Source organism: Panicum virgatum, chromosome 1N (genome assembly GCF_016808335.1).
Source record: "Panicum virgatum strain AP13 chromosome 1N, P.virgatum_v5, whole genome shotgun sequence".
Classification (NCBI taxonomy): domain Eukaryota; kingdom Viridiplantae; phylum Streptophyta; class Magnoliopsida; order Poales; family Poaceae; genus Panicum; species Panicum virgatum.
The window spans coordinates 53,831,897-53,902,385 of record NC_053145.1 but is presented as its reverse complement, the minus strand read 5'-3'; the positions used below and the strand labels follow the sequence as shown (position 1 = coordinate 53,902,385).

The following is a 70,489-nucleotide window of genomic DNA, read 5'->3' as shown; positions in this document are numbered from 1 at the left end:
AAATAGAGAATCTTAGATATAAAATGTACAAGTTAATATATATGTGTATATCACGTATACTATTTTTTCGATCTTATGCTTATACAACGCTTTCTATATTGTTTTCATTCTCTATGAAAAGTTAGGTATGGTTTGCTGCATTCCATACTCTTGCAATAACTTCTTAAGACCAAACAATAAAATTTTCACATTTCTTGTGTATGTTCGTCTAATACTTTATTTATAGCTTATATTAGTCGTTACATAGCTAGTGCATAAAATATCTATCATTGTAATTTTTTGCTCAACTATATGGTCTGGAATGTTGTAGAGTATGCTTTCTAACACTGAGGTAGAGTAAGATTTTTTTAGTAGTAACAATTTGTTATAGTACTACCAAATATGTCCTTGCATGACCATGGTGATTAGAGATGGCAATGGGTACAAACCTAGCGGATTTTGCCATCCCAAACCCGTACCCGTGAAAATTATTTAGATCCATTAAAAAAACCCATACCGGTGACAAGTATAACATTTTGCTCAAACCATACCCATTGGGTCAACGGGTACTCATGGGTCAATCATGACAGAGAACATTCCTTTATTCATTGGTCGCACCATTGCAAATTTGTCAACAATCAATACGTACATATTCTTCTCATTATCAAATATGCTTCAATTTAAACAACTAAAAAATATAATACATTTATCTAAGCAATAAGGCTTAGTTTACATAACTATAGAATGAGCAACAAGTTCATAATTTATTGTATAAAGTACTAGAGAGAATAAAATTACAAACAAATTTAGTACTTCAAGTGGTAATGGATTTATGGGTTTTTGTACTATAGGAACAACCCATGCCCATAAACCCAACATGTAGAACTTTTTGCCCATTAACAAACCTACAGATCTAAAGATTGACCCGAACCCGTAACCTAATAGAGTAAAATTCATCGGATTTCGGGTTTTAGGTGCCCATTGCCATCCCTGGGTGATACTATAAAGATTTTATAGTGTTATCTCCTTAAATATTATGATGGTATAATTTAATTTTACATGACAACATATTTTTCAAAATCCTTTTAATTAAAATTGTGACCTCTATCACTTTTTAACACTTACATACAACGCTACCCATCTCCTCCCTCAAAATATCTCCGGCCATCTTTCACGATGATGAATGTCATGATTTTGACCTTAGCAATGAGGATAATACCCACCATATTAGCATGAATGCTCGTCCAGATATCTATGGTATGATGAACGAGCCAACCTTTTTTTGCTCGTCAATTGTTCACTAGCCAATGTTGTCACCAATTTTCTTATATGGTTACCTTGCTATGCATGGTTACCTTGCGAATGTCGCCTCCATGTTTATTGCGCGGTGTACTTGGTCCTGCTCATGATCTTTCACTTCCCCTCTTGCTAATTATTTATCTATAAAGTAGATAAGTCAACCTCGATTTCAAGTTGGAGGTTACTACAACCTAGAGGTGAACTCTCTTTCAGTTCTTTATCTGGTGAAAAATTTAATGACAAAAATTAATAACAAATTAAGGACATAGTTTGTTCTTTCTAAAAATAGGTAGAGATATTATTTGATATGTCAGAGATCATAAAATTGTATGGCAAATGTTAATATAATATAACTTTCTATACTCTATTTTAAGAACACATTCATTTTTGTTGCAAATCACTATACTAAAAATGATCAATACCAACAAGATGTTTCAAATGGTGGATCATAAGACGTCAATTTTTTTGATATTTTTGATATCGTCTATCCAAACATCATCTATTAGAAGTATTAAATAGGTGTGGGCTCGGTTTGGGTCGAACCGACTGAAACGACGAGACAAGCCTAGGGCCCTCCGACGGGCCGGCCACACAAACTACCCGTTCATGGATCGGTCCAACACGGCCCATTAGCCCAATTAGAGTCTTTAGATATTTCGTTGGAACTCAAACAAGATACATCTCGCTTGTCGTCATCTCCGCCCGCTCGCCGGTTCCCTGCATCTGCGCATATGCGGTCAACAAGGGGCATGAGCATTGAGCAACCATGGAGACCGTTGTGCCTAGCCCTAGCGACGCGGAGAAACGCATCCCCAGCAGGTCGGAGGTCCTCCGTGTCATCTCTGCTCGGCCTTGGGCGCACCTTTTCAGTCTTTCAGGCTGTGTTTAGTTCGTGAAAAAAAAATTGAATTTTGGTACCATAGCACTTTCATTGTTATTTGGCAATTAATGTTCAAATATAGACTAATTATGTTTAAGAGATTTGTCTTGTATGAAATAGTTAAATTATATAATTAGTTTTTTCAACTACATTTAGTGCTCTATGTATGTGTTCGAAGATTCGATGTGATAGATATTGTAGAAAATTTTTTGAGAACTAAGCAGGGACTCACCACAGCGGCATCAACCCGTTTTGTACAAGAAATCAGGCGAAGGTCTGCGTCAATGGTGTCGGCGGAGGCAACCAACTCATTATGACGGCGCTGCAACCTACTCCTATATCCTATAGACAACATTCACCGTGTTCGGCTGGTGGGCAGTTCTCCAGCGCTACAGTGTTTCTCTCTCACATCACTCCAGCTCCAGCCACCAGCCAGGTAACAGTGTTTTTCTCTCACACCACTCCAGCTCCAGCCTCCAGCTCCAGCCTGCCGAACACAGTGATTAATTTTCAGCGTTCTCTGTAGGCCATATGCAGATTATTAGCTTTAGTTTTTCAGGGCTCTCACAACTTCAGAGATCAATATGCATGATACTAGCGAAACATTTGGTACTGCCACGGAACTTATGGAAGTCGGGACAACTAGCTAGGCGTGTAACACCTGCCTCTCGACCTTAGTATTTCATTGCAATAAGAAGTTCAGAATGTAACAATAGCATAACCACTGTCTGCAAACTCATTGGCATCAAGCAATCACGTCGGTTCAGCCAAACCATCTGATTCTAGGCACACGAACGCGATCTGGCCAAGGAAGGAGACGAGCGAGGCAAGACCTACAAGCTGAAGCCTGATGAGACAGAGAAAGAGCAGTAGATCTGTACTCTGTACGTCGTACGGAGCTCGGCTTCCTTGGTGGCGACGGTGAGCCATGATTGATCTCAATACGACTTTGCTCAAGAGCTTGCGCGCCTGCACCCAGGCAGCGGGCCGCTCGTCGCCACTCGCCACTCACGCTACACCGCGGGAACCGGGAATCCAAACTTGACGTAAAACCCCTGAAGTGACTCCAGATTTTACAAAAACGCCCTGCTGAGTCATGAACCTCTCAGCGTGCTGAAAAAGATGTATAGGAAGGAGAAGAATGGAAGAAAATAATCTTTTTTTAGACTAGATGGAAGAAAATAATCATAAGAGGAAGAAGTAACTGAATAAGTTGATAACGCAACAACAACATGAGGATGGAGGCGGATGCAGCTTGAAAGTTGCGCTCATCTGTCTCGTCCCTCCACCTCCTTTTCTTCTCCTTCGTCTCCGTCTTATTCTCCCTCCCTCCCTCCTTCCCCTTCGCTTGAGTTTATTATCATTGTATTACATGTTTCATTTGGTTCCCAACCATAGGTCTGAATTCTTTCCTGCCAAGAGTAAAATACACTAGAGGTTCACCAACTTGTAAGGGTGTGTCATTTAGGTCCACGAACTCTAAATGTGCATTTTTAGATCCATCAACTTGTAATTAGTGTCACTTAGGTCCATAAACTATGAAAGTGCATTTTTAGGTCCATAAACTTGTTATTTGTGCCATAAACTCCAAAAGTGCATTTTTAGGTTCATGAACTTCATCCATGAGCAATCGTGTGGCTATAGACCCTTAAAAGTCGCCCGATATAGCTATCAATGAATATCTTTCAGCCTCTCACCGGGAACCAATCTAGGTTGACTCAAGTCTAACATCATCACAAGACTTTTCGCCAAAACAACTTGCACCACCATATCCGGCCACTCACCCCACGGAGGATATAATATCCCCTACCACGGTACACATGTTATTGAGTCTCTCTGTAATCTCCTCTATCATTCCAAAGCAATCATCTCTACTCTCCACCCATATTACGGGGTTATATCTGGATATAAGCTCCAGAACTCAACAATGGTAGTCCGGAAGCCCCCTTTGAATCCCAATGCATGTCAACAACCTCCAAAATAAGACTTTCATCCCCTCTCCCCTCCCTATTCACTTGATTTGAAATTGGGGCTCAAATTTCACCATTATGATTAAACTCCAGTAATGTGTGGGAACCTTGTAGATTCATGTTAGTGTGATAGCAGTGCATGAAGGCTAAGTTGAGGGGTATGGATCTAGGTGACACAAATTACAAGTTTATAGACCTAAGAATGAACTTTCAGAGTTCGTAGACCTAAGTGACACAAATTATATGTTTATAGATTTAGAAATACAATTTTGAAGTTGATGGATGTAAGTGACATCCTCCTACAAGTTGATGAAACTCTGGTGAATTTTACTCTCGTGCTAATTTTGTACACCACGGAAGAATATGCCGCCTACTGAGTACGGAGGAAGCGATGCACGGAAGAAGCAAAATTATTCGGCAAGATATTTGAAGCATAACGACAAAGGACAATGATGTGATTTGCCAATCCAGCACTTCGGGGGTGTTTAGTTCATTTTGCAAAATTGTGTAAAGATGTAAAGAGGGCATTTGAAGTACTAAATGAAGTCTATTTGCAAAACTTTTTGCATAGATGGGTTGTAAATCGCGAGACGAATCTAATGATGCTAATTAATCCATGTTTAATTAATAATTAGCGGATGGTTACTGTAGCATCATTGTTGCAAATCATGGATTAAGTAGGCTCATTAGATTCGTCTCGCGATTTACAGCCCAACCATGTAAAAAGTTTTATAAATAGACTTCATTTAGTACTTCAAATTAGCAAGATTCTGTTTCACTTTAATGCGTTTACGGTTTTTTTGCGTTTACATGTAAAGATCTAAACAGGGCCGAATCCAGCACCGAAAAGTCGAAAACCTAATCATTACAGCGCCATACTCGTCAATGGCGTGCGGCGCGATCCTTCTCCATCGCTACAGTACGAAGATGAAGGAACTCAGGAAGTGGCTGTTTAGTTGCCAAAATGAAAATTTTTGAATGTCAAATCGACTGTTTGACCAGATATCGGGAGTATTTTTCGAACATTAATTAAAAAACTAATTTCAGAACTCATTTAGAAACCGCGAGACGAATCTTTTGAGGCATTTGACCACATCATTAGCACATATAGGTTACCGTAGCACTTATGGTTAATTATGTACTAATTAGGCTCAAAAGATTCGTCTCGTCATGTACATTCAAACTGTACAATTAGTTTTATTTTTTAACTATATTTAATACTCCATACATGTGTCCAAAAGAGAGGTAAAAGATTTTAAGTGAAAATTTTTGGTAACTAAACGGGCTCGAATTGATCTTGTCGGGTGTGTAAACCCAGGCGTCAAATAATGGACAAAGCACTGGGCAAGCAACAGAGATCTGAGGAGAGAAGCAACAAAAGCACTTGTGGTGTAACCGTTGAAGCAGGCGATTCAAGGCTCGTTCGTTGAAGCAGATGAAACCGTCAACAGAAAAACCTCATGCTAGTTGACTAGCAACAATGGCAGCATCACGGCTCAAAAACGACCTGAAAAACGACGCTATCTTACCCAGCGCTGAGAGGTTCATGACTCACGGCTCAAAAACGACCTGAAAAACGATGTATAGGAAGATAACGATGTACCTGAAAAACCTCACGCTAGTTGACTCCAACGCGCTCGCTTTCGTCCGTCAATCTGATTGGCATCAGCGGAAAACGATGTACCTAAAATGGTACCGGGTAAAGATCTGAAAATAAATTTCACGTCACATACGACTCGTTCGTGTCACCTCGTTACAGCTAAGCAAACTATCACCATAGCAATGTTTAATCATTTACGGAGTAATCTCCTAGGAGCACTACTAATACGGGACGAGTCGCAGCAACAAAATCGTGCGTTTTTCAGGCTAACTGACGAATAAATCTTGATGGCACGATAATGACGGCTTTAACCAACAAACCTCGTGCCACTAGTCTTTCAGAAAGCAGGCATGAATTCGTTTTCCGCGAGTCCGTGGCACTGATCTGACACGAAAAGGAAAAGAATCAATCAGGAAGGAATTTTACCAAAAAGCAGGCATTTTACCAGGAAGGCAGGGACGCAAGGAATTAACCTGCTCGAGTTAGTTCGCCCGACATCCGACAATGGAAGCACTGCGAGTCGGGCGCTACAGCATCTTCGAACAGAAAGGAAGAAGATGCTTGCGGCAGTTCAATAATAGGCATCAACAACCGCAAAAGGGCAAACCCGCAGTGATGTAAACGGGCACAGTTTGATTGTTTTTTTTTTTTGAGAAACCGGGATTGCATTTCACATATGAAAGATAAGGTTTACATTGCAACTTTTGCAAAGGCACCCTCGGAAAATAAGAAAATTACAATGCAGTTCAAGCAAGGGTCTCCCAGTTGTCTTCGTCGCCGTCGCCCAGAGCAGCCTCCCGGCGAGTCTCCGCCGCACCAAAGGTTGGAAGAGGAACGCATCCAGGATGCAGCTTGAAGCCGAAGCCCTTCTCGACGAAGAAATGAAGTTTTTGATTGCCTCACCGAGTAGCACATCGAACACATCGACATGCCGTAGAAACGTCGAACGCCCGAGCAGAAGAAGGTGACCACCGGCCACCACATCGCCGAGGAACTTGTAGCGCCGGACCGATGATCCCATACTAGAATCGGAGGAAGGAGCAGACCAGCTTAAATAGCCGGTCGCGGGAAGCTAATTAATTCCGGATCGATCCTTTTTGCGCGAAGTGAGGACGAAAGCGCAAGAGGATTAATTAGTAGGTGTGGTTTACTCAACTTGAAGAGTAGATCTTAGCCGTTATCCCGGGCCGGGTCGTTACAGTGGTATCAGAGCCGACTCTCGCGGTTTCACGGGTAGGTGTGGGTCACGGGCCCAGCATGTACACGGGCGTGTGCGGGTCAGTGCGCGGGCATCGGGGATGCGCCGTTAGCACTGGACGCACAGACGTGTACATGTGTTGATTGGCACTAGGACATACAGTCGTGAGCTAAGAGAGGAGATCATGTTCCTGTCCCGTATGGGTAAGCTGGTTCGATGCCTCGACGAGGACGTCGAGTTCTAAGGGGGTGTATGTGACATCCCAACCTTAAGTGGGCCAGTGGGCCGAGTTGAACAGTGTTGGGCCGGTGGTACTGTAGCAGACGCGGTACTGTAGCTCGAGCGCTGTAGCAGAAATGGGCTGGCCCAATAACGGTACTGTAGCACGAGTACTGTAGCACGTCTGGTACTGTAGCATCGGGATACTGTTCATCGCTGGACACTGTAGCCCGGGCCGATGATCCCATACTGGAATCGGAGGAAGGAGCAGACCAGCTTAAATAGCCGGTCGCGAGAAGCTAATTAATTCCGGATCAATCTTTTTTGCGCGAAGCGAGGACGAAAGCGCAAGAGGATTAATTAGTAGGTGTGGTTTACTCAACTTGAAGAGTAGATCTTAGCCGTTATCCCGGGCCGAGTCGTTACACTCTTATTCTCCATGGACTGTCGCAAAAGGAAAGGACGGCAGCTCCACCGACGCAGTCCACCGCCCCTCCACCAGGGCAATAGCTCGGGCGCGGCCAAGAGCAGCGACAGTGGCGCCGCATCCACCCCTTCCAACGCCGATCCAGAGGAGCAAAAGGACCGGCAGGCACAAGGATCGGCGGAGGAACCTCGAAATCGCCTAGGCGTCGCCTGCTCTCTACTGTTGGGAAGAAACAAGAAGAGTAGAGAAAGACGTGTCCGCCGCCCTTCAGGTTTGATGGGAAATGTTTGAATGATTGGTTGGAAAAAGGGCGAAAGGAACAGCTTGCGCGCCGAGCGGATCGCTGGGCCTGGGAGCAACTCCAGCAGTCCAGTGTCCAGTCCCAGAACTCTAAAATCCGACGCCTGGGGTCGTTGCCTGGACCAAGCAAGTGTGCAGGCTAAGGATTGTAACAACTCAACAATAACCAGAAACAACCTTATAAAGTAGTACAGTGGAAGCATCTATCCTCTCTTTTTGATGATGGGGGAGAAACCAACAGCACAGTGCAGATTCCACATGTACATGAAGTTACATCCTAACACATCAACTTGCATCATCCATCATCACGAAATGAATTTACTTTATTCCAATGGTTACATCATGTGGGCACCCAGGCAGCAATGCTGAGTACTACACATAGTTGTCCTACAGTCTACATTTAAAAAAAACAATTCTTAATTTCACAAAATGCCAGCGGTGACTACTGTGATGATAACTTGGTAAGCAATAATTTAGCATGCATGTTGCAGACAACGCAAGGCAAGTCTTCTGAAGAAGCTTATATATGCAAGCAACCATGGGAGGAAACACAAACCAGCGCTATCTGGTGAAGAAAACCAAACCCAGAGAAATTTAGAAGCCTCACAGGAACCAGGCGGCAGATATGCTGATATTTGCATTAGGGATCTGGATCATTCCGATGACGCTCATCTTCGCACCTTGCAGGCGCCTTGTTCTCCTTGTTGCCAGGCTCCAGCAAATAGAAGCAAGCATCATGCGCACAAGATCGTCACCTCCAGCAGTATGGAGGCGCATAGCAAGGATACAGACACTAAGCATCACGCTGTGAAGGGAGACTGGAAGTAATTCCTGATCGAGATATGCAATGGCATTTCATCAGGTGGGCAGCCCTCACTACTGTTCTTCCCTTCACTCTGAGTTGGGTGAGTACCGACCAACTCCCCTAGTTCATGAGCAGTATTCTCTTGCAGCTGTTTTTGTGAAAGCCAGCATGTATTGTCCTGCCCAGTTACACTCCTTGTCCAGATTTCCCAACCAAATAAATCATCTGCAGGTAGACTTTAGAGTTTACAGTGCAAAATGGTCAATATCCATTGACGGAAACCCCGACTGTAATCTTTTTATCCCTTGTAACATATTTTTAGCAGTCTCCTTCTCCTGCACAGCATATTGAATGTGTATCAGGCTATCAGCATAAGATGGCAGCGGTAACTGGTAAATCAAAGTCATGGGAATCAATGCAAGCAGAGACCAATGATCAGTCAACAGAATCATGGGATGCCTTTGTTGCACTTGTAAACCCTGTATCACTAAACGTGATTCAAGTAAATTTGTGTTGCTCAAAATAACTAATCTCATGTTAGTTTGGACTGGAATGTTACGTGATCCATTAACTCACTAGCCAACGTTTGAGTCGCCATTTCACTTTTCGTGTTCATTTCATCTTTCACTCTTTTTAAGGAAAATAATATGAACAGAGAACTTACAGGACCAGTGTAGTCCAAGAGCCTTGTACAATAGTGTTCTGCTTCCTCGAAACTGCCTATGCTCTTGTAATGCTTAGCAAGGAAAAGCAAAGCTTCAACAAAATTCTGGCCTTGCCTTTCCTCAACCTCCATTCTCTCTAAATCCTTCTTGTAGTAGAATGCAGCTTCCTCAGACTGCCCCAGCATGCCATGTAACTTTGCTAGTTGATGAAGTGCTATTCCTTCAGTGTCATTGCAATTTGCAGCCCTCTCATAGCACTTGATGGCTTCTTCAATCATTTGAAGCGGATCACTTTCATAACACTGAGCCATGGCAATCCAGAGACGAGCATCATTGGGTTGCAGATATGATGATTTCCGGAAGTAATAAAGTGCATAAAATGGCATCCCCATCATCTCATAGGTTTGACCAAGACCATACCAAGCACGGAAATCTCTAGGATTAATATCAACAGCTCTTCTGTAGGCATCAATTGCAGCAGGAGTATTTTTCAGCTCAACATACTCGTGTCCCATAAGGGTCCAAGCTGAGAGGTATTTTCGATCGAGCTTTAGTGCCCTTTTAAAGTACAAAACTGATTTCTCATGCTGGCCCTTCAGACTGTAGTAATTTGCAATTATGCAGCAGGATTCTGGGCGGTATTTATCTGTCAAAAATACTCTGTGTGCAAGGAAACTCAAAGCAGTCAAGCTTTCTTTTGCATATAGTAAATTTGAGTAAATATCCATAGAATCCACACGGAAAGGATCAATCCCGAGCAGTTCTTCAAAAATCATCTCCGCTTCATCCAGGTCCCTCATACTATACTGCACCGTTGCAATTTGAGCCTGAATGTAGCCACTGCAGCGGAAGACCCCCATCAAGCGCTCATATCTTTTCAGAGCTTCTTCATGCATCTTTAGTTCCAGATATGTACTGGCAAGAAAGAATTCTTTCATCCAGTGATTCTTCAAATTTAAGTTATTCAGAATGTCACTGCTGGTGCATAAAGATTGTAACTCTGACCAAGCACTCCAGTTCCACGGGTAGCTGTTGACAGATTCTACCAAAATTGTCCTAGCTAGACCTTCGCATCCTTTATCACGAAGAACAAGGCCATACAAGTAGAGCCCAAATGAATCAATAGAACCAGTTCTCCGGTGTGCTGACAGTTCTCTCTCCAAAGCAACTAGTTCCTGATTAACAGCATTACTCTTGCCCAACAATCCTTCAAGCTCTATCATCTCTGCCTCTTTCCGCTTCTCTCCAGCCTAAAATTGAAGAGCAAATAGGTTGTTAATTAAACTATGGGCAAAGCGGAAAAACAACCTGAGCTATTAGAAAATTGTCATAGAGTGTGTAGAAAAGGGGAAAACATTAAATTGCACACAGAAATCCTTTTAACAGAATAACACATCAGACTACAGAGTTTTTGCAGACAATATTACAGATGCACACAAGTATAACACATTGGAGCATATTCACCGTTACAATCCCGAATCACGCACATTCATAAAAACGAACTACTTGACAATTAAGATATAGAATGACTGCCAATAACAGAGTTTTACCTAGTAATTATTACAATTCTTTACATTCAAATAAATCCTCTTACTGGCAAAGAGATATTCTAAAATGAAAAGGCGCCATGGTTCTAGAATGAATGTTAATCATTCTTCATCTTACCATCTCCAAGTGATTCAGTCACAATTTTATGGAGCGGAAGGGTATATTTTTTGTCTCCAGGTGATAGTTACAGATAGAGCAGGGCATGCATATTGAATATCGCATAGAAATAGACAGTCATTTAAGACCATGTTTGGACACATGATAATCCCCTCCAATCCATACATATTGGGGGTATTGACAGATAATTAGTTCAATATTATAGCAAAAAAGAAACAGATGCTTTCTCACTCATATTTACAAACTCCTTAAGTGGCATAGCTTTGTCAAATAATAGCAGTGTGCAGAATTAGTGGAAAAACTATACTGGGTACACGGTACAAATGCATGCTTGAAGGTGATATATCCATCCAATGCTATCATCACACTGAAACCAGCTTGCTACTAAAAGGAGCCATTAGTCACACATCATCCCATTTTTCCGGTGCTCAGAAAGGTAAGCGCTTATTAACAGAGAGTGAAGCAATAGCTATGTACCGACTAGATGTTTCCTAAATGCCAAACCATTGTATTCTCTTAAAGCAGTACATGAGCACAAAGCATCAAACATAATCCATCATTTGGCCAATTGCAAGTTTGAACGACTCTTGTTGGTCCTGCAATCCAGTTCTGTTCAGTTTTTCAAGTAAAATCACACTAAATCAGAATTTACTAATCACTCCACTGGCACATCTAAGTAAGCTAATTAGACGGTTGAGTCAGTACTGTATATCCATTGCACCTAAAAGCAAAAGGTATCGGTTAATCCATTGGCAGCCCCATATCATATCTACCCCAACCCTCACATTCAATGCAGCAGCTCTAGTGGCATTTCATCAAACACCATTCGCCCTATCCCAGATCTGAAAACTCGCAGATACACCGAGAAAATCAACACGGCGAGTGAATAGACAAGCGGATCCCATCTCACCATGTAGAGCGCGTAGCATCGCAGGAACACAGCCTTGCGCCCAGCCTGGTTCTGCAGCACGTGGGCGGCGCGACGGTACTCCCGACAGTCGAAGTAGGTCTTGGCGAGCAGGTACTTGTCGCCGCCCGAATCGAACGCGTCGTCGTCGGGAATGGGCGTGCTGACGTACGACACGCCGCCTAGCGGGGTCCCAGCCTCCGAGGTGCTGCCGCATCCGGGGCGGGGCCGGTGGCGGAAGCTGGAACCCCCGCTGCGGTGCAGGTGCAACAGCCGCCCTGCGGAGGCCGCGGACGAGGAGGACGGGGTGTCCATCGCGGCCGACGGGGCCGGGGCCGTGTCCATGTCTACGCCGACGAGCAGCTCGGCGGCCCTGCGGAAAGGGAGGGGATTGTTAGGGTTAGGGGTTTAGGGTTTGAGGAGGGGTGACAGGGCATACCATTTGGCGGCAGAGTAGAGGCAGCGCTCGCCGAGCTGACGGGCGGCGGCGCGGAGCTCGGCGCGATAGGTCTCCTTGGCGGAAGCCATGGGTCCGTTCGGGGAGGTAGTGGCGGCTTGCTTGGAGTTGGAGCGGATAGACGGGCGCAAACTCTTTTGAATTTTTGCGAGAAGAGGTGGACCGTGGACGGCAAGGGGAGAACCGGAGGACGGAGGGAGGCGGTTTTTTTATTTTTTTATTTTTTATTTTCGTTTTTTATAAAAATATATTTTCGTGTTCAAAATTTACATAAATATACTCCGGCCGCCCCGGTGCCGGGCGGCCGGGACCTGACCGCCCGGCAGCCGGGCGGCAGGGGCTTATCTGCAAAAAAAAGTCGACAAAAAATTGCGCCGAGGTCCCTGGAGGACCGGCCGCCTGGCAGCGGGGCGGCGGGCCGCCCGCCTGCAGGGCGACCGGTGCCCCCAACCCTATATAAGGTGTTGGCTGCCCCTCATCCCCTCATTTGCCTCCCTAAAAATCCAGAAAAAAAAAGAGAGGGAGGGAGAGAGAGGAGGGGTGAGGGAGAGGCAAACCGGTGAAACACTGTCGGATGTTAAAGTCGGCGACTGTAGGTAACTAAAATTTTCTACATTTTATAAATAGATTATGTTGTAATTATTTTTGAAACAGTAGATTAGCAATCAGTTCAATTATTGTTAGGAGTGATTAGTGGTACATTTAGGTGCAGTTACTTATAGTGATTAGCGTTGATATAGTACATTTAGTGTTAAATTTAGTATTAGAAAATACTAGAAAATTGTTAGAGAAGTATTAGAAAATCAAAAAAATTGCAAGATAATATTAGAAAATTGTAAAAAATGTTAGAAAATTGTAGAAAATGTTAGAAAATTATAGAGAATGTTAGAAAATTGTAGAAAATATTAGAAAATTGTAGAAAATTATAGAAACTATTTTGTTGAAACAGTAGATTAGCAATCAGTTTAATTATTATTAGGACTGATTAGTGGTACATTTAGGTGTAGTTACTTGTAGTGATTAGCGTTGATATTGTACATTAGCAATCTAATTAATTAATATTAGTAGTGATTATTGCTAGATTAAATATTAAAAAGTACTAGAAAATTGTTAGAGAAGTATTAGAAAGTCTTAAAAATTGCAAGATAATATTAGAAAATTTATAAAATCTTAGAAAATATTATAAATTGTTAGAAAATCTTAGAAATTATTTAGGAAATATAAGGAACTATTAGAAATATTTAGATGTGTGTGATTGTATTGTATTGTTTTGATCTTACGTGGTAGGTATGGTCGGGGTTACTCCTGCGTTGCTGGACCCAACAATAGACTCGGGTCACCGGTCCTTCCTTGCGAAGGTTCAGCACCAAGAACTAAACGTGCTGCTGTAACAGAACGGGCCAAATGCCAGTTGGGCCGGGTACTGTAGCGACATGATACTGTAGCACGGCGGCAGTTTAGTCCCGTACTGAGAATAGAAATGAACCCAGACCAGCTTAAATACCAGGCCCCGGGAAGCTAAATAACTCCGGTTGCAACCTTTTGCGCGAAGCGAGGACGAAAGCGCAAGAGAGTTATTTAGCAGGTGTGATTTACTCAACGTGCAGAGTAGATCTTAGCCGTTATCCCAGGGTAGGTCGTTACAGCTGCGTCCACGTCCACATGCAGAGTTGGTTCCTGTAGACCCACGATGGGTGCCCAGGTGATATGTCGTCTATTTTCTGTTTTTATCCGTTATACATTTCGTTATATAATGTATTAACATTTGTGCACTGTATGATGCAGGCTGAGCGAGGCAGGTCTTCTCACTGTGGCTCGTCTTGCTGAGAGTGCTTTGGTGAAGCTAGACAGGTCTCTACTTTCAGCTCTCGTTGACAGATGGAGACCTGAGACACACACGTTCCACCTTTCTTGTGGGGAGATGGCACCGACCCTGCAGGACGTTGCGATGCTGCTTGGTCTTTCTATCACCGGAGACGCTGTCGGGCCCCGCGTGGTACCTTCTACGTGGCTGGAGGATCTTGAGGAACGTTTTGCAGGTGTTGCCACCACGATTGATCCTGAAGATTTCAATGAGCACCCATAGTCGAAAGGCCCTTCCAAGTCATGGCTCCTACAGTTTCAGGTACAATTTCGTACAAAACGATGTGTTGATATATTTTATGGCTTTGAAATACCTCATGTGTTTCTTATTCTCAATATTCGTATTTTATTGCAGCCGGATCTGTTGGCAGCCGATACTGATGAGTACAGCGTGACTAGATCACTCAAGGCATACCTGCTATGGTTGTTTGGGTACATCATATTCAACAACTCACACGGCCACTGTGTGGATAGGGTGCTTCTGCCCTACACACAGGAGATCGCCGATGCAGATGAGGATGCCATACCCTTATATAGTTGGGGTCCAGCGGTTCTTGCATGCACATATCGTGGACTCTATAAGGCATCACGGTAGAATGATAGGAATGCTGTCCTAACGGGGTGTCCAATTCTGCTACAGCTTTGGTCTTACGAGAGGATTGCTATCGGTCGTCCCATGATTGACCAGTCACCGTACAAGCCGGATATGTACGGTGACACGGAGGACGACAGACCCACCATGGGGACTCTCTGGTACTCTCGACAGGTATGGACCCGATAAAAAATTATATTCTATGCATACTATGGTCATACATTGTTCCCTCAATAATTTTCTTATGGACACATAATTTTTATTTTTGCAGAAAATATGGGCACATGTACAGACCCGGCGGTCTTATCCTGAGTTTGTTGCCGAATTTGATCGATTGACCCCAGAAGACATTGTGTGGGAGCCATACAGTCCTTCGGCTATAGCCGCACGTGCACCGCTTGGGATATCTTTGGTGTGCACACTGGACCAGGGCCTATGGATGACTACTGCAGCTTTGGTGTACGACGTTGCAGTTGTGGCCCACTGCCCGGATAGAGTCATGAGGCAGTTCGGTCGACGCCAGTCTTTCCTTGTGTCTTCAGCGTTGGATCGTGTTCAGCGCCACGATCATAAGTAACAAAAATGTATAAGTCCCCATGTACTAATAACGTGAAACTAATTTCTATTTAACGTGCAGTTTATCAAGGGCTGGACATCCTTTCTCGACAATGTGGGTCACTAGATTACAACCATGGGTGGCTGCGTGGGATGATACAGGCGAGCAATTGGTTAAGGATACCGGTCCACACACTGAGCCTTCGTTTCGGGCGTACCTGACCTGGTACGAACCGAAGACTCGTTGCCGTTTGACGTATGTTGACATGCATCCACAGCCGCATATTGCGACTTCGCAGGATCGCTATGCACGACACAGGGATGAGGCATTAGCTGGGCGGTGAGTAAATGTTGACGGAATTTTAGATCTTTTAAGATTTGTATACTAAGTTTTTTTGTTGCAGTTCGAGGCCTGTAGGTTGCTTGAATTAGATTGCTCACTGAATGTAATGAGGATTCATGGCGGATCTACGATGAGCATGCCGGCACAACTCAAGGCCTGGACCACTCAACGTGATAGAGCCCGAGGCATCCTTCAGGCCTTTGGTATGCGGACGGAGTACGAGGATTCCTACGGATCGTTGCAAGCGTCGACGTCGGTTCCTTATGGTCTCGCATGGCAGCAGCCTCCCTTATACCACCGACAGTACGAAGGTATGGTGTGATATTTACCGATCCGTATGTTTATATGCAGTATTTAAATACGACTCCACACAGGGTACGGGTACCCCGGTTCTCAGCCCTATGGAGGGTCAGGTGCCTCGCAAGGGGCTCCATTTCAAGGAACACAGTTTACCTCTATGTCACCAGCTGGAGGGACTTTAGGTAAATATGTAGTGTATAATTTTATTTGCTTATGTTTTATGGTCGAAGGCTCATACGTTATTATTTATACTCAGGATCACAACAGTTCACCGGGGCGGGGCCGTCTTCGTATCACCCTATGCCGCCACAAGGTGGATATGAAGGAGCTTCTTCCTATCCACCACCACCTGAAACACAAGGTACGTAGTATAATTTGTACGGAATTGCATTCACTTTCATTGAATGTTGCTTAATTTTTTTTTTGTGATCTGTAGGGTGGTCTGAAGACAACGACGCGGCCTCCTTCGACGACTTTACACGGTTGTTTGCTACGCCTGCCCAGGACGATGATCCCAGCTTGCATACACCTGTGGCTTTGTTACGCCGTCCTGCCAGAGACGTTGGGCCACCGGAGCGTCATAGCTACCCTACAAATCACGTACACGCACAACGTAAGAGAGGTCAGAATGGTAGGGGTGGTTAGTTGTTGGCACTTGTTTCTCTATTGTTGTTATGGACTGTTTCGACTGTTCGGATTATGGTTGTTTATGATTGTGGTAGTTTACTTGTCATTTGTTTCTATAAATATTATTGATGTGAACTTGTTATGTTTGTGGGTTCCATAATGCTCGTGAAATAAGGGAAGTTCTTGCGAATTTTTTCCGTGATTTAATGAAGGACAAGTTAGGTGCGGGAGGAGTTAGCGGCCGAGATCCCGCCGACGATGATGACGACTACCGCATACAGCGTAAACTTCGTGACACGCTCGTATAGCTCAAAATAGGGACCATAGTGTACCTACCTGTGAGTACGAGATCACAGGTTGCCACTGCTCAGTACGGCGATCACGGGTTTCCCATATGTCGCATTGTTTGCCCAGACAAACGTGACAAAAGACGACAGCCCAATAACAGTGCTCTTTCACCATTTCAAAAAGATGTGACAACACGGCAAACACACCAGCTCACCTTCAAAGCAGTCTCTCGGGCGAGGACGACGAAACTGTCATTCTACAGCGAAGGTCTGTGGCGTGTAGTGGGGAAGGCGGCATCTAGGCACGATCGACCGAGCTGCAGCGATGCAGTGCTGTGAGTCTGCATGCACTTAGATGCTCTGCATGCACAGAGATGCATCGAGTAGTCAGTTCGAGAATTGAATCTAGCCTTTTCAGTGTTCGGTCAGCTAGTCTCTTCACTGTGTTGTCATGTAGGCTTTTTAGGTGCTTTTACACTCCACACTCTAGGTATCAGACCTTTGTGCGCCTATAAATACTCCGAAGTTTGTGAACTCCCAGCAGCACTCAAACACCAAAGCTCATTGTATACCCAATGTCTGGAGGTGGGTCTAGCGGGAAGAATTACTACGATTTTGGGAAAGGAAAAGGGGGAAGAAAGGGAGACCCCATAATATGGGAGGGGCCTTTTGGACCTGATTCCTTTCCAGAACAAGTGTTTGAGTTTCCGCCCAGCACAAGACTGAATTTACCACTGAAACTCCTCTTCGACAATACGATAACCGTAGAGAACTGTGGCCAAAATGTAGATATGGTGAGGACTGCTTAATGCAGTTGTGCACCGACGGGATGGATGGCGGTCGGCGTTTCTTCAAAACCCACACGCATGGGTAATACTCAGTTGATTTATTTCTTTAACTTCATTGAGACACCTTACATGAAATTTATTTTACAGTCTTCAGATGCTCCAGAAAAACTGTGGTTTTACTAGATGGGTCGATCCTGACCAATTGATTCAGTTCTGGAGTTTATCGAGTACCTCCAGATAAAGATCTTTGATCTGGAATGCAAGGTGAACCATTACGAGGAAATGAGCGAGGGTAACAAAGACGACAAAGATGATGATACCAGCAATGTTGCCGCTTCACATGATGAACCATGCACTATTTCTTACTGCAACTGCCCTTGTCACAAGAAGAAGAGCTCTGCCCCTCCGGCACCACCGCCTGCACCACCTGCAATGGGTGGATACTGCGGAGAAGGCTCAACGCAGTTTGCTACGTGGGGGTACGGCTACAAAGAGTACCTAGTGCTAGTGACATGCTGCATCGTTGTGTTTGTTGTATTTTTTTAAATTACCTAAGGCGTGTTAGTTTAGTTCAGAATCTGTTTACCGTAGTTGCAACGGGTTCTGTCATGCCACTGCATGTCTGATGTGTGTTTTATTAACGTTGTATTATAATGTAATTCCTATGGTTTACATTGTATAATGCAGTTTTTAATTCTTAATTCTTACCGTTATATTTGATGTGTGGTTCACAGTATTCTAGTCTCCTGAAAAGGTCCAAAAATATTAAAGCCAAGTTCGAAGATTCACTAGATTACTTGTGCGTGCGTGGCACCTCGGCGCCGTGATCTGTGGCGCCAAGACGTGTTATCTCGGCGCCACATATTACGGCACCAACCCCCAGAGTATATTTCTACAAAAAGTTACAAAAAGGACATATGTGAAATTATTTCGCGAAAAGGCTAAATTGCAAAAAATACGCCCGGCAGCGGGGCGGCCGGGGTATATTCCTGTAAATTTCCAAATCGAAAATATATTTTTTGTAAAAAACGAAAATATAAAATATAAAAATATAAAAACCGCACGGAGGGAGGGGATTGGAGGAATTGGAGGTTTCAGGTTTGTGCGGGTGCGATGGGGAGAATTTGGTGAGCTTGGAGAGAGAACTTGCACTTGGGCCTGACCAGGAAGAACGGCAAGATCAGATCAGGCCCAGCACTCAAGCCTACTAAGCAGCATGCCAGCACGGCTAGATCAATAATGAATCTGTGGAGAAAATTCTTCCATGGCGTGGAGAACATTCGCGCGTTTTTTTCTTTACTACTATTTTACCGACTGTATTATGGAGTCTTTAAACCATGTACAAAATTAAGCACTATATTTTGCGTCTTTTCGCTAGTTTTTTTTTTGAGAAACGTCTTTTCGCTAGTTTGAAAAGTGAGGGATGTACGCCACGGTGGGTGGTTCATCAACAGTCAAAACAACAGCCTCTTATCATTAAACAGTTCCAAATATAAAAAAAACAAATATCACAATCCTTTTCAAGATTTACGCCATTCTTTCTTGTAAGTCTCAGACGTAGCAACAGAGAGCGCCGTTGAAAACAAAGGTTGGTGACGATAACATTTATCTATGGCTATGAGAGCCAAGTAATTGGATGTTAAGAGGAGAACACTGTGACACATACAAAGTGTGTGGGTTTTAGGGGGACGTCTATTCATCGCATCCAATCGCAGAGGCCGAGCGCCCCTGCCGTCGACTGCTTTCTCCGGCTCCGGCGGCTTCCGCCGCCGCCCTCCAACGTCGCCACACTAACTGAGCCCTCCACCGCGCCGCCCAGCCATTGTCGCGCCGTCTTCTCGCCCCCGCCGCCGGCCACCGCCCACCTGTTGTCCGGCCTCGGTCGGCCGGCGGCGCGCGCCGCTGCGCCCTCCGCCGCCCCTAGCCCCCTCTTCTACAGCCGCCGGTCATTGGAAGCCCCGGCAACCCAAAATCCTAAAGGTCCGCCTCCGGCCTCCACCACCCCGGCCGGAGGCGACCTCGCCGGTGGCCGCTCCACCCCACCTCCTGTTGACACCCAAATTTGGCACGATGAAGGTTTTCTGAACAATCAGGACAGACCGATCAGACCTCTCTCCTAAACCGGTCAGACCGGTCTAGACAAGTTTGTCAAATTCTAAATTGGACTGCACTATTGCGTAGATCTCGTCGATACGATCGAAATGCATATATAGAATGTCCAATGTGGAGTACGGATGAGGGAGTTATGCTTCCTGGAAGACCTGCACCCCGGTCTGACCGGTCAGACCGGTCCAGAGCGGTCAGACCGGTCAGACCGGTCTGAAATGCCCAGTTCGAGTTAGGAGTTGTATTTTCACACGGGATTTGATAGAGTTCCGACTCCTAACAAGTACAGACCTGTCACACCCTGAAATTTTTGAATTTCAGGATGTGATTAAAATTAAAAATAAAACAACAAATTTCTCATAGTTTTAAAATTTTCTCAACATTTACTTTTCTTCACAGGGAATTTAGTAAAAATAAATGATAATTGGTTGTTTTTATAAAATTAAATGAAGGTGTTTTGTTTGTTGTGCACTCATGCTACCCTTGCATTGTTTTAATGTTGTGGTTCAATTTGAATTTGAATTCTTCGAATTTGGATTCAAATTGAATTTGTTTGAAGTCTTCTGCAAAAAAAAAAAAGAAAAAAAAACCTTTCTCTTCTCTCTCCCTCTCTGTCTCCTTTCAGCCCAAACCGCCAGCCCGGCCCAGTCCGCTCTTTTTTCTCCTTCCGCACGCGGCCCAACCTCCCTCCCCCGGCCCATCCACGCCTTCCCCTCCTGTGTCGCAGACAGGCGGGCCCCGCCCATCAGGCCCGTCCCCTTCCTCCGGTTCAAGCGGGACTCCAGCTCAGGGAGTCCCGGCCGCGCACGCCCCGCCGCTCCTTGCCGTGACCCGCACACCAAGATGCCGAGGCCCTCGCCCTATATAAGTGCCGCCCTACCCCCTTGATCTTGTTTCGAAACCGCCGCCGCCCCTCGCGCGAAACCCTAGCCTGTGCCGCCGCCACCATTGACGAGCTGGAGCTCGGAAGCTCCGCGCTGCGCCGTCGTTCCACCGCAATTCTCGACGTTCACGCCGCTACAGAGCTTCGGGTCGTGGTGAGCAACTTCGCCGGCCCCGTTTTCCCTTCCCTCGCGTCGCCTCGCCGCCGCTCTAGCTCGCCGGAGCTAGGAACCCCTGCGCCGCCGCGGAACGCCCTGTTCCTCTCGTCGTAGCGCCAAACCGAGTCCACAATCACTTTCGTTGTCTCCCCAGCTAGCTCCCAGGCCAGATCCCAGGAGAAACTGTGCCGGAATCGCGTTTGCGATTAACGCCGGCAAGCCGCCGCCGCCACCCTGCCTCGCCGCCGGCATCTTGCGCCGCCGCCATCCGCCCCGAGCACCTACCGAGCCAGCGCCGAGCCGCCAGCTGCTCCCCTGTGCCTGGAGCCGAGCCGACGCCCGCCAGCTGAGCCTAGCCTCCGTCCGCCGTTGGATCGAGATCCAACGGATCCGATCCACCAGAGACAAGCCAGATCTGAGCCGTCCTTGGACTTTTTGCAAAAGAGCCCCTCATTTTCATTAGAATCAAGCCACAGTCCATGCTAGGTGAAAAGAATTTACAAACCAGCCCTTTCTTTTATGGTTTAACCCCTGAGCTTTTCCAAAATAGAACCCGCAGTCCTGCTTAGGTGTTTTTATGTGCTAGCCCTTGAAGTCTATGGTTAATTAGGTTTTAGCCCCTGGTTTCTTCAGATCTAGCCCCTGGAAGTTCTGTTTCTTCGCAAATAAGCCCTTAGAACCTTGTTTTAGCCATATCTTTCACGTTTTAACTCCGTTTTCATCGATTCTCGCGCTCACGTGATCCTTGCAAGGTGTGCGATAGCTTTATGACCTTGTTATCCTCTGTGAGCACACTTTAATGTGCCTCACAAATCCTTTTTGCTAGCCCTTCAAGTCCATAGTTAATCGCAACTAGATCCCTAAAGCACTGTTTAACCCATAGAATCGCCGTTTGAGCTCCGTTTTTCGTGTTTCTTGCTCTCTTGTGACCATAGCAGCGAGATCTATCCGATAGTATGCTCTTTTAAAGCCTTTCTTTTGTTTTGGTGTATTGTTCTTAGCTGTATCTTTTTGTTTGCTTTGTATGTTTGCCCGATGATTGTTCGAGTAGAAGAATCGCATTTCGAAGATTGAAGATCAAGATTTCTAGGTGAGCAAAAGCTGAAGAGCAGTGAGAGTAGCTTTTCGTTGGTGAAAGGCAAGTGACCCTAACCATCTTTCTATCTATGCTTATATACAAGAGTACTATGATTTAATTGGAACATGGAGAACGACCCAAGAAAACAGCACAACCACAATACTAAATGGGCTCTGGTCTTGGCTAATTAATTAGATGAACTATATGCTGTGTTGGGGTTGTTCCGCTTGGTGGTTATGAGTTTGTGTTGTGGAGCGGATGAAGGAAGCTGTGTCTTCTGAGGGACCACACGGCAGGGACCAACACATACATATAGGGATTCTTTGTAAAGGCCTCGTAGCGTCCCTATGCAATCACACCTCGGAAGTGTGGTATTGTGCCTAGCTAGCACATTGCGTGGTTGGGTTCAAAGTTCTTCGGAACTTTTACGCGAATTGTGGTGAAAGTGTACAACCTCTGCAGAGTTAAAACTAACCGGTTAGCCGTGCTCACGGTCAAGAGCGGCTTGGACCCTCACATGATTAATAAACTTAAAGATGGATATAAATCACATTCTGGTTATTTCTTGTGGTCTTGCTGAGTACCAACCATAAGTGTACTCACCCTTGCTTACTGCTGCTCAGAGGAGAAAGTTATGGTGTAGTCTATTGAAGATGTTGCTGAGTTCTAGGCGTACGCAGCCCCCAGTCGATTGCCTGTGAAGTTTGGAGCCTTCATTTCCAGGATAAGCTGTATAACTCTGATAGTCTTTTATTTGTTATTTTCTTTCTCTTTTACGTGATACTGTTGCTGATTATTCACTTATGATGTCTCTATATGTATGAGACTTGATCCTGGCATACTATAGTTATGCATTCGGTTTTGTTCTTAAAACCGGGTGTGACAGAAGTGGTATCAGAGCTGTATCGACTGTAGGACGTAAGCCTAGATAGCAATGGCTGTGTTCTAAGGTTTCTTTTGACATTAAATCCATTCATACTTATTCCTTGACCCCCTCCATTGAATATTCTCACTCCTTAGCTTTTTCTTCTCTCAAACCGCTTTGATAACTCTCCTTTCTCGTCTGACCCCTTTCTCATTTGCACCTTATTATTTTGCAAACGTTAGACCCTCAATTCTTGTAGGTCTAATTTCCCCTTCTGGATCACTCCTTGATTTTAATCCTCCTTGATGTATGATTATACAAAATCCATCCTTGAATTTCTTTTAACTTATCTTTCTTGAGCCTATTTTCTTTTAATTTGTTTACAATGTGCTCAGTTTTCACATTGTGCCTCTTCTTTCCAAAATAATAATAATAACAACAATACTGCTCTGGAATCATCCCTTGATTTTTTTTTATTCCAAAGTATCTTTCATGATTCAAGAAAATTAGATGATTCGCGCCATGTATACTAATGTCTGTCCAAGTCATCTGAGATCCAAGTCATCTTAAGAATAGAGCTGCTAGTTCATCATAAGGAGTCGAGTTGAATTAGAAATAATACCACCTGCTCACCTTCCTACTCATGTTGGATGGAAAATTCAAAGCACTACCAAAGAATCAAGCTTGAGCCACATGGTGACGCTATCACTACTACTGCAATCACGATGGAGAAGTCAACGCTGGACAAGTTGAAGGAGACACGTGTCATCCATGACGAAGCTGGAAGATATAATCAAGCTTAGGAGTACCCCTTCTAACTCTATTAACAACGTTTAGCATCGTTCTTTGACCGTGTTGACTGGTGGAATTCGGTGCTTGCATGATGATGCTTGTCTTTATGACCTTGTTTGATTTCGTTTCTTTGTAATGATTGTTGGTGCATTGTGGGTCTTCTACCTACAATGACATCAGTTGCCTAGATGGGTTCTTCTTTTATACCTCCCCCTCCTTGTTATCCTGTCTTTCTATCTAATCCTTTAATGGATGTCAAGAAGGAAGTTTATGGCAACACTCACTGAAGACAAGAATGCTCTCTTTTCCTTTCTGTTACCCCCATATCTTTCTCACCTCCTCCTTGATTTATTTAAGTTGCAACCACCAAGAGTTTGTGAAGATGATAATATGGACGTTACCTTGATACTCGCTTTTTCTTTCTCTCTACTGACCTTGTCCCTACCACGCAACCAGATGGTGAGCCCCAGCAGAAAGGAGAAAGAAGACATCAACATTCTAGCACAAACTCAAGGAGTACAAGCAATGGTTCCAATCAGGGTCAACAACCAACAACATGTTACAGAGCAAGCCTCCTCTCGTAGGAGTCACAACCCTGCCAGCAGTGATAATCGAGTCCCAACCGGTCTGCCAGCGTTTGATAAAGAGAAGCTATTAGCTATGCAAGCTCGTGTCCTACAAGGAAGGTTGCAATCTACAACAACATCCTCGAATAACATGGAGATGACCAAGACAGAAGTCCCCACTAGACCAGTGAAGAGGCAAGTTGCTGAAGCATGGAACAATGAAAAGCACAAGAGGAACTATGAAGCACCAAAGCCACTGATAGAGGAACAACATGAGATTAGTAAGACTCCAGGAACATGTCAATGCTGCGAGCATTATGGTCATCTGTGTCTTCAAGAAGATAGCTTAATGACAGCAGAAGTAAGACAACGTTATCATTCAGATATCAAGAGAAAGTTATCTACCCAAGATCCAGTTCTAGAAAGATTTGCCCAAGATGAAGACCGTACTCAGACTATAAACCTCGATGATTGGACTATCTCTTTCAAAGAGTTTCAGCCTAAAAGAAGCAAGCAGTCCAAGAAACAAATTGGTAAAGCAAGCCAAGAGAAGATGGAGTTACCACAACCATTGGCAGATAGAAGTGTTCAACCCAGTTCCAACCAACTACAACCTGAAGTGGTTCAACCTCCATATGACAACTCTATCAAGAAGAATCCTGGTGCACAAGCCATTCCACCAAGAGTGGAGATGCAGCATAAAGGTAATCGAGATGGACGTATTAAAAGAGTATTGTGCTATAAATGTGGTGGAAAAGGGCACTATGCCAATAGATGTTCCACAAAACAATGAAGCTAGGATGAGTATGCTAAGAGAATGTGTTCTGTATGTAGTAAAGAAAGGCACTATACCAATGGATATCCAACAAAGCGTAAGAAGAGTAGATTCCATGATATTGGACTATACTGTCTCAAGTGTGGAGAAGATGGACACCTTGCCAGTTGGTGTAAAAAAATGAAAAATGATAATTAACTCCATGACAGAAGTACATGAAGACTTGAGAGGTGATACAAGACCCCAAGCCAGAAAGAAACAACCAAGCTCTATTCAAATCACTTACTCAAGGAACGATGGAAGTTCATCAATGGATGGGCCAACGAAGCTGTGGAAAGAATGGAAGTTAAAAGGAGGAATTAGACTGAGTACCCGTGAAGCGTTTTGTATGAGTTACCAGGAATTAAGAAGTGTAAATTGTAAGAATGAACGAGCTGGAAGGAAAGTTATATGTGTTGAATGCTACCCACCTAAACCTTTGTCTCTTACTAGCCTTGTGAATCTCGGGACGAGATTCCTTTTAAGGGGGGTAGTTCTGTCACACCCTGAAATTTTTGAATTTCAGGATGTGATTAAAAATAAAAATAAAACAACAATTTTCTCATAGTTTTAAAATTTTCTCAACATTTACTTTTCTTCACAGGGAATTTAATAAAAATAAATGATAATTGGTTGTTTTTATAAAATTAAATGAAGGTGTTTTGTTTGTTGTGCACTCATGCTACCCTTGCATTGTTTTAATGTTGTGGTTCAATTTGAATTTGAATTCTTCGAATTTGGATTCAAATTGAATTTGTTTGAAGTCTTCTGCAAAAAAAAAGAAAAAAAACCTTTCTCTTCTCTCTCCCTCTCTGTCTCCTTTCAGCCCAAACCGCCAGCCCGGCCCAGTCCGCTCTTTTTTCTCCTTCCGCACGCGGCCCAACCTCCCTCCCCCGGCCCATCCGCGCCTTCCCCTCCTGTGTCGGAGACAGGCGGGCCCCACCCATCAGGCCCGTCCCCTTCCTCCGGTTCAAGCGGGACTCCAGCTCAGGGAGTCCCGGCCGCGCACGCCCCGCCGCTCCTTGCCGTGACCCGCACGCCAAGATGCCGAGGCCCTCGCCCTATATAAACGCCGCCCTACCCCCTTGATCTTGTTTCGAAACCGCCGCCGCCCCTCGCGCGAAACCCTAGCCTGTGCCACCGCCGCCATTGACGAGCTGGAGCTCGGAAGCTCCGCGCTGCGCCGTCGTTCCGCCGCACTTCTCGACGTTCACGCCGCTCTAGAGCTTCGGGTCATGGTGAGCAACTTCGCCGGCCCCGTTTTCCCTTCCCTCGCGTCTCCTCGCCGCCGCTCTAGCTCGCCAGAGCTAGGCACCCCTGCGCCGCCGCGGAACGCCCTGTTCCTCTCGTCGTAGCGCCAAACCGAGTCCGCAATCACTTTCGTCGTCTCCCCAGCTAGCTCCCAGGCCAGATCCCAGGAGAAACTGTGCCGGAATCGCGTTTGCGATTAACGCCGGCAAGCCGCCGCCGCCACCCTGCCTCGCCGCCGGCGTCTTGCGCCGCCGCCATCCGCCCCGAGCCCCTACCGAGCCAGCGCCGAGCCGCCAGCTGCTCCCCTGTGCCTGGAGCCGCGCAACCAAGCCGAGCCGACGCCCGCCAGCTGAGCCTAGCCTCCATCCGCCGTTGGATCGAGATCCAACGGATCCGATCCACCAGAGCCAAGCCAGATCTGAGCCGTCCTTGGACTTTTTGCAAAAGAGCCCCTCGTTTTCATAGGAATCAAGCCGCAGTCCATGCTAGGTGAAAAGAATTTACAAACCAGTCCTTTCTTTTATGGTTTAACCCATGAGCTTTTCCAAAATAGAACCCACAGTCCTGCTTAGGTGTTTTTACATGCTAGCCCTTGAAGTCTATGGTTAATTAGGTTTTAACCCCTGGTTTCTTCAGATCTAGCCCCTGGAAGTTCTGTTTCTTCGCAAATAAGCCCTTAGAACCTTGTTTTAGCCATATCTTTCACGTTTTAATTCCATTTTCATCGATTCTCGCGCTCACGTGATCCTTGCATCATGTGCGATAGCTTTATGACCTTGTTATCCTCTGTGAGCACACTTTAATGTGCCTCACAAATCCTTTTTGCTAGCCCTTCATGTCCATAGTTAATCGCAACTAGATCCCTAAAGCACTGTTTAACCCATAGAATCGCCGTTTGAGCTCCGTTTTTCGTGTTTCTTGCTCTCTTGTGACCATAGCAGCGAGATCTTTCCGATAGTATGCTCTTTTAAAGCCTTTCTTTTGTTTTGGTGTATTGTTCTTAGCTGTATCTTTTTGTTTGCTTTGTATGTTTGCCCGATGATTGTTCGAGTAGAAGAATCGCATTTCGAAGATTGAAGATCAAGATTTCCAGGTAAGCAAAAGCTGAAGAGCAGTGAGAGTAGCTTTTCGTTGGTGAAAGGCAAGTGACCCTAACCATCTTTCTATCTATGCTTATATACAAGAGTACTATGATTTAATTGGAACATGGAGAACCACCCAAGAAAACAGTACAACCACAATACTAAATGGGCTCTGGTCTTGGCTAATTAATTAGATGAACTATATGTTGTGTTGGGGTTGTTCCGCTTGGTGGTTATGAGTTTGTGTTGTGGAGCGGGTGAAGGAAGCTGTGTCTTCTGAGGGACCGCACGGCAAGGACCAACACATACATATAGGGATTCTTTGTAAAGGCCTCGTAGCGTCCCTATGCAATCACACCTCGGAAGTGTGGTATTGTGCCTAGCTAGCACATTGCGTGGTTGGGTTCAAAGTTCTTCGGAACTTTTACGCGAATTGTGGTGAAAGTGTACAACCTCTGCAGAGTTAAAACTAACCGGTTAGCCGTGCTCACGGTCAAGAGCGGCTTGGACCCTCACATGATTAATAAACTTAAAGATGGATATAAATCACATTCTGATTATTTCTTGTGGTCTTGCTGAGTACCAACCATAAGTGTACTCACCCTTGCTTAAAACCGGGTGTGACAAGACCTCCCCACCCTATATATATGAAGGGTCACGACCGATTGAGGGTAATCCCAATCGATTCACACATTTATCCTTCACTTTTTACCTCCAAACCCTAACTTTTCCAATCTCATCTGCTATTCTTTGCTCGTCTCTACGGCGTTCGAGGATGTTCTGAGTGGCCTACCGACCTCAGAGCAACCCTAGATCCACGAGCTCGAGGTTTTAGATTTTCGCAGCGTTCTCTGTAGAACCGGTCTGACCGGTCCGCATATCCGGTCTGACCGGACTGCGCAGAGAGGCTGCTGGTGTTGATCGTTTTGACGATCTTGCTGCGCGTTCTAGCGTATTCGAGTGTGTGACCGGATTTTGCATCAACACACTTTTTGGCGACTCCGTTGGGGATAGATTAATCTGGTTTTTAAACCGACCTAATCTAGTTCTCAAAGAAGATGGGTGTCATCACTGACCTCGACGAAGGCAACATCTCCACATCTATCGAAGAACTCAGCGAGGAGGAGTGCCAAGAGTACTTGGTGGTCAGGGAGCACTACAGAGCACAATTCTTGAAGGGATTCAAGAAAAATCAGTAAGGCCAACTCTCGAGGGTTCAAGACTTCGTGATGCCCCCCTTCATGCTCAAGAATAAGCAAGTCGAGGTAATAAGCGATGTAAGCACTTCATCTTCCGACTTGTTTAGCCAATTATCATCTATTATGGATAAGAAGATTGCTGATATATATAAGCCCATGAATGATTTAAAAGATCAATTAGATATCATGAAAAAAGGTAAATCTGTAGATGATAATTGTGCTTTCTAAACTGCTAATTCATCGGCTACGCCAGCATCTGTTCAAGAACCACTATATGGCATGCCGACTAACTATTTTGCAAGGCAAACATCACCATTGCAGCTGGTACAGCCGAATACGACTGGACCGGTCAGACCGGTGCGATGGTAGTCAGCCCAGTAACATCTACACCGAACACGTCTACTCCTTGCTCGGCAACCCTTAGCCGAACTAATGAGTTGACAAATTGTGTGCATCCTTCTCCTTCACTAGAATTTGGTTCTCCACATGAACCGATTTTTGATAATGTACATGGAAATTCTGTGGGGGCATGCTTCGATAAGTTCGGTTCAGACGATGATACTACAAGATGATCCTATAGAACATCATCTAACTTGCGCAGCACAAGCATCCACGAGTGATAGATGCGAAGCCGATCCTGCTTGGTTAAAAGAGGATCCGGCCAGTGCGATGAAAACCAAACTCGGTGTGGGTATGGGTACTTCTAGATTATATCAAAAGCCATATCCTGCTGAATTTGATTTGGTTTATTTTCCTGCTGGTTGGTGTGTTTCTAATTTTGTGAAATTTAGTGGTGGTGATAATAGAGCACCTTGGGAGCACATTGACCAATATATCTTACAACTTGAAAAGGCTGGTTTCCATGAGGCTTTGCGCATTCGCTTATTTTCATTATCTTTTACTGGAACCGTTTTTTCTTGGTTTTCATCATTAGTCCCGAATTCTATTCAATCTTGGAATCAGTTGGAACGTAAGTTTCATGATCGTTTTTATAATGGGGACAATGAGGCTAAGCTGTCGGATTTGACATCGGTTAGGCAAGACCAAGATGAGTCTGCTTCGGATTACTTCCGAAGGTTTAAAGATATAAAAAACCGATGCTTCAATTTAATAGTTTCTGAAAAAGAATTGGCTGATTTGGCTTTTGATGGTTTGCATTCTTATTTGAAAAAAGAACTCGAAGGCTTTGAGTACCACACTGTTAATTATTTGCACACGAAAGTCTTGGGTTTAGAATTTAGACTCCATAATGCAAAAGATGCCCATAATACTCATCGGTCCATACATGTTGATTGTAAATCTAATTCGGACGATGAGAAAAAGGAAGTTGCTGAATTCATATAGCCATCAGATGCTAAGCCATGTTCTTGTTCATCGCTTAAGCCGATTCCAAAGAATCGGCAAGAACAACCTCGTTTCACTTTTGATGTTTCTAAGTGTGATCGTATATTTGATGAATTGCTTAGAAGCGGAAATATCAAGTTGTCTCATGTCATATCGCCGCTTGAGGAGCTGAAGCGGCATGCATATTGCAAATGCATAATACTTTTTCTCATGCAACTAATGATTGTAATATCTTTCGTCGAAAAATCCAATCGGCCGTTAATGAAGGACGATTGGTAATGCATGAGGTAAAAGATGACAATGTGTCATTCCCTGTCCATACGATTGATTTGGATAATGTCAAGGTACTCATTCGGCCGGAACAAGCCGAAGGAGCAAAAGGAAAAAATGTCATCATTGGTGAGCCATGGCCGAAAAATGTCAATGACAAGATTCAGACTAGGAAAGTGATGATGGAGAAGACTCCTGATGGAAAGGAGTCATTGAAGATCGCTGTCAAAGCTTCAAGGCCCGAGTGGCAAGAGAGTTCCTCACAAGACACGAGTCGGCCTGCTGCTCAGGCACGACCGGTCAGACCGGTCGCCTCAACTGGTCAGACAAAAGGCCGGCCCAGAACTTTCAAGCCTAAGCACCCGGAAGGAGGTACTCGAAAGGTTAATGAGTTAAAGGTGCATGGGAGTTTTACAAAGCGGAAGCTCACCTTTGCTCAGCTACTGAACAAGTACACAAAGGCCGCTCCAAAAAATCGGCCACTAAAAAAAGAGCCAAGTTCACCCCCGTGTCAAGGCAAGCGTTCTTCTCCTAGGGGAGAATGAAGCAAGCATAGGGGTGATAGCACTACAGTGTTCCCTCCTCAGAAGGTGTATGCTACTACGTCATGGGCGTCACCGGCATCGGGTTTTTCTTGTCCTACATGGGGGCATGAAGGAATTTGGATGTATTGTTATCCGATGCTATACCCACCATCTCACCACAGGGAGGAGGGTCACAGAAGGCCTGTTTTCGTCAAGGTTTCACGACCAGTGCACGACCGATTGGGATCCAACCAATCAGGTCAGAGGCGGCAGCCTGCACCGGTCAGACCGGTCACCATTGACCGGTCAGACCGGTCTCATCAGAGACCGGACAAAACTCATTCTCCAAGACAGGTTTACCGTGTCAAGGAGAAGAAAGAAGAGGTACAACCCACTATTGATCCAGAGAAAGCTAAAGCCGACAATGTTGTGCAAATCGGCAATATCAAAGTGGTTGTCAATGATGCGGGTACAAGACCGAAGGTTTTTGGTAAATCGGTCAATCCTTCTATCCAAAGGCCGATCATGGCTAATGATCATGAGACCAGCAGCAGTAGCTCGACATCAAAGTACTTTCAACCAAGATGGTGTCCTTCAGGGTTGACTCATACTCAAAGAAGGAAGCTGCAGCGTCTACGTGCTCAGGAGAAGGAGAAGGAGTTCAAGAGGCTGAGGGACAAAGAATTCAACCACTACAGACCAATGGTCCCTCAAGGCAAGGTATGGAGAGTCAAAGCAGTTGACCAGCCAGTACGACCGATCGAATCGCCTCAGGCAACCGGTCTGACCGGTACAAGTGGCCGGTCTGACCGCCCAGAATAGAAAGCCGAATCGGCAATGCCTGTTTCGGTTCCTTGCGATGGAGAAACACCGCCAACATTCTTGGTACAAGGCAATGAGGAGCTAGTGGATCATGAGGCTACACCAAAAGAGCAGCAATATGGAGCTCGACGACATTTAAGTGCTCGGGGGGCAAAATATTGGCAAATGATAATTTACCTCATGAAGTTTCTATGCAACAGATCAGTTGTAAGGGGCTCTCAAGACTTTGATTATGTATGTGAGGTCTTGAGTTGGTTGAAAATTGTAACATCATCAAATAATGGCCGAATTAGAAGTTTTTCAATTCAAGCTGGAAAGTTGGCAAACTGTTCGTAATGAGGCATGTTGATACTCTTACTTCTATTCTTCGGTCAAATATTGAAATTGAATTTACTTGGGGGCAAAACAGCAAGAGGCCTTTGAAAAGATCAAGATTTATTTGTTTTCACTACCTGTGCTCAAGACGCCTAGGAGAGGGGTTCCTTTCAGGCCTTATGTGGCTGCTGAAGACAAGATCATTAGGGCTGTTTTGACTCAAGAAACCGAAGACAAGGAGTATGTCATCACTTATATAAGCCGACGAATTATTGATGCAGAGACAAAGTATACTTTTACTGAGAAGTACCAAATTGAGGCATTATCTACTATCTAGTACTTGCATAGTAGTATGCCAAACCAATGTGCTCAAGCATATGTTACAGAAGCCGATTTTAAGTAGTAGAATCGGCGAGTGGGCTTATACTTTAGTTGAATATGATTTGGCTTGTGAACCCTTGAAATCTATGAGAAGCCAAATTGTAGCAGATTTCATTATTGAGCATCGAATTAATGATAAGCATGATTTGGAAGTCGGCTATGTTACTTGCACACCATAAAAATTATATTTCGATAGAGCAGTTTGCGATGATGGTCGAGAAACTAGTGCTGCTCTTATTTCTCTGAATGGTGCTATTTTTGAGTTCTCAAACCGATCAAAAGAAGATTGCACAAATAATCAAGTTGAGTATGAAGCGCTCTTATTTGGCTTGGAATTTCTGCAATCTATGGGCGTGAAACATGTTGAAGCCTTTGGTGATTCACTTCTGGTGGTGCAACAAGTATTCAAGGTATGCCAATGACACAATGAATCTTTAAATGCATATCTTGACAAGTGCCTCGATATTACTTCTTCCTTTGGTGAATTTGTTATAAGGCATGTACCGAGGGAAGAGAATGGGGAGGCTAACGTTGTAGCTCAGCAAGCATCTAGCTAAGCAATTGTGAAGAAATATTTTTATATTCAAAAGCCAATGCAAGCAAAAGCTGAGTTGCAGGTTCTTGATGAACCGGTCCAACCGGTAGATGCAACCAGTCTGACCGCCCAGACCGGTCTGATCGGTCATGGGACTGGTCTGACTGCCTAGACTACTGGAAACACCGATTCGGCTATGAAAGGTGGTTCATCACTAAAGCCGAAGATCAAGATTGGAGGGTTCCTGTAATCTCCTATCTAAAGATCCTGGTCGCGGTGCAAAAGGGGATATTCGGCGGATAACACTAAAAAACGTTTTAGTAGACGATAAACTATCATTGAATGGCCGAATATTTATTTCTTAATTGTTTGAGCTCAGATCAGGCCAAAGTTGCCATGAGGAACGTTCATGAAGACATTTGTGGTACACATGAATCGGCTCCCAAGATGAAGTAGTTGCTTAAAAGAGCCGATTTGTACTAGCTTGCCATGATGTCTGATTCTTTCAAGCGATGTAAGGGGTGTGAAGAATGTCAGCGGTTTGCTCGCTGTGTTGATACATCCTACTATCAAATCATGGCTGTTCCAAGGTTGAGGATTGGATTTCATTCTTAGACATTGCTTTGTGTTAATGGCTACATATTATTTTCCTAGATGGATCGAAATAGTTCCTTTGAAGGACATGATTCACAGCCGAGGTTGTATATACTCAGGCTTGTCTCACTTACACAAGATGACATGGCCGATATGTGATATAGTCCTTTTGAAAGCAAGAAGTGATTGGTGCGTAGGTGCTTCTCATTGTTCAAGTGCATTTTTTGGCTTGGAGAAATATTTTTTGGTACTCAAGCTTTACCAAGAAACAGGGGGCATATGTTGACACCCAAATTTGGCACGATGAAGGTTTTCTGGACAATCTGGACAGACCGGTTAGACCTCTCTCCTAAACCGGTCAGACCGGTCTAGACAAGTTTGTCAAATTGCAAATTGGACTGCACCATTGCGTAGATCTCGTTGAGACGATCAAAATGCATATATAGAACGTCCAATTTGAAGTACGGATGAGGGAGTTATGCCTCCCGAAAGACCTGCACCCCGGTCTGACGGCCAGACCGGTCCGAAACGCCCAGTCCGAGTTAGGAGTTGTATTTTCGCACGGGATTTGATAGGGTTCCGACTCCTAACGGGTACAGACCTCCCCACCCTATATATATGAAGGGCCACGGCCGATTGAGGGTAATCCCAATCGATTCACACATTTATCCTTTACTTTCTACCTCCAAACCTTAGCTATTCCAATCTCATCTGCTATTCTTCGCTTGTCTCTACGGCGTTCGAGGATGTTCTAAGTGGGCGGCCGACCTCAGAGCAACCCTAGATCCACGAGCTCCGACGGGTCCCTCCCGAGCTCGAGGTTTTAGGTTTTCACGGCGTTCTCTGTAGAACCGGTCTGACCGGTCCGCATATCCGGTCTGACCGGTCTGCGCAGAGAGGCTGCTGGTGTTGATCGTTTTGATGATATTGCTGCGCATTCTAGCGCATTCGAGTGTGTGACCGGATTTTGCGTCAATACATCCCACCCCTCACCGGCACGCTCGTCTCCGCGAGGAAGATGAACAGTGGCGTCGGTTCTTCTTCCTTCTGTTCCGGCGCCGTTGGTGCTCTCCTCCTCCTCCTTCTGCGACAGGATCGCTCGCACCCACGCGCGCGATGAATAGATTCCCCGGGGTTTTGGTGTACAGATCCTCGTATGTGATTTATAATATTCTCAGTTACATCATCTTCGAGATTTACTCCACCATACCATGCATCATCGGCCCAACTCACTTCTCTTTACCGTGCTTTGACGTAGTACTAGTAAGTTGGCCCGTGCTAACGCTACGGGTTAAAAAAATAAACATATTTAAGTGCAGCATCATATAATTATACTCAGAAAGAATGCATACAGGGCTGTGATGGTCAGGAGTCTAACTTTCAAAAAAAAATAAGACCAGGAGCTCGAGCAAATAGGTTGCATCTCTTCTCTTAAAAATCCATCTATACAATTCCACATATTGAATGTGTTTTAATTTAGATGTCAATGGGATTTGTTGATAAATTAAATAGAACTAACAGCTGGAGAGATGCAACCCTCTGCATGTTTTTTCTTGCGATGGAGAGCTGACCAACAGTAATGTATCTCCATCCCTGACAGTGCCATCAGTAAAGTTTCATATCAAGCTGTAGACAAAATTAGCAATCAGAGCGAATAAAAATATTGTCAATGAGATTAGGGTCTTTCATTATCATGACAACTGAGCTGTGCCGCTGTGCAAGAGGGCACCAAATAAATGGCGATTCAGTGATTACCAATACAATGCACCTCATAAAATTTTTATACAAGCATTCATTTATTTTCATTTTTCAATTTTCATTCCTATAATGCACTCCTGGAAGTTTCTAAAGTCTAAAACTTTAATTGGCATTGTTTCCTTAAAAAACACGCAGACATAAAGCTACAAAAAGCCTGAAGATCATCGATGCCTAGCAAGATAAATATTTCTCAAAGGAAATGGCCATGGTTTTGCCACGGGTGGCGTTCAGGATGAACCGAGCAACAGGAAGTAGAATATATCTATTAAGGATGTTCGGTTGAGTATAGATAATTTCAGCTCACCCTTTAGAATGGAGCTTCTCAAGAATGGAAGACACTTACGCCTACCCCATTGAATTCCACACGTCCCAAAGGCTGGGACCAAGCACTCACATGCATTCTATAATCTGCCATTCAGTAATTCTGCAATCCTCAGAGCATGATATTTGATCATGTGTATAGGACTTAAGAAACAAAAAGAAAATTCAAACACAGAAGAATAGGAGGGAAATATGCTAACCTGCATTGCCACAAGAGCTTGAAATTTTGAGCCATGGCTTCTGTCAACTCCAAAAACCAAAAATGACACTCAGCATAATTCTTTGTAATGGCCACTGGAACAGGCAAACAGCTAGGTGAAGAAGCCATTACAAACACAATCAGATATCTGAAACAAGCATCTATCAGTCCATCAGCTAATCTTATCCAATCAGCAAGCTTATCTCTGTCCAAAGAGCATTTGCTCACAGAGCATTAAAAAAATAGCACAATATAGAAGTTATCTTACCGTAAAACAAGATCCCTTCACAATGGACCATATGTTTATCAAGTTCACCTGGGACCTCAAAAGCAAAGATTAGCTGGTTAATACATGCAGCTATCCAGTTTCAAGGATTAAGCATGTCTTGATCACTGCAAAATGAAAGAACCACTATATATCTGCAAAATGCAAGAAAAATATATGCAGAATTCATTTTCTTACCAGTAAAAGATTGGACTCAATCCACCTGTTCCTGATGGAGGGTGACTGATCTATCGAAGCTGAAAGAATAAAGTAGAATAGAACTGTTCAAACTAAAAAACTATAAGTGCTATATGAAGATGCGCTAACTCTGCACATATCATGCATCCGCTTGGTCCTGTCAATAAAAAAAGCAGGCATAAGATGGTACATGAAAGTTGTGATTGAGACAAGGAACAGGTAGAACATAATGTTTCAAAAATTTTATGAGTCATCATATGATCGTAAACTTGGAGCATCACGGCATGGTAGGAAGTCCAGTAAAGAGGAAAAAAGGACCATGCCTAGTACCTCACAAGATATTTGATCATCAGAGCATATCCACCATGACTTGTTAACATAACAAGACAAAGAAGAGGTCTTAGGGGTCTCAGAAAAATATTATCATCATTTGATCATGATGTTGGAGCCTAAGGGCACAAAGAGAGTGAAAAAGTTAGAATAATCGGCGCCCAGTACCTCACAACATCTTCATCATCAGTTCATATACCTTGTAAGGTAAGGATCTGGAACAAAACTATCACACAGAAAAGAAGATGGCACAACAAAAAGGCAACAACTTAGATGTACAATTGTACATTTTCATCATAGGCATAAGATGGTACATGAAAGTTGAGATTGAGACAAGGAGCAGGTAGAACATGTTTCAGAAATTTTATGAATCATCATATGATCGTAAACTTGGAGCATCACGGCATGGTAGGAAGTCCAGTAAAGAGAAAAAAAAGGACCATGCCTAGTACCTCACAAGATATTTGATCATCAGAGCAAATCCAGTTATCCACCATGTCTTGTTAACATAACAAGACAAAGAACAGGTCTTAGGGGTCTCACAAAAATATTATCATCATTTGATTGAACCATGAAACCATCAGTCCACTGATTTAATCATCACTGCATATGGCCACTAAAGATTGAGTCATGCTTAGAAACAAACAAGCATGACAACTTACACTAATCAGATTGACATCAAATCAAAAGAAAGGGAAAGAGATGAGGTGAAATCACCTGCTATGTTCATTTAACAATAATATCACAAGAATTTGCCTGCCATCTAAGAGAATTACAGTCTTGAGTCCACCCAATAAGAGAATACAAACATCAGCTGCTATTTTTAGTTGTAGAAACTAAATTGCTCGAGTTATGCAAATACAAAGCAACATCCATATGCTTTTCCCCCCACAAAGATCAGGACTATATACATCAAGCACCAGATATAGTTAACTCAAACAAAATTATTAAGAACTCCAGCTATGTGGTTGGTGGCATGGGGACCATAAAGAACTCATCTGACACTTTCGAGAAGAGGTGCAGTAAATTTCCTAATAAAATTTATTCATCTGAACAACTGATCAAGTGCATCCACAAATTTTAATGACCAGAGCTATTGCAAAAGTTGACGGAGCCATTATCCAAAAGCCAGGATACTCTAATATTGACAGAGTCATTATGCAAAAGCTAAGATATTATAATATTGCAGAGCCATCATCCAAAAGCCAAGATACAGGAACTCACCCGTCACCATACAATCTTCAAAGCATCACACCAGGAAGTCATCCATCTGCAGTGATAGCAGAGACAAACCAAAGGCAATTGCAAGAAAGCGAGCCCACAGATGATGGAATACAACTGTAATAGTTTATGTTTGCATGATGGAACATGGAAAATATAAGAGAAGCATACGGTGGCCCCGCGCGGCCTCGCCCACCAGCGACGGCGGCCTCTGCCGCCGGCTTCGCGCCCCGCCCGCAGCAGCCTCGGCCACCAGCGCCGGTGGCACAGGGCGGCAGTCCACGCCGGCCGCGGGGCACGCACGCGCGCCCCGCCGGCACGGCCGGACGTCGGTGTTCCCGGCGGGCGCAGGAGGCCCTTGAGCCGCCCCCGACGGCGGCGTGTCCGGTGGGCGGAGGCCGGCCCTTACGGCGGTGTGGCCGGCCGGCGGCGGAGGCGGCGGCGGGGGACCAAAGGAGGAGGCGGCGTCGGAGTAGATCCACTCTGTACCGAGGTCGGAGAAGGCCGCGCCGGCGTGGATCCAGCCGACAAGCACGGCGCCAGTGCGGAGGCGGCGCCTAGGGTTAGGGTCGGGAGGAGCTCGAGAGAGGCGTCGCGAGCGTGGACGGGGTGGTCCCCACCCCTTTCCCTCGCCGGATCTGGAGGGGGAGGAGGGAAGGAGGCGGCCGGAGCTGAGGAGGGCGAGGGGCGCGGCGGCGGGGGGAGAGAGAGGGGGGGCGGACGCGAGAGGGAGAGGGAGAGGGGAGCGCGGGGGGGGGGGGGGTGGGGGTGGGGCATCGGGTGCGGGGCGGGGTGTGGGGGGTGGGGTGCGCCGGGGGGGGCGGCAGGGACGGACGCGCGGGTGGCGGGGTGAAGCGGTGCGTTGAAGCCGCGGATCCATATAACATCAGCCGCTCGATCGCGTTGAAGTCGGGTAGGAGTAGATCTCCGCCATACATTTCAATGGAGTTACTTTTTCTGGGTACATTTGGATGGGTGGACAACAGTTGGAGCATCTCAGTGGGGGTAGATTTAGTGGGTGGCCGTAGGAAAGAAATCTTCGTGCTTTATTGGATGGATTGGGTTTCAAACTTCTATAGCCTTAATTTGTGACACCACTTGAATGCTTCATAGCATCAACCTTTCACGATTAAGAAAATGCTTATCAGGTTGAAGTAAAATATTATCTGCTTAACCATCCTTTTATGGTGTTCTTTCTTTTGAACAAAGCAATATGATAAATAAATAGTCCTATAGTGAAATATGGACACACATTATTAATTGAAAGTTCAAAAATAGTACCCTGTGAAAGATGTGTTCTAAAAGAACCCACAAAAGCTATGGAATGCTGTTGTGGGATTTTTGCCACTGAACTCTCTCTTAGGAGTAGCTAACTAAAAAAATTTTGATCTTCAGATTAGCAACCTAAGTAAGCTTATTCTCGTATCTAATCTCCTGTGAACTATAAGCTCTCCAGATTCGAACACACAGCCGTGAGCCGTCTCATGCAGCAAGGTAAAGATGGAATCTGATGCAACAAAATACTAATTTATTTTAGATAAGCAGAGCAGAGGCCTTAAGCAAGCGCCTGTCGACAGGGATAGCGATGGTGATCACTGATCAGAGGGCAGCCCTGCCCTTGGGCGTGTGCTTCCGGGCTTCCTCCTCCTTGTCCAAGGCCGGCGAGGTGTTCTTGGGCCTGCCGCAGGGCTGCGGTCATGGAGGGGATAATCGTGACCCGGGTCACCGGGTGTCGGCGACGAGCTGCTCGAGGGTCATGCCCCTGTGCGTTTCGATGGTCAATGGCAAGAGAGAGAATCCCCCCACCTGAATTCATTTTATTTTGCATTAAGTTACGATCATGTATAATGTATACTGCAATTCATGAATGTGGTTGACATGCTCATGTCTCTTTGGTATGTAGAAAAATACGTAAGGCTACAAGCATGACCATATCTACAAATTTTCAGTCACTATGAGTGTATTTTTCTAACCATATATCTATCTGTTAACCACTTAAACGTGGAGCTACAGATTAAATAAGAGTGAGCCCATTGAAAGAGAGGGCTCCCAAAGAATGGATAGAGTACGGTTTGATATGCACATAGATAGATGGTCTTATTCTCATTTCTTAAGTTCAAATATAGTCTTAATAAGTATCCGAGAAAACAGTCATATAAGTAGACAGGATACAATATTTTGTAAGAGGATATAGGATAATCTATATAAGATTATTGTTGAGATGAGAAAGGTAAAAAAATAATTTTAATATTGAATTCAATTTCAACCCATATAGATGTTAGATACTGACAGTTTAAGTAAAATGTTCAATTTTAAAAATTGAGATGACTTTGCATTGGTGATGGAAGGGACAAAATAAAACAGCAGAGCAAGCCATCGAACAGCCTTGGTCGCTGGACTGCTTGAGGCCTTGACCCGTCAGCAACTGCGCGCTCTTTTCTCCCGGTTTCCACGAGCCAGAAAGTCCAGCAGCCACCAAGGCGGACCCAGCTCTCCTCGCCCACAAATATCCAACCAAAAAGGGAACGAATTTTTCTCGTGTCCTTCTCCCCCCTCTTCCGCTCCCCACCGAAAAGCGCGAGCAGCAAACCGGCAAGTGGCAACGGCAAAGCGACACCCACACGAGCGCGAGCGAGCAGCCTGTCGAGGAGGCCATGCAGGACGGCGGGGAGGTGCTGTTCCTGGACGGCATCGGGGAGGTCGTCGTCTCCATCGGCTGCAGCGGCCTCTCTCTACAGCCTCTCCATCCGGTACGCTCCGGCCCCGTGATCTCATGTCCCTTCGCCTGTTCGCGATTGCTGAAGGCTAGCTCCAGATCTCACGGGTTGAAACCTCCTTGTGACGCTTAATCGACAGGGTTCTGTGCGGGATTGAGTCGGATTGTGAGAGGGCCCCGGGATTTGTAGCTTTTGGTCATTTGCTGTGCAATCGAAGAGTTGGGAGGGTGGATAGGAAGAAGGCAGTGAGAAGATGAATATGGTTGCAAATTTCAAACCCGACCTGTCTGAACATAACTGGTACTTGATTCACTGTTTTGGTTCAAAATTTGGGGGAGGACCCGCGAAAAGAGTGGTTGGAAACTGTGAGATTGCACATGCTCACCATCTTGTGATGTTTATGTACCCAACAAAAATTTTGATGCTGCTGCGATTTTGTTTGGAGCAGCAGTGGCTATTGTAGGCTTTTTTTGGGGAGAGCTATTGTAGGCTTTTCTGATAGGAGTGTTTTGTGATCTGGAAGACATCCTTTGGCAAGTGGAAAAAGCATACAAATCCTAGTTAAGTATCCAAACTAGAAACAATTATCTGTGTGTCTGTGAAGCTGAACCTCATCAACGCTTTTAAGGAAGTAACCAGAATTAACATTACTACAATCAGGCTATCGGACGCAAGTCAAAAGTGAATTATGAGTCAGACCAATCTGTAAATTGACCCTTGGCATGTGCGTGTGAAGACAGCACTACATTTGCCTAGTGTTGGTCAGCACCATTGCAGTGATCACCAAGATGGAAATAATATACAGTGTCCCTCATATGAGCCACCATGCCCCACATATGGTTCTCACACTGGACGATACTGTTTAATTAATATCTATTTATGATTCTGATTGTAGAATTTTCTCTTCTTTTACATGCATTTAAATCAGTCACAGCATAAGGAAATGCCGGTTTATACTGTTGCTTTCAATTACACTTTTGAGTTGCAAATGATAAATGCCGCTAGGAGGCTCTGTTATTCCTCTTGCTGTGTTACCATGTTATTGTGCTCAAGTTGCCACTTTTTACAGGAACTGGTCTCTTCATGTTGGTCATCTATTACACTGCAGCCTAAATTGGACAACAAAATCAAGTTTTCAGATGTTTACGGTGTAGAGCTGCTCGATAAGGGTCCTATCTGTGGGCCTTGGAATACAAGAACTGCTATTCAAGGCAAGAAAAATATTGAGGTTATGGCATTCCTTCTGGTTAATACAAGCTTCATTTTCTGCAACGTGCATCAAACGTTTCTGCCAACCAATAGTAGATAGGTTAGTTCCATGCATCCTGTTTTCTGTGTGTTGCTATAGCTTTCTCCCACCTCCCATACACTATTTAAACAAACTTGATATACTGCTTCGTCACTAACAATAAACACTAATATACCAGTCGCAGCACCCTTTATTGGCAAATCAAATGAAGTTTTCAAAGGTGTTCAAAATGTTTTCATATATTGCACAAAATTTAATATTCACTCAACACCTTAGCTTCTTGCATATTCCACTTTCTGAGATACAGGTAGGGAGTCGATATTCTCTGAAGTAAAAAACTGCTTGTAGTATATAAAAAACATGAAAAAAAAAGTAAACTGTATGAGGCCTGTAAAGGCAAGAGGGAGCCTGACTTACAGGGAGACCTGAGTCTGAAACTAGAAAGAACTATCTATGTCTGAAACTCATACACTATATATATCTTCTTAACAAAATCATATGCTCGTGCAGATGCACCGATTTGTTGTACATGGGATTACCAGAACAAGAAAACGTCCTTCTCCATGGGTACCTTGTGAATATATTTTTGGTCACAAAGACTTGAAGACCTGCAAAAATTGGTTTGAGCGTCTCATGGCATGCATAAACAATGAAGGCGATAGACCAAAGAACCTGATGGTAGATATGATGCATTTCTTCTCCTCTTGACCACATAGCACTTGTGAAGACATGCTAAGGATATTTCTTCTTCTCATTGTTGGTCTGTTGTTGAGATTGATAAATCGCCAAAACATTACAGGTATTTGTTCATCCATTATGTGGAAAAGGTAGAGGGGTCAGGAATTGGGAAACAGTAGCCCTATTATTTGATAGAGCGAAAATAAAAACAAAGGTAAACTTCATTTCTGATTTTTGATTTCTTATGATTTCGTGATATCAGAATTTCCTGCCCATTATGAACAACTCCAGTGCTCTGACTTATTTTCACCCCTAATGTTTGTCTCCAGGTGATAGTGACAGATAGAGCAGGGCATGCATACGACACGCTGGTATCATTATCAGATATAGAACTGAAGGCACTTGATGGTGTTGTTGCAGTGGTAGGACAGTTAAATTCCAATTCCATTTGCGCGATCGTTATCATCCTATCTTTCCTCTAATTTATGGGGCAAGTATTATAATGATGACGCCTAGTCAGTATGAGTAGTTCATTCCGCAAAACAGGAAACCAATAAGAAATTAAGGTCAAATGCATGCACAACCTTCTTAGTAAACTAAATGTTATGGTTGATTTGCTGGTCAGAAGTATTGGAGAAGGAAAATTCAGAGTTAGGAAAGTTCAGTAGTTAAGAATTGGAATCAAAGTTAGCATCAGGGTTAGAGTCCTAGAAAAAGAAGTCTAGAATCTATGTAGATTACAATTGGAGTTGGATTGTAAGCTGGCTGGCTATATATGCCTATTGTACTTTCACAGGGAAATTGACCAATCAATACATTAACCTGCTATCTCGTATAGCTTATCTACTCAGCCCACTGCTCTAGTTCTCATCTCCATGCTGAACTTGATCCTGGCCTGTCATCATCTACCTCACCATGGCACGAATCTGGCCAAGGAACGGCCGGAGCCACACATAGCTATCCAATCCGTTCACTTCCGCATGGATGTGACCTAGAACTAGATAGCATCTATATGAGCATAAAAACGTAATAAACTAGAAAGAAGTAGCTAGCATCTATGTGATCATAAATATGCACTAATCTTTTGCTGTTTTTATTATGTACTTTTGTAAAACCAGCAATAGTTACGCACACTCTTAGCTAGGAACACAGGAACACTTGGTGCAGGGCCAGGGCGTGCGGATTGCAGCTTCTGCTGTAGGCCTAGTTGTCATTTCTATTTCTTTTAGTTGTTCCAATTTAGTCTGGTGCGCAGTTTTGGAGATCAAGTATTTTTTTTTCCTGTTCTTAGGTGTGTTGTAAGCCTTCTTCTATAATGCAATGACACAAAGCTCTCTTGTGAGTTCAAGATTTTTTTTCCTAATGGATCTCACTTCCAGCATATTATCTAAATTTTGCATACAAGTTTGGAAGCCTTTCAATATGTTCTGTTAAGAGAAAAAAACAAGCTACCGTTAATCCAAAAGGAGAAACTTCCGTTGTTACTCATGACTTTTTTTAACTTGCAATTTTAGGGTGGTGACGGTCTATTTAATGAAATTCTGAATGGGATACTTAGTTCAAGGTACAAGGCTTCTTATCCTCCAACTCCCGAGGGGTTTGGATATTTTGGGAGCAATGAAAATTGTGAAGAACAAAAAAGGAATGGGCTGAACTGTAGTATGCCGACACCAGATTCTGTGAATACCACGTTTCCTGGGAATTCAACAAAATGTGATGATCATGAACCTCTTCTTTCAACTTCACAACCTACAGGACTAGAGATACCATCATTAAGTAAGTTCCTGTTTAGATATTGTGCATATGTTTTATAGAAAGCCGTTAAGTATTTTGGTGGTTTCTTGTTGCAGATACTAATAAAGAACCATGCATTGGAGGTTAGTGAAAAATTCTAACTTGGTGATCCTTCTGATCTTAAAACTTATGAGGTTCATTGATTAAAGAAAAAAGTCTATATCACCCCCTCACCTATGGGAGGTGGACTACATAACCCCCCAACCTATGAAACGGTTTATATCACCCCCTGAACTTTCCAAAACCGGTTAAATTACCTCCTAAAGTAGTTTTGAAAAATCATAGTAAATCACAGAAAAATCATAAAATGAAAAATCTAATTGTGTTGGACTCAAAATGAGTAGATCTACATAGTGGACACATAATATGGTATGCTTCAGTACATTTTTTACAGCTATGAAGAAAAGCATAGATCTAAAGCTACAACAAAAAAATATATTAAAGCATACCATATTATATGTTCACTGTGTAGATCTACTCATTTGGAGTCTAACACAATTGGATTTTCCATTTTATAATTTTTCTGTGATTTACTATGATTTTTCAAAATTGCTTTAGGGGGTAATTTGACCGGTTTTGAAAAATTCATGGGGTGATATAGACCGTTTCATAGGTTGGGGGGTTACGTAGTCCACCCCCCATAGGTGAGAGGGTGATATAGACTTTTTCCTTGATTTAAACTAGAGGGCTTCTTTCATATTCTACTGCAGAACAGGATCATATCGTCTCTTTCCCAAATGACTGGTTCAGACTTGGTATAATTCCTTCTGGCTCAACTGATGCTATTGTTCTCAGGTACTCCCTATTGTAAAAGAAATCATTTTAAGTTTATCTTAAGTCAAACATTTTAAACTTTGACTGTAAATAAATTGAGTTTGAAAATATAAAAGCGATGTAAGTAGATTCATCTTGAAATGTAGTTTCATAAAAGTATATATTATAATTTTTTTATAGCAGAAAGGTAGTGATTAAAGTTGTTTTTGGAGACCGTGTCGATGTCCGAAATGACTTCCTTTATAATACGGAGGGAGTAGTGTTTAAGACACTGATCCGCAAAGCTTGTTTTGATCACTTGTTATTAGTGTGTTCCATTAATTCCCACTGGATTTGTATTTTGACTTTTGAGTACTCATTTTTGTGGACCCATGATTATTCGGTGTGAGATACTTCCTCCAAGCATAAATATATGACACTGTTGACTTCTCCTCAAACTTTGACCAATAATATTTATCTAGTGAATTAGTTAAATAAAATAAAATGAGTACCGCTACATCTATCATCAAGCTGTAACATTTGTTTATAAGAGTAAAGTAGTTAGTTGTGTGTAAGAAGGGCGGTTACAGGCCCTGATAAGCTGTACTCCCCCCCCCCCTTTTTTCTTCTTAATATATTGATGCGCAGTTCTACTGCGTGTTCGAGAAAAAACATCTATCATCAAAAGTATTTTAGAGTTAACTTGTTGATTTTATCTATCTGCACAAATATTTGTATAAAAACGAATGAAAGAGGTCAATGGTGTCATATATTTAAGAATGGAGGTTGTAGTTATGGTCTGTTTTAGCTAGTGGACAGTTCCACTATTACCATCTCTGTAGTGCACCTGTGAGCAAACACGAGCCATGGCAATTGGTGAGCTTGCCAAAATAGCACTGCATTGCTCTTTCAAAACATTTCCATTTAATGCCAGCAACCCATGCACATTGTAACCATTTTTTGGGTTTTTTTTTACCACAAAGTGCTGATCCCTGTATGTCTATTCATTATATGGACTCATCAATTCTTTTTGCTGATGGTTAATGCTCATTGGTCCTTGCAGCACAACTGGGGAGCGAGATCCTGTGACCTCTGCTCTGCTTATTATTCTCGGCAGAAGGATGTCACTTGATATAGCTCAAGTAGTCAGATGGAAAAGTAGCCCAACAGCTGAGGTCTTGCCTACTGTACGCTATGCTGCTTCATTTGCAGGGTATGCTACTGCCTCTAGGAGATAGTGCAGTTGCATGATGTGAATAACTCTGCGCAATTTTGTCTTTCATTTAATAAAATTTTGGCTTTTCCCTGATGGATCCCTGAAAACAAAAGGAGTGATAATTTGGTGAGCTTGATTGCTGGTCCTTGGTAACTACTTCTTTAAATGAGCTTGCATGGGCATCCTGCAGCAGTCTTTACCATAACCCAAACAAAGAGAAGTAATATGGCCCCTTTACTTTCTGTGGGAAGCGACAGTGAGCTTAGTCTAATCAAAATGACAATATCTGTGAATTCCTCTACTGCATGTTAGGCCATCTTTTTCACATGATTGCTAATGGTCACTTGTTGTTTTGCTTGTAGATATGGGTTTTATGGAGAAGTTATCAGGGAGAGCGAAAACTACCGGTGGATGGGTCCTGCACGTTATGACTTTTCTGGAACAATGGTCTTTCTGAGGCATAGGTGAGTAATGGTTACTTACTGTTGTAGGACCATTGTTGCTTCATGTTGTTGACAATTGAACAATCTCTGGTCATTTTTCAGGTCGTACGAGGCAAAGGTTGCTTTTCTTGAGACTCCAAACAGTAATCCACTTGCAGCATCAGCAGAGGATGATGTAACTGGAGCACAACCACTACAATCTCATCAGAGGAGACCTCGCAGAATAATCTGCCGAACAAATTGCTTTGTATGCAAAGAGGCTTTGACATCTGGACAAAATTCAGAAGATGAGGTTGCAGACAGCTCCAGAACAATATGCGAGAACCCAAAGTGGGTCTGGTCCGAAGGACATTTCCTCAGCGTTGGTGCAGCTGTCATTTCGTGCCGTAATGAAAGAGCCCCAGACGGCCTGGTAGCTGATGCACACCTCTCGGATGGTTTTCTTCATCTTCTGCTCATCAGAGACTGCCCTCTTCCCCTTTATTTATGGTGAGTGAAATGTTGCTAAGATCCCATGATCCGACTTCTTCTAGATTTCAGAGTACTTTTGATTTGAAAGCTATTCCTAGGTGAAGGATGAAAACAATAAAAAACATTAATTTCATTCGAATCGGACCTTGAAACCTTTTCATATCTGTTGTCTGTATGCATGGGTGAATCTTAAGGCATCAGACAAATACAGACTAGTTTACATTCGTTTCCGAGCTCACTGTAAATATTCAGAAACCAGCGTAAGTTGGATTTATTCTATATTTCCTTTATTTGCAAATTCATTACTTAATAATGATCTAATGGCCTTTGTCCCAAGTAAAGTCCAGTAGCTTTCTTAGGAAAAACAAGTACTCCCTCTGTTCCAAATTGTAGGTTGTTTTGGCTCCTCTACATAAACGGATGTATTATTATCTGCAGGCATCTAACACAGTTTACCAAGAAGGGTTCAGACCCTTTGAGCTTCAAGTTTGTGGAGCATCACAAGGTAGATACACTTTTCCTCCCATTTAATCCCTTGTGGTTGGTTGAACTTAATAGAGCTTTCCATCATCTGCAGACACCAGCATTCACATTTATCTCATCACATGATGAAAGTGTCTGGAACTTGGATGGAGAGATTTTTCAGGCGTGTGAGGTATCTGTCCAAGCTTGCCGGGGCCTTGTAAACCTCTTTGCTTCAGGACCAGAGGTGTAGTGCTAGTAATGCCACAAGTTCCTCGCTTGTTGCATGAGGGAAGATCTGCCAAGAGTCCATATTTTGTAGACAGGTCCTTATTCAACTCTTGCATGTTGTACACTCTTATTTGTATCTTAGTAAAGAACTAGAATACTTTGTCCATAGATATACTGTGGCTTGGAAACAACAGCCCATGTTTGCCAACAATATTGACTGAATTAATGAAGAGAAGCTTCCTCCTTTTTTAACAAGAAAATCAATGAAGTGAAGCACTTATCGACCTGTTCGAACGATGTCCAGTTAGAAATGCCCTCCCATCGGGTGTCGTGAATGATTTTGAGCATGAATTTGCAAGAGGCAAACTTTTCGTGGACCTACGCTTCGCCAGACACACTGGATTTTTTAGGGCCGTCGTGCCTCAGGAAACCGTAGTCTGTCTCAGAAGTTCTTATCCTTTCTATTCTTTTGAAATTGGCTTACTTGGGCGTACCACAGCTTCACCGCCGTGGTCGTAGATTCGGTTAAGATCTGCGATACTTGCAGTGTTTGTTATCTGCTGGGTTGGCCACACTTTGCCATGGATGGCGGATGCGGCAGGTTGGGCGCAGCTGCTCCCGAGTCCTGGCGCCGGGGACTGATGTACGTCGCCGGCCTCCCGTAGCTGACGACGGCGGCGCCGTTGTAGCAGTCGACGGTGATGCCGTTGGCCTCTGCTGGGATGGGCAGTGGCTGTCTGGTTTCAGCGGCTTTCCTCTTTAGGTCCTTCATTTCAGCTGGAAAACCACCCTGGCCAGCAAGGTGGCCTTATCCATCTGTTCACGAGCAGACAGTGACATTGCTGTCAATTTTTGAAGATGAACATTGCTGCTTATCATTTGAGGTGAAGTACTGATACCTTATCCTGCTGCAGACTTTTCACAAACTGATCGTGCACATAAATTGGGAGTTAAAATTGTAAACTTAAAAACTCTGAGCTCAAATATTTTTTTTGAACTTAAACTCTGAGCTCAAATATTTTTTTTGAACGTAAACTCTGAGCTCAAATGTTACCAGGCAGATTCCTCTGAAATTCAGTAGCTTGCTAAAAATGATCGTGCACATAAATGCGCCATTTGGTTTCCAGTCTACGTAAAAAACATATATATTTACAATAATTCAATAGACATTATGCTCATATGTGATGTCTATAGTATGTACAGTTAATGTGAAAGACTAGCTTCAAGATCCACCTGAAGCAACAATAGAAGTTTCTCAACTATTCCATCTAGGTATGGTGTCAAAATATCAGGTCTGCCGTTTTCACTGAAGTTTAGGATAGCTGATGCAGCATGTGCCTGTACTCATAGATAAACAAAATATTAGAGCATGCCTTGGTGGTTGGCTGATGTGCTTGATGAGGAGCAGATATGGCAAGTCAAACAACAAACATAAGCATGTGGCAGGAGAATGAGATGTATGCAGGGTTTTGCATGTCTTATACACGTATGCACACCAGCCTCAACCTCAAGCCCTCAACTCTATCATAAACCAACACAGTTGATATACTATAGCACTACGTCAATCGGAGATTACTAAATAGAATAACTTGCAAGAATAGTCAAACTACGAACATAAATCCAGAAAACCAGCAAGAGATGTCTCCCTGAAGTCAAATGGTACAAAACTGCTGGAAATTCATTCAATTTGACTCCAAAATGTAGTAACTAAAACTTGTAGCATAACAACGGGTGTTTTCAATGCATTCATCGGTTCTAAAATGCACGAGGCACATGTCAGTTGTTTGTGGTGAATGCACCATAATTCCATAAACATTCTATTCAATGAGTGCATTAACCTGTATTAACCCTGCCACTGTACCTGCAAGACGTCTTGGATAACATTTCCCATGTTGCCATATCAATCTGAAACTACAAGCTGTTTGCAATAGATAAACAAAGATGCAGCTTCAAATTTTTAAAGGTTACAAACAACTCTATGAACCGAAAACATGAAGATGCCGATGGGGGGAAACTATATAGTACAACCCATTAGATAATCTCATCAAAGGAAAATTGAATTATCACACCGAATCATACAAACCCACGAGATTTACATTATACTCCTCCCTAACCTATCTCATGTAGCCCAACAACATGCTATTATTTGGTGGTGTCCACGCATTACATAACAGCACAAAGCACAATCAAAGAACCTCTCCCTCTCTCTACTATTACACAACAGGCTCCAAATCACTAGCTAACTAGGCATTGCATACCATGGCTCAGTCTGGCCAGAATCAGAATCCGACTCCTGTGGCATTCAGGGGCCGATGGCGATCCTTCCAGAAGCAGGCATCGGGAGCCAGACGTGCCGATGACCGCATCGGCTCTGACTTGCATCGTTTCAGAACAAATGGGGCGTAGGCTGCCGCATTGGTGACGACGGGCAGCTCTAGCTTCGTCTTCTGTTCTGTTGTACCTGGTTTTAGTGGTGTCTTCTGAGCAACTGGAGGTGGCTTAGGCGCTGCAGCCAAGTTCACCGTTGATGGATCTTTGCTCTCTTGTGAAACGTTCACAACAGTGCTACCTTCAGCATTCTCCTTATCTTCAGGCTCCCCTGTAGCAGTAGCTGCATCATTGCCACTAGCAGAAGCCTTTTGTGGGTGACCATTACGGTTATTCTTGCCCTGGTAAGACTTCCAATGAACGAAATCAGTGCTGCAGACCCATGTCTCCTTGGAGACCTCCATGGAGAGCTTTGGTTCATACATCATCAGGAGGAGGCAATCTGGCAATTCACCGCTCTTCTTCCGCCTCTGTACCACAGGTCCTGCCTCACTGTCTTCAGCTCTGGTTTCTACTTTCTGAACTTCCTGGTTCATTTCCCCGCCTTGTGTCTCTCCTTCCTCTCCATTCTTGGTAGTTTCTTCTTCCTTTCCATCATCGTAGGATTCTTGGCCTTCCTCTGCACTGTTTGGAGCAACAGCAACAGCACAATCTTTCTCCGACTCTTGCTCGGATGAAGTCTTCTTACCCTTCCTCGACGCCATCAGCACCTTAGGCTCCGCAACGAGATGCTCCTGTTCAATTGAGAAACTCCACCTCCGGCCATCTCTGTCAATGGAGAAACTAGCCCTCCTTGAATCCTTCAAGCTCGAGAAGCTAGACCGCCGTGCCTCTGTTTCAGCTGAGAAGCTGTGCCGCCTGCCAACCCTATCGCTAGCCGATGAGGCCCTGCTGCTAGTACTGACACGCCTCCTGCTACTCAACCGTCGCAATCTGTTGCGGTCCTCCTTCAGGCCTGCCGAGGGAGAATAGCTGCTGATTGACCTCCTCCCCTTCACCTCGTCCACAACTTTTTCTTGTGCTGGTGCGTCTTCCTCCCCCTTACCCACCACCAGCTCCACCATGCTCAGCCCTTGGTTTTCCACTGCAGTGTCTTCTCCCAACGAAACCTCCAAAGCAGCATCTTTCCGAACAATTTGTGCTTCCTCTACCTCTACTCTGCAGGATACATCCTTCTCTTCTTCAACAAGATCTCCACATTTAGAGCTCTCTTCAGTTTCTGCCTGTGCTTGATCTATCTCCCCTGCTTCACCACCACCAATGTCACCACCACCACACTCTCCGCAATTCACATCTTTGACAGAAACAGCTGAATGACGAGCTTCATCTTTGCACACCTCTGGCTCAGCCTCGGCCTCCTCTTCCCCTCCTCCTTCCTCATCGTTGTCGACGCCACCAGCCACATCATTGCCCACATGCTCCACGGTGGCTGCCGCTGGAGACCCCCAGAAGCGGGTGGCAAGAGCAGCCATACGGACCGGGTCTGAACGGCAGCGCATTAGCAGCAGCGCGTTCCTCGGGGGAATGCAGACGCTGACCCTCCCTTCTTCCTCCTTCCCCAACACCAAGATCTCATCTTTCTTCTCCACCTCCACCTCCACCTCCCCCACCATCACGGCCTTCTCCTCCTCCTCGACATCCCACCCTTCCATGACGAGCCCCACGTCCGACGTCCTCATCTCCTCAGCCGGCACAACGGCGGCTCCCTTGCCGACCTCGTCGTCCTCCTCCTCCTGGATAGCCAAGAGGCACCTCGCCACGGCAGCGCCGCACAGCCAGCTGCCCCCAGGCGGCGCGCGCTGCCGCCGCTTCTTGCCACTGTGTGCGTCGCCGGAGAGCGCGCCGCGCTCGGCGGCGCCACCCGGCCGTGACTGCGAGCAGAGCGAGCGGCCGCCGCAGGAGCCGAATGTCTTGAGCGCCTCGCAGATGTTGACCGGGATCTGGTACACCCAGCCCTGGTTCTTACCCTGGGGGCCGTCCCGGTCGTCGCCGGCGCGGCGGAAGCTGGCCTCCGCGCTTCCGCTGCCGCCGACCCCGCCGCGCCTGGAGCGGGAGCGCAGCGCCGCGGCGGAGGCGTGCTTGGGCTTGCGCTTGCCTCCCTTGACGCGGACCTGGCCGATGCAGGTGACCTTGGGAGAGGACGGCTCGGCGGGCTCGAACCCACCCCGGCCGCGGCGGCCTCCGCCTGTGGACCCCGACGGGAACATGGGCGACTGGCCGCCCTTTAGGCTCCCGCTGTTGCGCAGGCGGCGGCTGAGCGATGGGTGCAGTGGCGGGGCTGGCACGGCCTCTGCTCCGGCGCTGGCACTGCCACGGCCGGGGCTGAGGAGCTTGGAGGAGTTGGAGGGGCGGAGGGAGGATGGCGCGCCGGCGGCGGCGACGGATGCGGTGGAGGCTGCGGAGGGGCGGGAGGTGAAGCAGATGAAGAGCTTCGTGCCGCCGCCGCCGCCGCCACCCCGGTCCAGGTGCCTCTTGCGGCGCATGAGGAGGAAGAGGGTGGGGGGGGGGGATGAGGCTTGTGAGCTGTCTCTCTCGAGATTTTCCTTCTATAATTTGTGCAATGCCGCTGCGCCGGTCTGCTAGTGCTAGATGTGGTGGGGAGGGAATAAATGGTGGGGAGGGTTTGTTGGTGGTGGCGCTGGCCGCCTCTAGTGAAGCTTGGGAGTGCGGCTGGGGAGTGGAGGTGGCGAGTTGCTGGGCCACTGTACTGACAGTGGCAGGGGTGGTGAATTGTTCCGGCATAGGGTTGTGGTTTAGGGCTGGAAACGAGCCGAGCCGAGCCGAGCCAAGTCAGTCTCGGCTTGGCTCGCCGCGGCTCGGTCATCTAGCAGTCGAGCCTGGCTCGGCTCGGTAATTTCACGAGCCGTTGAAAGAGGCTCGGCTCGGCTCGCGAGCCACAGCTAGTTATTGCATATTTGCATCACAGTTCACAGATTCACAGATCACATACAAGAGTGCAACCACATCAAGATTTTAACAGTACCACATAAAGATTTTAACAGTACCATAGCCACAACAAGGTAAAATGAAGAGAAAACATTTTAAATTATATGACAATTGACAAGTGGTCCATAGGTGTTTGGTTTCTATAGGTAATTTTTATGCCTACGTTTTTTAAAAAAAGAATCTCGTATGCATAGATTATTAAATAAAGTCTATTTGTAAAAAAAATTTAGGGATGGATGTAATTTTTCGAGATGAATCTAATAATGGTAATTAATTAATCATTTGCTACAGTGATGATACAGTAACCATCCTCTAATGACACGGTCAAATGCCTCATTAGATTCATCTCGCGATTTATATGAGAAGTTATGGAGTGATTTTGTAATTAGACTTTATTTAATACTCTAAATTAGTGATAAAAAACCAAACTTTTACACCCAAACCAAACACGGCCATGTTACCGAGCAGTCCGAGCTGGTGGTCAAACAACAGGCCAGATGGACAGGGGAAAGGGATGGCAGCATGCAGATGCTGAGATGCAGGCTGTCAAGGCATCATCGATCCATCGTGCATTCGTGTGGTGCTCGTCCATTCCGTCCACAGACCGGCCGGTCGTCGGTCGACGACAGAGGCAGCAATTCCAGGCGTCCGATTTCGTCGGCCTGGGGTCGGATGGTGCTGCCTGGCCGGCGAGCTGCCTGGCAGGCAGCAACCAAACAAGCCCTCCTGAGTGCCCGGGAGAGCCCTCACCCGACGCTGCCTTTGCCTGCAACCTGCTGCTGCCTGCTAGTGCTTGTACATCGCCCGTCACGATCATCCTCGGCAGGCTGCGTGCAGGTGTGCCGTGTGTCTGAAGCGATCCAAGCGATCCAAGCATTTTTAGAAAACAGATAGCAGTTCACCACTCCGCCACGTACTGTACGTGCGTGATGCTGCGTTGTTGCATTTTTAGAAGCAAAGCCCATGACCACGAGCATCAATAATTTTACTATTAGTTGCTCATTAATGAGCACTATAAACAAGGAATCGGAAGTAGATGCTACTAGTATATTCAGCTCAGGGTGTGTTTAGTTTGCGAAAAAATTTGGATTTTAGTACTGTAGCACATTTCGTTGTTACTTGACAAATAATGTCCATCTATAGACTAATTAGACTTAAAAGATTCAGCTCGTGGTAATCAGTAAAACTGTGTAATTAGTTATTTTGTTCAATTACATTTAATACTCCATACATGTGTCTGAAGATTTGATGTGATGGATATTGCGAGAAATTTTTTGGGAACTAAACGGGGCCTCGTACGTTAAGGGGAGGTCAAAATTTTGGGAACGGCAACGGGGGCAGTTGCCGTAGCTTGAAGCCGCGGCCACCAAGAATCCCAACACGAACGACACGACCACTCTGCAGTCGGCATTGCATTGCAGTACAAGACAAGCCAAACCAGGGCGTCGATGTTTGCCGTGTTTGGCGCCGTGGGATCCGTTTGGTCTTACTGTCCGTTTACGCATGGGCATGGTGGGTAATTCCTAACGTCGTCTTGCAGAGTGGCACATTGGCTGCTGCCGAAGCAACATATACGTAGGACGAAAATGGTGCATTCGAGTTCAGTTTCTAGACCACGTACCAAACATCTACCGAACGCGCACCTGCATGTGTTGATTCGGTACTGCACACCACTCGTATGTCCTTAAAACAATTACTGCACTAGTGAGATGGTGATTTGGTACGCATTTGGGGGCTGTTTAGTTCCCAAGAAGGAACCCAAAAAGTGTTACAGTAGCTTGTTACATCAAATTTCTTTCCGATGCATTGGAGCATTAAATATAATTAAACAAAATAACTAATTACACAATTTAGTTGAAAATTACGAAAAAAATCTTATAAGTCTAGTTAATTCATGATGAGATAATATTTACCAAATACAACAAAAATACTACAGTAGCCCAATCCAAAAAATTTCACCAGCTAAACACCCCGGAATCCCGATTACCCAGTTCAAGCACAAGCGCAAAGCAGCATGCTGGGAATTGCTTACCCTGTTGCGTAATTATTAATGGCAGATTGGCAGTGTGGCGCCAGAGGCACGGTCCTCGAGGCGTGCGTGCATTCAGAGGTGTCAAGGCATGCTTGGATTGGCTTTGCATCGAAAGCAGGCAATCAGCGCTGTGTGCTGTTTGGATGCCCAGTCCATGCAGCTCCCCTTTTCAGGGCCGGGCACGTGGGAGTGCGGCCACACCGGCCCCATTTCTCAAGGGCCCCTAATTTTTTCGTCTGCGGCCCACCACACCCAACAAACTGTGGACCGGCCCCATTTCTCGAGGGCCCCTAAATTTTTTGGTCTGTAGCCCACCACACCCAACAAACTGTGGTCCAAATGGATATCTTTGGCAGCCTGTCGCAGTCTCGCAAGCTATTATTACCTTTTCTCACTCAAATAATCTTGATTTCCGTCAGTCAGTTCTTCTATATTTATCCTATATATATATATTCTCAACTATACGGAAACGGTGCGAGCGGCACCTACTCCGGCTAGTCTAGGCTGTGCGCTTGGGCCCTGCAAGCCAGAGTTCGATCTCCACTAGAAACACTGGCGCGGCCGTTGCCGCGCCTACCTGACAACTGAGAAGACCAGTGTATTTAATTATTTTTCATAACATGTTCCACTGTACAGATAATTGCACTTTGCGGATAATTCCATCTAGTTGTTTCTATGCATGCAATCTGTCTAACATTGGACTTGAAACCATCAGCTCCTATCTGCAACAAAGTTTAAACATGATATTAAGGAAATGAAGTAAAAAAAACTCAAAATAATGCAAAAGAATATAAACAAGCAATTACCACCAATTTGGAATATAAACTCCTTCCATCACTCAGGTAAAGTTTAACTAAATTGCTGCAATATAACTCCTCGGTAGAATGACCAGCAGATAATGGTTCACTTGATGTTGGCTTCATCCTTGCTTGTCTGCTCTTCGACGGGAAAGTAAGAGACCAATCTGGTAAGATATATCACACTTTCCATGTCATCCAATTCTTCCTGACCAAGTAAACATTTCTAAGCATCAGACTAAATTGACTCTTTTCACAAAAGAAGAAGAAAGCCATCTTAACAGAATCTGGGCTGCACGACACCAAATTACAACTTCTTTGTGTTCTTGAATATTTGAGATTATCATATTATAATATAAAGCTGTAAGAACGACACATTGAAAAGGATGTTCTATTGGTATTGTGTAAAGATAACTATAACGTACAACACAAATAGCAACGTGCAATACAAACTAGTGTTGACGCTAAATGGTTCTGAAAGACAAACCTGAGAACGTAAGAGCAGAGAATTGCAAAGCACTTTGTTCTCCACCACGCATCTAAACAACGCAAACAAACTGAAAGATTCACCACTGAAAAAAGTGTATCTAACAAATTACAGCAGCTTTCGTTAAAGCATACCCAAGGTATTCTTTACCCACATCTCTTGCATTATACCTCGTGTATCCAAGTCCAGTGTAATCCCACACCTGCCAGCCGTAACTCGTAAGTAAATATCCAGTATCATAGTTATTACTAAAGAGAAGCAATGATGCCAATGTGTGTTTGTAAACAAATAACAGAGGAAAATAAAAAATAAAAAGAAGGCAAGTACTCATGCATGCTCGTATGGTTAGGTGATAGTTGTACTTCTGCAAAATACACCATACACTAACAGTCTGGCATGCTAGAAAATATGAACATCTATTTTAGGCCAGCTATCCATCTATTTTAGACCAGCTATCTTCCAAAAATACCTAAGCTTCAGTTTTATCTGTAATCAGAACTGATATAGGCTAGTAAGCAGAAGCATAATAGAGTTATAGTAATGTCTTTACGTTCAAATTGGAAACTGAGCTGGACAACATTTTGGATACCTTAGGCTTGACTCATTTGTATTGCTAGCATAATGCAAATCACACAGTAGATGATTCAATTGTTTAGTTGACCTAGTACAACTTGGCATCTTATTAGCAAAGCTCAAAAGTGCAAATGCAACAAAAATGTGTTTGATCAAAAGAGGCAGAGGTGAAAATAATGGGCATAAATTATGATGTAAATTGTTTATAGGTCAAAGCATGTTATCTGCTTACCTGCATTTTACCAAAGAAAGCATGTCTTTGCTGTTGAACATGCTCCCACGCGCCAATTTCTGCCACATTAATGTGTACACGCATGAGGAATATTACTGATAACACGCTATTGTTTTCCAGTAGAAGCAGTGATCCACCTTGCTCGCCTAGGCGTCCAGCCGGCCCACCTTGCTAGGCGTCCGCCTTACCGCCTTGAGAACAGTCTGAAGCACATACAGGAAGGAAAATATATAAACATTACATTTTTCAGTTATATTTTGGCCAATGGAGAAATTTTATTTTTAAATGCAATGTGCACAGAAATTTTAACCCAACATTGTACCCAACTAAAGTCTAGACTAGTGACCTAAAAAATAAGTACCATTGCTACTGACACAACGAAGCAGAAACAATAAAAGAACGACATGACAATCAAATTAATTACAATAATGAATGGTAACTTTGTCACTGCAGTGATGAGGTAGAAACTTTGAAGAATGGTGGATCAGCAAGGATAAAGAGTTATAGAGACATATCTTTGGCGAGCTTATTTTGTGTGAAGTTGCAGCATATCACAAATAATATCCACAGGATTGGAAGTTGAGCAAATATTGAATGGAGATTAAGATATTAAAGAACTACCGAACATTGGGTGCTGATGACTGTGCAAAATGATGGATAAACATAATGCGGATATGAGATATATGCTTTGCCATACTTCATTTGGCAACCCATTTGTGGCAGCCAAATCTTTTAGCGAAACTTTTGGCAAGTTATAAATAGAAAAATGGGTGCTTCTGGGTTCAAGGCTAATAAAGCACGGAAAGCTACAAACAACTGAAATTGCGAAACCAATACTGAATATAGTTCATCAACTTGAGCATAAACAACATGGAAGGTCAATCTAGATGAAATGCCACCTAGACACACAGGGGAAACTTGGACTCTTTAACACAAATATCGTTACAGGATGAGAGACGGCTGAAAGTAAGCAAAATAATGCGCAGATTTGGTCTAGGATCATACCTTTGAAGAAGGAAATGGTTGCAGGAGTAACAGTACTGACCCTAGAATCTGGTATACTGCTTTTAGTCAGGTAATTTCTTGACTTCAATGCAGGGTTGCTATCGATTATGGCGACTCTGAGATTTTTTGTCAATGGCATGTTGGCTGCATACAGGATGTACAAGAATGTGAGAAATTTTAACATACAAGGTACAACATGACCAAGCCGAAGTTCACAGATCACAAATCCTATAAATCACAAGCACATATTGTATAAGTTTAACTAATCAACTAATTCATCCCTAATCTCACTGGTTAGGGTTAGAAATTTTGGGGGAAATAGCTTGGCATACCTTTGGGAATTGGGAGAGGGGGCCAGCCACCAGCCAGGGAGAAGGAGGGAACCGCACAGGGAAGCAGGGAAGAACCGGGCGTCGGGAGCCGCGACGTCGGGGAGCGAGCCGGCGAGGAGCAGCTGCGGTGGCGGTTCGCTGGAAGCTGCGCAGCACAGCCGCACAGGGGAGCAGGGTCGGCCTGGGGGCGGGGCGACGGCCGGCGAACCGGCGGCCGGCGACCGACGCTCGACGGCCGGCAGGGTCGCGGGACGGAGTCCCTGGCTCGGCTCGCCTCCGCCTCGCGGTCGCCAAGAGGAGACGAGTCGAGACCATGGTTAACCTTACCGGTGGGAACCGGTCCGGTTTGACCGGTAACCGGTCAAACCGGTCCGGACCGGTTCCGGTTCCGACCGGTTCCCAACCGGTCCAAATTCAAATTTTGAATTTGAATTCAAAAAAATGAAAAATTCTCAAAAAATTCCTAAAAATATTTCAAGGTGTGATGAATCTAATGGTGTCAAATTTTCTCAAAAATTCGTTCATTTAGTATGGTTTGCGGAATTTATAAGTTAAATAAAAAAAACGTGCATACGAAAGTATACAAATACAATGTAAAAGTAGTATAAAAAAGAGTTGGATGGTTCATTTAGACTAAAATATGTTGTACAAACATTTATTTAGTATACTTTGTGGGCATTTGAATTTAAAAAAAAAAGAAAAAAATTTGAATTTGACCTGTACCAGTCAAACCGGCCGGTTACCATCCAAACCGGCCGGTATACCGGCCAAACCGGCCGGTATACCGGTCTAACCGACCGGCATACCGATCGGAACCGGTTGAACGGGGAAGTTTGAATTCAAATTTGAATTCCACCGGTTCCGACCGGTAACCGGCCAAACCGGACCGGTATACCGGAACCGGAGGCCGGCGGTTACCGGTCACCGGTCGGATACGTGAACCCTGGTCGAGACTCGAGAGAGGTGAGGCCGTGGGGGCGGCTCGGGATTTTTTATTTTTATTTTTCATGCAGCCTACGGAGGGGAGCAGCGGGGGAGGTCGATGTCTCGCGAAGCTGTAGCCGGGGCCCTTGGTCTTCCGCGATCCCAGGCATCCATGGATGATCCGATGGCTGAAGTTTGCAGGCGACGTGGCCCAATGATATGCGCGATCCAGGGTCAGGTTTCGTCTTTTAGAGATACCAACGGACATAGGTCTAAGATAGAACCTTCCGTGATTTTCTCGATCTTGGTAGGTTTTTTCTACCTACCTTCAAACGGCGGGAAATGGATCGGATGTATCCGGAAGCAGGACGGAAATGACAAGGGTTAGTTGGATCCATGTCACTATAATTTTTTGAAATTGGATTTCATGTTGAAATCCATACTATTGAGTGGCATGATTTTCAACCTGAAATCCAAATTCACGGAGTTGTGGTGGCATGAATCGAATTTACCCAAATGAGAAAGGGCGTATCGGCGGGTCAAGTTTTTTTAATTATACGAAAGAAAATGAGATGGAAAAATATGAAAACAGAACGGAAAATGGATTCGGAAAGGGCGTATCGGCGGGTCAAGTTTTTTTAATTATATGAAATCTCTAAAAGACGAAAGCTGACCCTGGAATCGGGCGGTTCTCGGGCCTCGTTGATCCACGTCACCCGTTAGCTTGTGAGCCGTTTGATTCGATGGTGGTACGTGCAGGCCTTGCGCCCGTTAATCCGTGAACCAGAGCACTCGCGATGCTCGCCCCAGCCGCTGCCGGGTCACGCTATCGTGCTCCGCCCGAACCGCCACCGCATCCCCCTGCTCCCTCTGCACTGGCAAGCCCACCCCAGCCGCCGCTCGACCAAGCATCCGTGCTCCCCCCCGGAGCTGCTGCGGCTTCACCGCTCGGTGGAGGAGCAGCGCCCCCCGCCCTAGCCCCTACGCTCATGGGAAGCGACGACACCATCCCGCGCACGCCGCTGTCATCTGTAGCTTCGCAGGCGGCCAAATCGCCTCCCTGCGCTCCCTACTCCGTCCTGCTCATCCTATCCCTTTTCCCAATTTCTTCTTCCTCTGCTCCTACACACTACATAGAAGATGGCCACCTCGTCGATCTCTGACAATCAGCCACCATAGTTCAATTGGTCCGACGGTGAGCACCTCCACACCCACCTCTACCTGTCCTAAGCCGAGGCCTTCTCTTTCCCTCTCAGTGCCGAGCTCCCCATGAGCTCCAGAGCCGCATCCATGTCTGCCTCTTGCCCTCCTCTTTTTCCGTGCCCTAATCCCTAGCAAGAACCCCGCAAATGGGTTGTCCTCACTCTCCTTTACCTCCCCTGACCTTCGGATTTGGAAGTGGTAGCCAGAAACAATGCCTACATCAGAGCTCAAAAGCCCAGCCATGGCGGCCAAAGCAGAGGAGGGCACGAGCATTTGTGCTCTGTTTCTTCCATCTGTATCCCACGTTCCCACTTGCTACCTCTCTCTTTGTAAATTCTAAGCGAGCCCAAAATAAACAGTCTATTTTTGGATGAAAGTATTTGACTTCAACAAATATTTCGTCTTGAGTTACAAAAGAAAAAAAAATCATTCAATCTGCAATTATCTTTACCCTTCTTACTTCAGCTATTAGTCTTTGTCTTGACTTTATATAATTTGTGAAGTAGCTTTGAGAGGTCGAAGAATATAAAATGGGCGTATGTTTGAAGCTGTCAAGGAGAATGTCATAATTTTGGATTCTCTGGTTATTAAGTAGAAGTGATTGACATAACAATATTTCTAAACATCTTACTATTTGTGTTTTCCATTTGCAGTTGTTCCTTGATGCAATCCTATCATCTCTAAAGTAGCAACACAAGTGAAACCCTCTATTAGTTTCATTTGATCGTTGCCGTTTATAGTCTTGCTTCTTCCAATTCAATAACATATGTTTCAACATACGTTTGTATAGTTGAACTTTCAGTAAGACTAACGACACAAAGTGCACTATTCAAATATGAAGTTTAAGCAGCAGCGGTGAAGTGCCCGGCTGAAGAGCAATGTCATTGCCCTTGGCCAGCTCTCCATGTGCTATCCAACTCCGTGTAGGCCTGGTGTTTCTAGTGGATTCGGAAATGGTGTATCGGCGGGACAAGTTTTTTTAATTATACGAAAGAAAATGAGATGGAAAAATATGAAAACAGAATGGAAAATGGAACTATCCATATTTACGGGATTTTATTTTCAGCTGGAATTATTTTATTTTTAACTTATACGGGATGGCCCAGCTTATTATACCTTTGAGGCCTCAAACTCCACCCTATGGACTCTATAGCGAGACGTATAAGTTCAGTGGTCTTGTTTGGTTTCCGTGTTAGAAGTGATAGGAAATTTTAACCGCTAATTATGGTGTCAAATAAAACCAATTTACAAAACCAACTCCAGAATCACTGCATTAGGAACCTAAAAAATTTAATAAGGTCTTTGATCGCGTGATTAGAGGATGGTTACTATAGCATTACTATAACCAATCATCGATTAATTACTGTCATTAGATTCGTCGCAAAAATTTATGCACATCTCTAAAAAAATCTTGCAAATAGATTTTATTTAACACACATGCATGCAATTTTTTTTTAAAAAAACGTACGTTCTAGGAATCCTGAAATGACGCCGGTAACCGAACAAGCCAGTGTTCACTCGTCCAAGCCTAATTCCACATCCACGCGTCCGTCCGCGTCTTGCGTGTGCCTTTCGGCTTCCGCCCAGGCCGCCCCCAAATCGCTGCGTCCTCCTCTGTCGCCTCCGCTCCTCGCCGGCGATCCGCTCGGTCCTCGTGCGCACACGCGCGTGCTCGGACAGGTGCTGCGGCTCCACCTGCGCCGCTGCGCGTGCCTGCAGGGCCTGGCTGGCCGCACGCCCGCTCGAGCACAGCTCGGCTCTGCCTCTGCATCAACGTGCAGCCTGTGCTCCGGTGCTGGCTGGGTTGCTGGCGTGCTACCTGTGCAGCTGTGCTTCTGCCGGTGGAGCAGTGGAGCAGAGACGCGCGATCTCTCTACGACGAAACTGAAGCAGCGTCTAGAAGTTGGAAGCTCAGATCAACGGGCGGAGGGCCCTGTATAGCAAGTTACGGTGCTTATATATTACCTGCCAATCCGCTTGCTATCAGTTTCCGTCCGTCCGACACCGTCGTCCACCATGGCTGCTGCCTGCTGAACAGCAAAACTCAATTCGCAGGTGGAAGATGATGAGTTGATGACACTGCTAGGCTTTAGTGAACCGTTATTTTATTGGACCTTCTATTTGGGCCGTGCGTTTTGCACTTCTGCAGCCCATCTGGGCATCCCAGCGACCCTGCCTATGTGGCGCCGAGTCTCCAAACAGATAAGCAGGCCAGGGTTGAGCACCTACATAAATGAATGATTACCATTTAGGTAAGAGGCTGTGGCCCATAGCTGCTTATTGCTTTATTTCTTTTGCTCATTACTTAATTTCTTATATTCGTTTAGTTGGTTAGTTTTGGTTAGTTAATTGAGGGAGATTGGTGAAAAGTAATTAAGTAAAGGCATTTAAGAAAGGAAAAGGTAAGGCAGTGTCAAAAATGAACAGTATGTATGGCAATTGCAATTAATTTACATTGCAAATGTGACACGAATTTTTTTGTCCTTTCTGTTCGTGATGCATGGGTGAATTTTGGTAATGGCAGACCATAGTTTTGTGGATCTTTTGGTCTGGTCGAAATAATTCAGATATTTCGGTTGTTGCAGTAGAGGTTAGAACAAGTACAATTCTAATGTGCTGTCAGTTTTTTCTACGAATAAGATTCTATTTGGTTCAAGGGTGCTTACGGTAAACCCTCCAAATAAGCTCTAAATAACATTTTTTTTAACCTCCAAACACCAATGCTTATTAGAGGGGCTTATTTTTAGCACCCCACTAACGCCTAACGAACACTTCCCTACCCTACTGCCGGACCTGAGATGTGATGCATCGAGCGATTGCAAAAAATTTACGGTTAATGTGATCTATGCCATTATAATTTTTCAAGTTCTCTAATATGCCATTACAATTCACATATTCTGAACGATGCCACTATAATTCTTATCTTCTCTAAGGCAATGCCATTTTATACATATTCGATGCCCTTGGACCCATCTGCAGATCAACGTATTGTTGGGATCTCAGCTTTGTTGATGTCCAGACATGGAGCATGAACAGTAAGAAAGGTGGCAATGAAAGTAAGTGTCGAACTCTCCAATAATGATCAGAAAATTCAACCCTTTACACTGTGGAGAGAGGGGGCTATTTATACCCCTAGCACTCAGCCAGGTTTTCCTAAATTGTCCCCTCCCAACTCATTTACAGCTCACTCTCAACCGGTTCCGGGGTAAAATTACAAGGTGAGAGGTTTACAAATCCGACCTTCTCACGTATTCGGGAGGTGTACAAATCCGACCTTCTCACATATTCACGTTTTACTCACATGTCTTCAGCCGACGAAGGTTACAATAACCTTCGGGTACCTCCGGGAGTTTGGGCCATGAAGGTTCCTTCAACGATCGACCAGCCGTCATCCTCGTTCCCGGTCGCGGGCTCTTTTCCCGAACGTCTTGATCTTCGAGTTTATGCTTCTGGGTGGCCGTTTGTCACCTTCGGCGCGGCGGAAGCATACCCTTCGGACCGAAGGCCTTGGTGTTTGCGCTTGTGCTTCTGGGTAGCCATCCGTTACCTTCGGCCATCAGAAGGTGACATCCTTCGGCTCGAAATTCATGGTTTTTGAGCTTGCGCCTCTTAGTGTTCATCCGATACCTTCGGGTATGCTTGGCTCCATTTCGTTGTGGCCCTGCAAACAGGTTAGGGAGCATTTCTGAGGGTGAGGGCTTGACCCGAAGGTCTAATCCCCAACAGTAGCCCCTCGAGGGCGAGGTCCAAAGACGACGGTCCGAATCCTTGTTAATGAAGAAGATTGCGTGTAGCCTTCGGGAAGCTTCCGAGGAAAAACGTCTCCCGAACCGTCGGCCACAACGGTCGGTTTTTGTTGTATACGTGTCATTTTCTGATTGCGCCGCTTGGGCTGCTGTCTCCTCGGTTTTACTGCTGGAACTGTTCCTTTTCACCGCCTATATAAGCGGAGGAGAGGGGGGTAAAACCTGTGCCCTCTCGAGCTCTGCTTTCCTTCGTCGCTTTTTGCTATAAAGCGCTTTGTCCGAAGGTTCTGGTTTCGTGCGCGGTGAAGCTGCTCGTTTTCTTTGGTGTAAGTAACTTTGCGGCTCATGGCTCGCACTAAACAGACAGCGAGGTTGATCGAAGGTTCGTTTGAGCCTTTGTTTCTAATGTGACTTTGTTATTTATTTATTTTTGTAGTTATGGCATTCATTAAGAGGGCGGTTCTCCGTACAGACTCTGGTCCAGCTCCCGAAGGAGAGGCGGGTGGTTCGCAGCCTTCTCAGCAGCAGCAGTCCAGCGAGAGCCTTTCGGCTGTATCTGCGGACGTGTCGGAACTGATGGCTCCAGAGAAACGTAAGACTCTGCTTTTCGAGCCATCTGTCGTATCTCAGAGCATGATAGACTTCTACGTTACGAAGGGCTATTTCGCCAAAGGGGGTTTGTCGCCCTCCAGGGGCAGAATTGATTCCTGTACCGGAGACCGGCGAGGTTGTGGTCTTTAAGGATTTTTTTACAGCGGGACTTAGACTTCCGATGGATCCAATTGTGCCGAAGCTTTTGGAGCCATTCAACGCGAAGCTACACCATTTCACTCCGAACGGGATTGTTACATTGGCCAAATTTCTGTGGGTAGTGCGGAGCTTCGGAGAGGAAGTGTCTGTGGATGCGTTTTGCAGACTTTTTCAGCTGCACTGCCAGCCTCGTAAGGTCTATGTAGATGATGATGCCGAGCTTAGCGAGGTTCAGAACGGCTGCTGCACCTTCGTTCCTCGTAAGCCGAACAAAAGGACTGGCCTGTTGAAGGTTATGCTCTCGACAGCTTACAAGAACAAGTGGGAGGGGAACTGGTTGGGATACTGGTTTTACACGAAGATTGGCTTCCCTGATCCCGAAGGTTCTAGCGAGGAGAAGTATCTTCTTGCTTCGGATATTGAGATGTTCGATCACGTTTATCAGCCTGCCTTCAGCAAACGTGGGCCAGGTTTCAAATCGTGTCTGTAAGCTTTCATGACAGCTTGCCAAGTTTGTGGTGGCAGGGATGCTGTCGAGGAATTTTTGGCTGCCAAGGTTTGGCCACTTGCTGCTGGCTGGTCTCCGTTGAGGTTCGAGCGCAAACGCTTTGTTTGTTTGAAGTACGATGTGATTTCTCCGGTTTTTGGGCTTCGGAGACCCAAAGGTGCCAGTGACGAAGTTATTGTTGATGAGCTAGAGCATTGGGCTGCGGAGATACTGGGGCCATGGAACAAAAAGGAGTACCATTCTTTGGTGGAGGTGTGCGGAGGGAACCTTCGGTTGAACTGTTGCCTAGCTGAGATGGGCGTCGCTTACGAGCCTCGGCCGGTCCCGGCTAACGCCGTTCCAAGATTGACGCCGCCGGGGAACGTAGGTTCGGAGGTGCCTGAGGCAAAGTCCAGAGGTAAGGCTAAGGTGGAGGAGGCGGGGAGCTCCGGGGCTACCGGTATGCAGGGGCGTGGTCGTGGCCGGAAACCCTCGAGCACGAAGGTTTCAGTTGCGCGGGCTGAGAGCGCCAAGAGAAAGGCGCAAGATGAGGAGGTTTCTTCGGGCGACAGCGGTACGCCCTCATTTATGGAAGAGCTCATGGGGACGGTGGGGGGGAGATTGTAGTTCCCAAAGGGAGGTTTTTTAGATCCCGTTATGATCTTAGCGATGAGTACGGGACCATGCTTTTTGGTTCCAGCCGTCGGGTTGAGGTGGCGAAAGCGTTGATTAATCTTCATTGTTCATCCGAAGGTACGACGAAACGCCGGAGGATTCAGAGCCTCGTCAAGACTGGGGCCAAGCCTGCGGACCTTCCGAAGCCGCCCGTGCCGAAGGGGACTGCCTCGACGACCGATGTCCTGAGGGACTCGGTTCCGGCGCCGAAGGACGTGCAGCCTGTTCTTGCGGTGAACATCGCGGAGGGGGAGATCTTGGTAGGTGAGACACTGATGGCGCTCAGAGGTGGAGAGGTTCGTGGGTGTTCCTCTGCTCCACCTTCGGACAAAGAGGTGGAGGCTTTGGAGGGGATGACCTTCGACGAGTCTGGTAAGTTTCACCTACTTGGCTTTTCCTGATTTCCTATCTCGTTCACCGCTTCCGAGGGGGTTTTTACTTATGTTATTTTCTGCAGCTGTATCGGCGTCGATGCAGCAGCTCTTGGCCATGATGCACGGGCCTGGCGCGACTGGGATTCTCCCTCCCGAGAAAGGTGTGGGGTATTGTTTTATTTTTGTCTCTTGATCAATTTTAGTGTTCCCGAAGGTGATTTTGTTTTTTATTCAGGATTTAATGCAGCCGTGGCAGAGGCGTCTACCTCCGACGCTGCTTTCATTGTTGCTGAGTTGAGCAAGAAGCTTGCCCACGCCAGCCGAGCTTTGATGCAGAAGGCCAAAGCAGACGCGGACCTTCGGGTGGCGAGTGCCACCGAGAGACTGGGTTTGGCTGACAAGCTCCGGCAGGCTGAGGCTGAAATTCTCGTTTTGAAGGACGAGAACTAGCAACTGAAAGCCAGGTGTTCGAGGCTAGAATTTGTTGCTTCGGATAACGAGAAGGTTCTGGAGAGCCTTCGGAGGACCGTGGAGAGGGATGCGAACGAGAAGGCTGACCTTAAGAGTAGGATCACCGAGCTGGAGTGGGTTCAGGCTAAAATGACTGAACTCGAGCGGGTCTTACCCGAGGTTGCCAGATGAGCCAAAGGGGTGTACCAAGAGTACAAGAAGGCTCTTTCTGCCCTTGGAGCGGAGCCTTTGCCCTTGCCTGAGCCGGTCGAAGGTCCCCAAGTTTTCTTCCTGCTTTTGGACTGGTTGCTGTCCGAGCTTGAAGGCCTCGGTGAGGTGATGGGTATTGCAAATGACAATGCGGCCTCCGTCTCCTTCGAGGGGCTTGTTGGAAATCTTCTTCGTGCCGGCACAGTTGACCTTGCCCGACTCGATGATTTTCAGTATGTACCCTACGAAGGCTTGGCAGCGGAGGTGGCAAGAATTCAAGATGTGAAGGCTGCATTTTTTGAGCGTTTCTGGGAAACTTCTGGCAAAGTTGCCGTTCGGACTCTGGCGACCGCAGCTGCTGAGGTAGGTTTGGTTCCAACAACTTTTCATTTTTTCTTTTGTTTGTTTTTAATTGATTTCGTCTATTTGGTGCAGGAGGCGACTCCTGATCAGCCTTCGGAGGACAATCGAATGTCCGAGGATCGGAGGTCTCCTTCGGGGAATGTTGTTGCTGGTTCTTTGGGGGCTCAGGTGTAGATTGGTTTGTAGTTTACTTTGGTAGTTTTCTGGCACTTTGGTTTGTAAATATTGCCATGGTGCAGGATGTGAACAATGCTATTGTATTGATGAGCTGGGAGGCTTTTAGGCTTGCTCGTCCTGGATGCAGCGTCGCGGAGTTTTTAATTTGGTCCGGTAGAAATTTGTTGTAACATGTTTTGCCCCTTTGTCTGAATGTGACTTTCGCGATTGCCTTTGTAATGGCTTTTATTGTGTGTCCTTCGGGTTTCCTTTTTGTGTGCATCCTTCGAGGTGTTGTGATGTGCATCCTTCGAGGTGCCTTGTGATGTGCATCCTTCGAGGTGCCTTGTGATGTGCATCCTTCGGGGTGCCTTGTGATGTGCATCCTTCGGGGTGCGTTGTGATGTGCATCCTTCGTGGTGCCTTTTGTTGTGCGATGTGTTTGACATATTTGCACCCGAATTTTGCAGAGTTTTACTGTTGTGGGGCTCTTGGAGAAAAACGTCTCCCCCCATAGCCTTCGCTTTTCTTTGCCGAAGGACCTTTTTGTGTGTAATTTGTTTTTATCCGGGGCGACGCTCGTTAGGGTGGTTCTTGAAAAACTTCTCCCCGCCTTCCTAATGAGTCGTTGCCCGGAGGTATTTTTTGCTGGAGTGTTTGTTTCGATATAAGATTTGTTTGCCGACGAGGTAATGCGTGGAAACTTTGTTTTTGGTGAAAAAACGTATCCCCCCTTTCTTTCGCGCTGTTGTCCTCGAGGATCTTAGTTCTTTTTGTTTTGGGTAAATCGAATGATGGGTGCCGAAGGTTCTTGTGGAAAAAAACGCCCCCTCCCCCTTTCTGGCATCCATTTTTTGATTTTTCCGAGGCATCCTGTTGGCCTTCGCTTTGCACTTTATGTGCCCTTTTTGGTTCGGATGCTTTGAAAGGTCGAAGCCCTGTTGGGTTTTTGCACTTGTTGTGTGCTTGTGCCGGAGGTTTTTTGGTTCGGACCTTTTGAAAGGTCGAAGCCCCTTGGCGTTTTTTGCACTTGTTGTGTGCTTGTGCCGAAGGTGTTTTGGTTCGGACCTTTTGAAAGGTCGAAGCCCCTTGGCGTTTTTTGCACTTGTTGTGTGCTTGTGCCGAAGGTTTTTGGGTTCGGACCTTTTGAAAGGTCGATGTCCCTTGGCATTTTTTGCACTTGTTGTGCGTTTGTGCCGAAGGTTTTTTGGTTCGGACCTTTTGAAAGGTCGAAGCCCCTTGGCGTTTTTTGCACTTGTTGTGCGTTTGTGCCGAAGGTTTTTTGGTTCGGACCTTTTGAAAGGTCGAAGCCCCTTGGCGTTTTTTGCACTTGTTGTGCGTTTGTGCCGAAGGTTTTTTGGTTCGGACCTTTTGAAAGGTCGAAGCCTCTTGGCGTTTTTTGCACTTGTTGTGTGCTTGTGCCGAAGGTGTTTTGGTTCGGACCTTTTGAAAGGTCGAAGCCCCTTGGCGTTTTTTGCACTTGTTGTGCGTTTGTTTTGATAAGTATGCAAAGTTTGCAGATTCTACATATTTTGCTAACTTACTGTTTTGTTTGACATGCAGATGTTTGCCGAAGCTTGCCATTTTGGCTGCTTAGGCGAGAGTGACACTGTTTGGGGAAAATTCATTGTATTGAGATAGTTTACACTGGGTACGCCTCATCAAAAACCTCACCTCATGTGCGGAGTTTCCCCTTGTGAGGAAAAGAGTACGTCCCGTTTACAATGTATGAAATAACTGAAAATAAATGCGAAGGTCCGCGATCGCTTATAGCTTCGCGATGCGTCCTTTTTACAAACTTAAATGTAGTATTTTTTGATGCTGTCGGCATTCCAAGGATGCTGCAGCTCATTGCCTTCGGCGGCGGACAAGTGATAAGACCCTGGCCTATTGCTTTTGATTACAAGGAATGGTCCTTCCCATTTGGGTTGCAGTTTGCCGGAGGTTTCGGCATTTGGCTTCCTTTTTAGGACCCAGTCTCCGACTGCGATGTTCTTTTTCACTATTTTCTTGTCTCTCCACTTCGTTGTTCTTGCTGATACTTTTCTAGATTTTCCGAAGCTTGCAGGATGTCTAGCTCTATGAGGTTTTTCTCCTCAGAGGGTGTGCCCTCGACTTGATGGGTTACCCTTAGGCTTCGATTCTTAAGCTCTTCTGGTGTCATTGCTTCGGCACCATATAGTAGCCTGAATGGGGTGAACTTGGTGGTTCTTGATTCTGAGGTGTTGTGGGACCAGATGACCTTCGGGAGTTCATCTACCCACTTTCCCTTTTTCTGATCGAACAAGCACTTCTTAATGCTGCCGAAGACGATGTCGTTGGCCCTTTCGACAGCCCCGTTGGATTGTGGGTGGTACACCGAAGCAAAGATTACCTTCGTGCCAAGACTGTAACAGAATTCTCTGAAGAGCTATGAGTCGAACTGTTTTCCGTTATCGACGGTGATCTCCCTTGGGACCCCGAACCTGCAGACGATGTTCTGCCAAAAGATTTTTATGATTGTTTCCGATGTGATGTTGATGAGTGGCTTGGCTTCGATCCATTTTGTAAAGTACTCAACAGCAACTGCTGCGTACTTGTAATTGCCCTGAGCTGTGGGTAGGGGGCCCACTAGATCAATTCCCCATCTTTGAAGAGGCCAGGTGGGGGGTATCAGCTGAATTGGCTCCGAAGGATTTGTGGACTTCGGGCTCATCATTTGGCATGCTTGGCATGTTTTCACTATGTGGTGAGCATCCTTCAGGGCTGTTGGCCAGAAGAATCCTTGCATGAAGGCTTTGGAGACAAGTTGTCTGAAGCTAATGTGAGA

The 70,489-nt window shown here is 45.2% G+C and overlaps 4 protein-coding genes and 1 long non-coding RNA gene across 11 annotated transcripts; 1 reads left to right on the top strand and 4 right to left on the bottom strand.

Annotated features, from left to right (window-relative positions):
• Positions 1-8,142: 8,142 nt before the first annotated feature.
• On the bottom strand, positions 8,143-12,526 carry LOC120656688 (anaphase-promoting complex subunit 8-like). Its single transcript, XM_039934872.1, has 4 exons — positions 12,354-12,526; positions 11,918-12,287; positions 9,342-10,592; positions 8,143-9,012 (listed from the first exon to the last, which is right to left on the bottom strand). The coding sequence occupies exons 1-4, from the start codon at positions 12,440-12,442 to the stop codon at positions 8,923-8,925; spliced, it is 1,800 nt and encodes a 599-aa protein (XP_039790806.1). The 5' UTR covers positions 12,443-12,526; the 3' UTR covers positions 8,143-8,922.
• A 22,918-nt stretch (positions 12,527-35,444) lies between these two features.
• Positions 35,445-36,106, bottom strand: LOC120656687. The gene is made up of 3 exons (XR_005667967.1): positions 36,046-36,106; positions 35,899-35,905; positions 35,445-35,730 (listed from the first exon to the last, which is right to left on the bottom strand). It is a non-coding gene; the product is annotated as an uncharacterized LOC120656687 (long non-coding RNA).
• A 3,984-nt stretch (positions 36,107-40,090) lies between these two features.
• LOC120656685 (ceramide kinase-like) lies at positions 40,091-47,894 on the top strand. 7 transcript variants are annotated; one of them, XM_039934871.1, is made up of 14 exons: positions 40,194-40,346; positions 40,453-40,613; positions 41,383-41,524; positions 42,073-42,240; positions 42,362-42,454; positions 42,570-42,662; positions 43,755-44,016; positions 44,067-44,117; positions 44,745-44,829; positions 45,851-46,000; positions 46,366-46,467; positions 46,549-46,935; positions 47,356-47,422; positions 47,495-47,894. In XM_039934871.1, the coding sequence occupies exons 4-14, from the start codon at positions 42,073-42,075 to the stop codon at positions 47,630-47,632; spliced, it is 1,596 nt and encodes a 531-aa protein (XP_039790805.1). In that variant the 5' UTR covers positions 40,194-40,346; positions 40,453-40,613; positions 41,383-41,524; the 3' UTR covers positions 47,633-47,894. The 7 variants fall into 7 exon arrangements, with proteins under 7 accessions (XP_039790800.1, XP_039790801.1, XP_039790802.1 ...); XM_039934869.1 differs by having other exon boundaries at positions 41,383-41,541; XM_039934870.1 differs by having other exon boundaries at positions 41,383-41,622.
• A 1,735-nt stretch (positions 47,895-49,629) lies between these two features.
• LOC120656684 lies at positions 49,630-52,656 on the bottom strand. Its single transcript, XM_039934864.1, has one exon. The coding sequence runs from the start codon at positions 52,419-52,421 to the stop codon at positions 49,890-49,892; it is 2,532 nt and encodes an 843-aa protein (XP_039790798.1). The 5' UTR covers positions 52,422-52,656; the 3' UTR covers positions 49,630-49,889.
• Positions 52,657-55,494: 2,838 nt separating this feature from the next.
• LOC120653675 lies at positions 55,495-59,534 on the bottom strand. The gene is made up of 8 exons (XM_039931365.1): positions 59,297-59,534; positions 58,343-58,654; positions 58,011-58,154; positions 57,006-57,064; positions 56,335-56,402; positions 56,201-56,252; positions 55,723-55,921; positions 55,495-55,638 (listed from the first exon to the last, which is right to left on the bottom strand). Exons 1-7 carry the CDS (start codon positions 59,532-59,534, stop codon positions 55,820-55,822), a joined length of 975 nt encoding a protein of 324 aa, XP_039787299.1. The 3' UTR covers positions 55,495-55,638; positions 55,723-55,819.
• Between the last annotated feature and the right edge of the window lie 10,955 nt (positions 59,535-70,489).

Bases quoted from the DNA above. Each gene is read 5' to 3' on its own strand.
- LOC120656688 (XM_039934872.1), bottom strand. From the start codon at position 12,442: ATGGCTTCCGCCAAGGAGACCTATCGCGCCGAGCTCCGCGCCGCCGCC. The intron at 12,288-12,353 runs GTATGCCCTGTC...CCCTTTCCGCAG, and splicing joins CTCTACTCTGCCGCCAAATG to GGCCGCCGAGCTGCTCGTCG. The intron at 10,593-11,917 runs GTGAGATGGGAT...CTTCAATTTTAG, and splicing joins GATGCTACGCGCTCTACATG to GCTGGAGAGAAGCGGAAAGA.
- LOC120656685 (XM_039934865.1), top strand. From the start codon at position 40,251: ATGCAGGACGGCGGGGAGGTGCTGTTCCTGGACGGCATCGGGGAGGTC. The intron at 44,118-44,744 runs GTTAGTGAAAAA...ATTCTACTGCAG, and splicing joins TAAAGAACCATGCATTGGAG to AACAGGATCATATCGTCTCT. The intron at 46,001-46,365 runs GTATGCTACTGC...TTTTGCTTGTAG, and splicing joins TATGCTGCTTCATTTGCAGG to ATATGGGTTTTATGGAGAAG.
- LOC120656684 (XM_039934864.1), bottom strand. From the start codon at position 52,421: ATGCGCCGCAAGAGGCACCTGGACCGGGGTGGCGGCGGCGGCGGCGGC.
- LOC120653675 (XM_039931365.1), bottom strand. From the start codon at position 59,534: ATGTCCGTTGGTATCTCTAAAAGACGAAACCTGACCCTGGATCGCGCA. The intron at 57,065-58,010 runs GTATGATCCTAG...TTAATGTGGCAG, and splicing joins AACCATTTCCTTCTTCAAAG to AAATTGGCGCGTGGGAGCAT. The intron at 55,922-56,200 runs GTTTGTCTTTCA...TTACTTGGTCAG, and splicing joins CTCTGCTCTTACGTTCTCAG to GAAGAATTGGATGACATGGA.